Source organism: Myotis daubentonii, chromosome 12 (assembly GCF_963259705.1).
Source record: "Myotis daubentonii chromosome 12, mMyoDau2.1, whole genome shotgun sequence".
Taxonomy (NCBI): Eukaryota; Metazoa; Chordata; class Mammalia; order Chiroptera; family Vespertilionidae; genus Myotis; species Myotis daubentonii.
The window spans coordinates 2,971,602-3,043,690 of NC_081851.1; positions in this window are offsets into that span (position 1 = coordinate 2,971,602).

Genomic DNA, 72,089 nt, shown 5'->3' on the forward strand with positions numbered 1-72,089 from the left:
GACAGTTTGCTTAGAAGTATTTCCTGGAACCGCCACCATTTTAACTGATTCACACAAAAAAAACGCCAAAGCCAATCCTCCTAAATTGTAAACACAAAAACTATTCTCGTGATTCAAAGGCTTTAGACACCAATTCTGAGCTCTGTAAACATGAACTCGTAATAATTGAAAGCACAGTCCCGTGAAAACGCCACCCGAAGTACCCGGACTTGTAAACATTACCAGTATTTTCCACTGGAAACCTCCGTGATTGAATTCGACAGTAAATGTAGTAAGAATCTATTTACGTGTACTTGAGGGGTTTATTACACGTTCTTAATCATTTCTGGGAACTCTCATTGTGTATTTTAACAGTTTTACCACAATTAGACAGTTTGCTTAGAAGTATTTACTGGAACCGCCACCATTTTAACTGATTCACACAAAAAAAACGCCAAAGCCAATCCTCCTAAATTGTAAACACAAAAACTATTCTCGTGATTCAAAGGCTTTAGACACCAATTCTGAGCTCTGTAAACATGAACTCGTAATAATTGAAAGCACAGTCCCGTGAAAACGCCACCCGAAGTACCCGGACTTGTAAACATTACCAGTATTTTCCACTGGAAACCTCCGTGATTGAATTCGACAGTAAATGTAGTAAGAATCTATTTACGTGTACTTGAGGGGTTTATTACACGTTCTTAATCATTTCTGGGAACTCTCATTGTGTATTTTAACAGTTTTACCACAATTAGACAGTTTGCTTAGAAGTATTTCCTGGAACCGCCACTATTTTAACTGATTCACACAAAAAAAACGCCAAAGCCAATCCTCCTAAATTGTAAACACAAAAACTATTCTCGTGATTCAAAGGCTTTAGACACCAATTCTGAGCTCTGTAAACATGAACTCGTAATAATTGAAAGCACAGTCCCGTGAAAACGCCACCCGAAGTACCCGGACTTGTAAACATTACCAGTATTTTCCACTGGAAACCTCCGTGATTGAATTCGACAGTAAATGTAGTAAGAATCTATTTACGTGTACTTGAGGGGTTTATTACACGTTCTTAATCATTTCTGGGAACTCTCATTGTGTATTTTAACAGTTTTACCACAATTAGACAGTTTGCTTAGAAGTATTTACTGGAACCGCCACCATTTTAACTGATTCACACAAAAAAAACGCCAAAGCCAATCCTCCTAAATTGTAAACACAAAAACTATTCTCGTGATTCAAAGGCTTTAGACACCAATTCTGAGCTCTGTAAACATGAACTCTTAATATTTGAAAGCACAGTCCCGTGAAAACGCCACCAGAAGTACCCGTACTTGTAAACATTACCAGTATTTTCGTCATTTCACAGCTTTCCACTGGAAACCTCCGTGTTGAATTCGACAGTAAATGTAGTAAGAATCTATTTACGTGTACTTGAGATGTTTATTACACGTTCTTAATCATTTCTGGGAACTCTCATTGTGTATTTTAACAGTTTTACCACAATTAGACAGTTTGCTTAGAACTTTTTAGTGGAACCGCCACCATTTTAACTGATTCACACAAAAAATATGCCAAAGACAATCCTCCTAAATTGTAAACATAAAAACTATTCTCATGATTCAAAGGCTTTAGACACAAATTCTGAGCTCTGTAAACATGAACTCTTAATATTTGAAAGCACAGTCCCGTGAAAACGCCACCAGAAGTACCCGTACTTGTAAACATTACCAGTATTTTCGTCATTTCACAGCTTTCCACTGGAAACCTCCGTGATTGAATTCGACAGTAAATGTAGTAAGAATCTATTTACGTGTACTTGAGGTGTTTATTACACGTTCTTAATCATTTCTGGGAACTATCATTGTGTATTTTAACAGTTTTACCACAATTAGACAGTTTTCTTAGAACTGTTTACTGGAACCGCCACCATTTTAACTGATTCACACAAAAAAAAACGCCAAAGCCAATCCTCCTAAATTGTAAACACAAAAACTATTCTCGTGATTCAAAGGCTTTAGACACCAATTCTGAGCTCTGTAAACATGAACTCTTAATATATGAAAGCACAGTCCCGTGAAAACGCCACCAGAAGTACCCGGACTTGTAAACATTACCAGTATTTTCGTCATTTCACAGCTTTCCACTGGAAACCTCCGTGATTGAATTCGACAGTAAATGTAGCAAGAATCTATTTACGTGTACTTGAGATGTTTATTACACGTTCTTAATCATTTCTGGGAACTCTCATTGTGTATTTTAACAGTTTTACCACAATTAGACAGTTTGCTTAGAACTTTTTAGTGGAACCGCCACCATTTTAACTGATTCACACAAAAAATACGCCAAAGCCAATCCTCCTAAATTGTAAACATAAAAACTATTCTCGTGATTCAAAGGCTTTAGACACCAATTCTGAGCTCTGTAACATGAACTCTTAATAATTGAAAGCACAGTCCCGTGAAAACGCCACCAGAAGTACCCGGACTTGTAAACATTACCAGTATTTTCCACTGGAAACCTCCGTGATTGAATTCGACAGTAAATGTAGTAAGAATCTATTTACGTGTACTTGAGGGGTTTATTACACGTTCTTAATCATTTCTGGGAACTCTCATTGTGTATTTTAACAGTTTTACCACAATTAGACAGTTTGCTTAGAAGTATTTCCTGGAACCGCCACCATTTTAACTGATTCACACAAAAAAAACGCCAAAGCCAATCCTCCTAAATTGTAAACACAAAAACTATTCTCGTGATTCAAAGGCTTTAGACACCAATTCTGAGCTCTGTAAACATGAACTCTTAATATTTGAAAGCACAGTCCCGTGAAAACGCCACCAGAAGTACCCGTACTTGTAAACATTACCAGTATTTTCGTCATTTCACAGCTTTCCACTGGAAACCTCCGTGTTGAATTCGACAGTAAATGTAGTAAGAATCTATTTACGTGTACTTGAGATGTTTATTACACGTTCTTAGTCATTTCTGGGAACTCTCATTGTGTATTTTAACAGTTTTACCACAATTAGACAGTTTGCTTAGAACTTTTTAGTGGAACCGCCACCATTTTAACTGATTCACACAAAAAATATGCCAAAGCCAATCCTCCTAAATTGTAAACATAAAAACTATTCTCGTGATTCAAAGGCTTTAGACACAAATTCTGAGCTCTGTAAACATGAACTCTTAATATTTGAAAGCACAGTCCCGTGAAAACGCCACCAGAAGTACCCGTACTTGTAAACATTACCAGTATTTTCGTCATTTCACAGCTTTCCACTGGAAACCTCCGTGATTGAATTCGACAGTAAATGTAGTAAGAATCTATTTACGTGTACTTGAGGTGTTTATTACACGTTCTTAATCATTTCTGGGAACTATCATTGTGTATTTTAACAGTTTTACCACAATTAGACAGTTTTCTTAGAACTGTTTACTGGAACCGCCACCATTTTAACTGATTCACACAAAAAAAAACGCCAAAGCCAATCCTCCTAAATTGTAAACCCAAAAACTTTTCGTGATTCAAAGGCTTTAGACACCAATTCTGAGCTCTGTAAACATGAACTCTTAATATATGAAAGCACAGTCCCGTGAAAACGCCACCAGAAGTACCCGGACTTGTAAACATTACCAGTATTTTCGTCATTTCACAGCTTTCCACTGGAAACCTCCGTGATTGAATTCGACAGTAAATGTAGCAAGAATCTATTTACGTGTACTTGAGATGTTTATTACACGTTCTTAATCATTTCTGGGAACTCTCATTGTGTATTTTAACAGTTTTACCACAATTAGACAGTTTGCTTAGAAGTATTTACTGGAACCGCCGCCATTTTAACTGATTCACACAAAAAAAACGCCAAAGCCAATCCTCCTAAATTGTAAACATAAAAACTATTCTCGTCATTCCAAGGCTTTAGACACCAATTCTGAGCTCTGTAAACATGAACTCTTAATATTTGAAAGCACAGTCCCGTGAAAACGCCACCAGAAGTACCCGTACTTGTAAACATTACCAGTATTTTCGTCATTTCACAGCTTTCCACTGGAAACCTCCGTGTTGAATTTGACAGTAAATGTAGTAAGAATCTATTTACGTGTACTTGAGATGTTTATTACACGTTCTTAATCATTTCTGGGAACTCTCATTGTGTATTTTAACAGTTTTACCACAATTAGACAGTTTGCTTAGAAGTATTTACTGGAACCGCCACCATTTTAACTGATTCACACAAAAAAAACGCCAAAGCCAATCCTCCTAAATTGTAAACACAAAAACTTTTCTCGTGATTCAAAGGCTTTAGACACCAATTCTGAGCTCTGTAAACATGAACTCGTAATAATTGAAAGCACAGTCCCGTGAAAACGCCACCCGAAGTACCCGGACTTGTAAACATTACCAGTATTTTCGTCATTTCACAGCTTTCCACTGGAAACCTCCGTGATTGAATTCGACAGTAAATGTAGTAAGAATCTATTTACGTGTACTTGAGGGGTTTATTAAACGTTCTTAATCATTTCTGGGAACTCTCATTGTGTATTTTAACAGTTTTACCACAATTAGACAGTTTGCTTAGAATTATTTACTGGAACCGCCACCATTTTAACTGATTCACACAAAAAAAACGCCAAAGCCAATCCTCCTAAATTGTAAACACAAAAACTATTCTCGTGATTCAAAGGCTTTAGACACCAATTCTTAGCTCTGTAAACATGAACTCTTAATATTTGAAAGCACAGTCCCGTGAAAACGCCACCAGAAGTACCCGTACTAGTAAACATTACCAGTATTTTCGTCATTTCACAGCTTTCCACTGGAAACCTCCGTGTTGAATTCGACAGTAAATGTAGTAAGAATCTATTTACGTGTACTTGAGATGTTTATTACACGTTCTTAATCATTTCTGGGAACTCTCATTGTGTATTTTAACAGTTTTACCACAATTAGACAGTTTGCTTAGAAGTATTTACTGGAACCGCCACCATTTTAACTGATTCACACAAAAAAAACGCCAAAGCCAATCCTCCTAAATTGTAAACACAAAAACTATTCTCGTGATTCAAAGGCTTTAGACACCAATTCTGAGCTCTGTAAACATGAACTCTTAATATTTGAAAGCACAGTCCCGTGAAAACGCCACCAGAAGTACCCGTACTTGTAAACATTACCAGTATTTTCGTCATTTCACAGCTTTCCACTGGAAACCTCCGTGTTGAATTCGACAGTAAATGTAGTAAGAATCTATTTACGTGTACTTGAGATGTTTATTACACGTTCTTAGTCATTTCTGGGAACTCTCATTGTGTATTTTAACAGTTTTACCACAATTAGACAGTTTGCTTAGAAGTATTTACTGGAACCGCCACCATTTTAACTGATTCACACAAAAAAAACGCCAAAGCCAATCCTCCTAAATTGTAAACACAAAAACTATTCTCGTGATTCAAAGGCTTTAGACACCAATTCTTAGCTCTGTAAACATGAACTCTTAATATTTGAAAGCACAGTCCCGTGAAAACGCCACCAGAAGTACCCGTACTTGTAAACATTACCAGTATTTTCGTCATTTCACAGCTTTCCACTGGAAACCTCCGTGTTGAATTCGACAGTAAATGTAGTAAGAATCTATTTACGTGTACTTGAGATGTTTATTACACGTTCTTAGTCATTTCTGGGAACTCTCATTGTGTATTTTAACAGTTTTACCACAATTAGACAGTTTGCTTAGAAGTATTTACTGGAACCACCACCATTTTGACTGATTCACACAAAAAAAACGCCAAAGCCAATCCTCCTAAATTGTAAACACAAAAACTATTCTCGTGATTCAAAGGCTTTAGACACCAATTCTGAGCTCTGTAAACATGAACTCTTAATATTTGAAAGCACAGTCCCGTGAAAACGCCACCAGAAGTACCCGGACTTGTAAACATTACCAGTATTTTCGTCATTTCACACCTTTCCACTGGAAACCTCCGTGATTGAATTCGACAGTAAATGTAGTAAGAATCTATTTACGTGTACTTGAGATGTTTATTACACGTTCTTAATCATTTCTGGGAACTCTCATTGTGTATTTTAACAGTTTTACCACAATTAGACAGTTTGCTTAGAAGTATTTACTGGAACCGCCATGATTTTAACTGATTCACACAAAAAAAACGCCAAAGCCAATCCTCCTAAATTGTAAACACAAAAACTATTCTCGTGATTCAAAGGCTTTAGACACCAATTCTGAAGTCTGTAAACATGAACTCGTAATAATTGAAAGCACAGTCCCGTGAAAACGCCACCCGAAGTACCCGGACTTGTAAACATTACCAGTATTTTCGTCATTTCACAGCTTTCCACTGGAAACCTCCGTGATTGAATTCGACAGTAAATGTAGTAAGAATCTATTTACGTGTACTTGAGGGGTTTATTAAACGTTCTTAATCATTTCTGGGAACTCTCATTGTGTATTTTAACAGTTTTACCACAATTAGACAGTTTGCTTAGAAGTATTTACTGGAACCGCCACCATTTTAACTGATTCACACAAAAAAAACGCCAAAGCCAATCCTCCTAAATTGTAAACATAAAAACTATTCTCGTCATTCCAAGGCTTTAGACACCAATTCTGAGCTCTGTAAACATGAACTCTTAATATTTGAAAGCACAGTCCCGTGAAAACGCCACCCGAAGTACCCGGACTTGTAAACATTACCAGTATTTTCGTCATTTCACAGCTTTCCACTGGAAACCTCCGTGTTGAATTCGACAGTAAATGTAGTAAGAATCTATTTACGTGTACTTGAGATGTTTATTACACGTTCTTAATCATTTCTGGGAACTCTCATTGTGTATTTTAACAGTTTTACCACAATTAGACAGTTTGCTTAGAAGTATTTACTGGAACCGCCACCATTTTAACTGATTCACACAAAAAAAACGCCAAAGCCAATCCTCCTAAATTGTAAACACAAAAACTATTCTCGTGATTCAAAGGCTTTAGACACCAATTCTGAGCTCTGTAAACATGAACTCGTAATAATTGAAAGCACAGTCCCGTGAAAACGCCACCCGAAGTACCCGGACTTGTAAACATTACCAGTATTTTCCACTGGAAACCTCCGTGATTGAATTCGACAGTAAATGTAGTAAGAATCTATTTACGTGTACTTGAGGGGTTTATTAAACGTTCTTAATCATTTCTGGGAACTCTCATTGTGTATTTTAACAGTTTTACCACAATTAGACAGTTTGCTTAGAAGTATTTACTGGAACCGCCACCATTTTAACTGATTCACACAAAAAAAACGCCAAAGCCAATCCTCCTAAATTGTAAACACAAAAACTATTCTCGTGATTCAAAGGCTTTAGACACCAATTCTGAGCTCTGTAAACATGAACTCTTAATATTTGAAAGCACAGTCCCGTGAAAACGCCACCAGAAGTACCCGTACTTGTAAACATTACCAGTATTTTCGTCATTTCACAGCTTTCCACTGGAAACCTCCGTGTTGAATTCGACAGTAAATGTAGTAAGAATCTATTTACGTGTACTTGAGATGTTTATTACACGTTCTTAATCATTTCTGGGAACTATCATTGTGTATTTTAACAGTTTTACCACAATTAGACAGTTTTCTTAGAACTGTTTACTGGAACCGCCACCATTTTAACTGATTCACACAAAAAAAAACGCCAAAGCCAATCCTCCTAAATTGTAAACACAAAAACTATTCTCGTGATTCAAAGGCTTTAGACACCAATTCTGAGCTCTGTAAACATGAACTCTTAATATATGAAAGCACAGTCCCGTGAAAACGCCACCAGAAGTACCCGGACTTGTAAACATTACCAGTATTTTCGTCATTTCACAGCTTTCCACTGGAAACCTCCGTGTTGAATTCGACAGTAAATGTAGTAAGAATCTATTTACGTGTACTTGAGATGTTTATTACACGTTCTTAATCATTTCTGGGAACTCTCATTGTGTATTTTAACAGTTTTACCACAATTAGACAGTTTGCTTAGAACTTTTTAGTGGAACCGCCACCATTTTAACTGATTCACACAAAAAATACGCCAAAGCCAATCCTCCTAAATTGTAAACATAAAAACTATTCTCGTGATTCAAAGGCTTTAGACACCAATTCTGAGCTCTGTAACATGAACTCTTAATAATTGAAAGCACAGTCCCGTGAAAACGCCACCAGAAGTACCCGGACTTGTAAACATTACCAGTATTTTCCACTGGAAACCTCCGTGATTGAATTCGACAGTAAATGTAGTAAGAATCTATTTACGTGTACTTGAGGGGTTTATTACACGTTCTTAATCATTTCTGGGAACTCTCATTGTGTATTTTAACAGTTTTACCACAATTAGACAGTTTGCTTAGAAGTATTTCCTGGAACCGCCACCATTTTAACTGATTCACACAAAAAAAACGCCAAAGCCAATCCTCCTAAATTGTAAACACAAAAACTATTCTCGTGATTCAAAGGCTTTAGACACCAATTCTGAGCTCTGTAAACATGAACTCTTAATATTTGAAAGCACAGTCCCGTGAAAACGCCACCAGAAGTACCCGTACTTGTAAACATTACCAGTATTTTCGTCATTTCACAGCTTTCCACTGGAAACCTCCGTGTTGAATTCGACAGTAAATGTAGTAAGAATCTATTTACGTGTACTTGAGATGTTTATTACACGTTCTTAGTCATTTCTGGGAACTCTCATTGTGTATTTTAACAGTTTTACCACAATTAGACAGTTTGCTTAGAACTTTTTAGTGGAACCGCCACCATTTTAACTGATTCACACAAAAAATATGCCAAAGCCAATCCTCCTAAATTGTAAACATAAAAACTATTCTCGTGATTCAAAGGCTTTAGACACAAATTCTGAGCTCTGTAAACATGAACTCTTAATATTTGAAAGCACAGTCCCGTGAAAACGCCACCAGAAGTACCCGTACTTGTAAACATTACCAGTATTTTCGTCATTTCACAGCTTTCCACTGGAAACCTCCGTGATTGAATTCGACAGTAAATGTAGTAAGAATCTATTTACGTGTACTTGAGGTGTTTATTACACGTTCTTAATCATTTCTGGGAACTATCATTGTGTATTTTAACAGTTTTACCACAATTAGACAGTTTTCTTAGAACTGTTTACTGGAACCGCCACCATTTTAACTGATTCACACAAAAAAAAACGCCAAAGCCAATCCTCCTAAATTGTAAACACAAAAACTATTCTCGTGATTCAAAGGCTTTAGACACCAATTCTGAGCTCTGTAAACATGAACTCTTAATATATGAAAGCACAGTCCCGTGAAAACGCCACCAGAAGTACCCGGACTTGTAAACATTACCAGTATTTTCGTCATTTCACAGCTTTCCACTGGAAACCTCCGTGATTGAATTCGACAGTAAATGTAGCAAGAATCTATTTACGTGTACTTGAGATGTTTATTACACGTTCTTAATCATTTCTGGGAACTCTCATTGTGTATTTTAACAGTTTTACCACAATTAGACAGTTTGCTTAGAAGTATTTACTGGAACCGCCGCCATTTTAACTGATTCACACAAAAAAAACGCCAAAGCCAATCCTCCTAAATTGTAAACATAAAAACTATTCTCGTCATTCCAAGGCTTTAGACACCAATTCTGAGCTCTGTAAACATGAACTCTTAATATTTGAAAGCACAGTCCCGTGAAAACGCCACCAGAAGTACCCGTACTTGTAAACATTACCAGTATTTTCGTCATTTCACAGCTTTCCACTGGAAACCTCCGTGATTGAATTTGACAGTAAATGTAGTAAGAATCTATTTACGTGTACTTGAGATGTTTATTACACGTTCTTAATCATTTCTGGGAACTCTCATTGTGTATTTTAACAGTTTTACCACAATTAGACAGTTTGCTTAGAAGTATTTACTGGAACCGCCACCATTTTAACTGATTCACACAAAAAAAACGCCAAAGCCAATCCTCCTAAATTGTAAACACAAAAACTTTTCTCGTGATTCAAAGGCTTTAGACACCAATTCTGAGCTCTGTAAACATGAACTCGTAATAATTGAAAGCACAGTCCCGTGAAAACGCCACCCGAAGTACCCGGACTTGTAAACATTACCAGTATTTTCGTCATTTCACAGCTTTCCACTGGAAACCTCCGTGATTGAATTCGACAGTAAATGTAGTAAGAATCTATTTACGTGTACTTGAGGGGTTTATTAAACGTTCTTAATCATTTCTGGGAACTCTCATTGTGTATTTTAACAGTTTTACCACAATTAGACAGTTTGCTTAGAATTATTTACTGGAACCGCCACCATTTTAACTGATTCACACAAAAAAAACGCCAAAGCCAATCCTCCTAAATTGTAAACACAAAAACTATTCTCGTGATTCAAAGGCTTTAGACACCAATTCTTAGCTCTGTAAACATGAACTCTTAATATTTGAAAGCACAGTCCCGTGAAAACGCCACCAGAAGTACCCGTACTAGTAAACATTACCAGTATTTTCGTCATTTCACAGCTTTCCACTGGAAACCTCCGTGTTGAATTCGACAGTAAATGTAGTAAGAATCTATTTACGTGTACTTGAGATGTTTATTACACGTTCTTAATCATTTCTGGGAACTCTCATTGTGTATTTTAACAGTTTTACCACAATTAGACAGTTTGCTTAGAAGTATTTACTGGAACCGCCACCATTTTAACTGATTCACACAAAAAAAACGCCAAAGCCAATCCTCCTAAATTGTAAACACAAAAACTATTCTCGTGATTCAAAGGCTTTAGACACCAATTCTGAGCTCTGTAAACATGAACTCTTAATATTTGAAAGCACAGTCCCGTGAAAACGCCACCAGAAGTACCCGTACTTGTAAACATTACCAGTATTTTCGTCATTTCACAGCTTTCCACTGGAAACCTCCGTGTTGAATTCGACAGTAAATGTAGTAAGAATCTATTTACGTGTACTTGAGATGTTTATTACACGTTCTTAGTCATTTCTGGGAACTCTCATTGTGTATTTTAACAGTTTTACCACAATTAGACAGTTTGCTTAGAAGTATTTACTGGAACCGCCACCATTTTAACTGATTCACACAAAAAAACGCCAAAGCCAATCCTCCTAAATTGTAAACACAAAAACTATTCTCGTGATTCAAAGGCTTTAGACACCAATTCTTAGCTCTGTAAACATGAACTCTTAATATTTGAAAGCACAGTCCCGTGAAAACGCCACCAGAAGTACCCGTACTTGTAAACATTACCAGTATTTTCGTCATTTCACAGCTTTCCACTGGAAACCTCCGTGTTGAATTCGACAGTAAATGTAGTAAGAATCTATTTACGTGTACTTGAGATGTTTATTACACGTTCTTAGTCATTTCTGGGAACTCTCATTGTGTATTTTAACAGTTTTACCACAATTAGACAGTTTGCTTAGAAGTATTTACTGGAACCACCACCATTTTGACTGATTCACACAAAAAAAACGCCAAAGCCAATCCTCCTAAATTGTAAACACAAAAACTATTCTCGTGATTCAAAGGCTTTAGACACCAATTCTGAGCTCTGTAAACATGAACTCTTAATATTTGAAAGCACAGTCCCGTGAAAACGCCACCAGAAGTACCCGGACTTGTAAACATTACCAGTATTTTCGTCATTTCACACCTTTCCACTGGAAACCTCCGTGATTGAATTCGACAGTAAATGTAGTAAGAATCTATTTACGTGTACTTGAGATGTTTATTACACGTTCTTAATCATTTCTGGGAACTCTCATTGTGTATTTTAACAGTTTTACCACAATTAGACAGTTTGCTTAGAAGTATTTACTGGAACCGCCATGATTTTAACTGATTCACACAAAAAAAACGCCAAAGCCAATCCTCCTAAATTGTAAACACAAAAACTATTCTCGTGATTCAAAGGCTTTAGACACCAATTCTGAAGTCTGTAAACATGAACTCGTAATAATTGAAAGCACAGTCCCGTGAAAACGCCACCCGAAGTACCCGGACTTGTAAACATTACCAGTATTTTCGTCATTTCACAGCTTTCCACTGGAAACCTCCGTGATTGAATTCGACAGTAAATGTAGTAAGAATCTATTTACGTGTACTTGAGGGGTTTATTAAACGTTCTTAATCATTTCTGGGAACTCTCATTGTGTATTTTAACAGTTTTACCACAATTAGACAGTTTGCTTAGAAGTATTTACTGGAACCGCCACCATTTTAACTGATTCACACAAAAAAAACGCCAAAGCCAATCCTCCTAAATTGTAAACATAAAAACTATTCTCGTCATTCCAAGGCTTTAGACACCAATTCTGAGCTCTGTAAACATGAACTCTTAATATTTGAAAGCACAGTCCCGTGAAAACGCCACCCGAAGTACCCGGACTTGTAAACATTACCAGTATTTTCGTCATTTCACAGCTTTCCACTGGAAACCTCCGTGTTGAATTCGACAGTAAATGTAGTAAGAATCTATTTACGTGTACTTGAGATGTTTATTACACGTTCTTAATCATTTCTGGGAACTCTCATTGTGTATTTTAACAGTTTTACCACAATTAGACAGTTTGCTTAGAAGTATTTACTGGAACCGCCACCATTTTAACTGATTCACACAAAAAAAACGCCAAAGCCAATCCTCCTAAATTGTAAACACAAAAACTATTCTCGTGATTCAAAGGCTTTAGACACCAATTCTGAGCTCTGTAAACATGAACTCGTAATAATTGAAAGCACAGTCCCGTGAAAACGCCACCCGAAGTACCCGGACTTGTAAACATTACCAGTATTTTCCACTGGAAACCTCCGTGATTGAATTCGACAGTAAATGTAGTAAGAATCTATTTACGTGTACTTGAGGGGTTTATTACACGTTCTTAATCATTTCTGGGAACTCTCATTGTGTATTTTAACAGTTTTACCACAATTAGACAGTTTGCTTAGAAGTATTTACTGGAACCGCCACCATTTTAACTGATTCACACAAAAAAAACGCCAAAGCCAATCCTCCTAAATTGTAAACACAAAAACTATTCTCGTGATTCAAAGGCTTTAGACACCAATTCTGAGCTCTGTAAACATGAACTCTTAATATTTGAAAGCACAGTCCCGTGAAAACGCCACCAGAAGTACCCGTACTTGTAAACATTACCAGTATTTTCGTCATTTCACAGCTTTCCACTGGAAACCTCCGTGTTGAATTCGACAGTAAATGTAGTAAGAATCTATTTACGTGTACTTGAGATGTTTATTACACGTTCTTAATCATTTCTGGGAACTATCATTGTGTATTTTAACAGTTTTACCACAATTAGACAGTTTTCTTAGAACTGTTTACTGGAACCGCCACCATTTTAACTGATTCACACAAAAAAAAACGCCAAAGCCAATCCTCCTAAATTGTAAACACAAAAACTATTCTCGTGATTCAAAGGCTTTAGACACCAATTCTGAGCTCTGTAAACATGAACTCTTAATATATGAAAGCACAGTCCCGTGAAAACGCCACCAGAAGTACCCGGACTTGTAAACATTACCAGTATTTTCGTCATTTCACAGCTTTCCACTGGAAACCTCCGTGTTGAATTCGACAGTAAATGTAGTAAGAATCTATTTACGTGTACTTGAGATGTTTATTACACGTTCTTAATCATTTCTGGGAACTCTCATTGTGTATTTTAACAGTTTTACCACAATTAGACAGTTTGCTTAGAACTTTTTAGTGGAACCGCCACCATTTTAACTGATTCACACAAAAAATACGCCAAAGCCAATCCTCCTAAATTGTAAACATAAAAACTATTCTCGTGATTCAAAGGCTTTAGACACCAATTCTGAGCTCTGTAACATGAACTCTTAATAATTGAAAGCACAGTCCCGTGAAAACGCCACCAGAAGTACCCGTACTTGTAAACATTACCAGTATTTTCGTCATTTCACAGCTTTCCACTGGAAACCTCCGTGTTTAATTCGACAGTAAATGTAGTAAGAATCTATTTACGTGTACTTGAGATGTTTATTACACGTTCTTAATCATTTCTGGGAACTCTCATTGTGTATTTTAACAGTTTTACCACAATTAGACAGTTTGCTTAGAAGTATTTACTGGAACCGCCACCATTTTAACTGATTCACACAAAAAAAACGCCAAAGCCAATCCTCCTAAATTGTAAACACAAAAACTATTCTCGTGATTCAAAGGCTTTAGACACCAATTCTGAGCTCTGTAAACATGAACTCGTAATAATTGAAAGCACAGTCCCGTGAAAACGCCACCCGAAGTACCCGGACTTGTAAACATTACCAGTATTTTCCACTGGAAACCTCCGTGATTGAATTCGACAGTAAATGTAGTAAGAATCTATTTACGTGTACTTGAGGGGTTTATTACACGTTCTTAATCATTTCTGGGAACTCTCATTGTGTATTTTAACAGTTTTACCACAATTAGACAGTTTGCTTAGAAGTATTTACTGGAACCGCCACCATTTTAACTGATTCACACAAAAAAAACGCCAAAGCCAATCCTCCTAAATTGTAAACACAAAAACTATTCTCGTGATTCAAAGGCTTTAGACACCAATTCTGAGCTCTGTAAACATGAACTCTTAATATTTGAAAGCACAGTCCCGTGAAAACGCCACCAGAAGTACCCGTACTTGTAAACATTACCAGTATTTTCGTCATTTCACAGCTTTCCACTGGAAACCTCCGTGTTGAATTCGACAGTAAATGTAGTAAGAATCTATTTACGTGTACTTGAGATGTTTATTACACGTTCTTAATCATTTCTGGGAACTCTCATTGTGTATTTTAACAGTTTTACCACAATTAGACAGTTTGCTTAGAACTTTTTAGTGGAACCGCCACCATTTTAACTGATTCACACAAAAAATATGCCAAAGCCAATCCTCCTAAATTGTAAACATAAAAACTATTCTCGTGATTCAAAGGCTTTAGACACAAATTCTGAGCTCTGTAAACATGAACTCTTAATATTTGAAAGCACAGTCCCGTGAAAACGCCACCAGAAGTACCCGTACTTGTAAACATTACCAGTATTTTCGTCATTTCACAGCTTTCCACTGGAAACCTCCGTGATTGAATTCGACAGTAAATGTAGTAAGAATCTATTTACGTGTACTTGAGGTGTTTATTACACGTTCTTAATCATTTCTGGGAACTATCATTGTGTATTTTAACAGTTTTACCACAATTAGACAGTTTGCTTAGAAGTATTTACTGGAACCGCCGCCATTTTAACTGATTCACACACAAAAAACGCCAAAGCCAATCCTCCTAAATTGTAAACATAAAAACTATTCTCGTCATTCCAAGGCTTTAGACACCAATTCTGAGCTCTGTAAACATGAACTCTTAATATTTGAAAGCACAGTCCCGTGAAAACGCCACCAGAAGTACCCGTACTTGTAAACATTACCAGTATTTTCGTCATTTCACAGCTTTCCACTGGAAACCTCCGTGATTGAATTTGACAGTAAATGTAGTAAGAATCTATTTACGTGTACTTGAGATGTTTATTACACGTTCTTAATCATTTCTGGGAACTCTCATTGTGTATATTAACAGTTTTACCACAATTAGACAGTTTGCTTAGAAGTATTTACTGGAACCGCCACCATTTTAACTGATTCACACAAAAAAAACGCCAAAGCCAATCCTCCTAAATTGTAAACACAAAAACTTTTCTCGTGATTCAAAGGCTTTAGACACCAATTCTGAGCTCTGTAAACATGAACTCGTAATAATTGAAAGCACAGTCCCGTGAAAACGCCACCCGAAGTACCCGGACTTGTAAACATTACCAGTATTTTCGTCATATCACAGCTTTCCACTGGAAACCTCCGTGATTGAATTCGACAGTAAATGTAGTAAGAATCTATTTACGTGTACTTGAGGGGTTTATTAAACGTTCTTAATCATTTCTGGGAACTCTCATTGTGTATTTTAACAGTTTTACCACAATTAGACAGTTTGCTTAGAAGTATTTACTGGAACCGCCACCATTTTAACTGATTCACACAAAAAAAACGCCAAAGCCAATCCTCCTAAATTGTAAACACAAAAACTATTCTCGTGATTCAAAGGCTTTAGACACCAATTCTGAGCTCTGTAAACATGAACTCGTAATAATTGAAAGCACAGTCCCGTGAAAACGCCACCCGAAGTACCCGGACTTGTAAACATTACCAGTATTTTCGTCATTTCACAGCTTTCCACTGGAAACCTCCGAGATTGAATTCGACAGTAAATGTAGTAAGAATCTATTTACGTGTACTTGAGGGGTTTATTAAACGTTCTTAATCATTTCTGGGAACTCTCATTGTGTATTTTAACAGTTTTACCACAATAAGACAGTTTGCTTAGAAGTATTTACTGGAACCGCCACCATTTTAACTGATTCACACAAAAAAAACGCCAAAGCCAATCCTCCTAAATTGTAAACACAAAAACTATTCTCGTGATTCAAAGGCTTTAGACACCAATTCTTAGCTCTGTAAACATGAACTCTTAATATTTGAAAGCACAGTCCCGTGAAAACGCCACCAGAAGTACCCGTACTTGTAAACATTACCAGTATTTTCGTCATTTCACAGCTTTCCACTGGAAACCTCCGTGTTGAATTCGACAGTAAATATAGTAAGAATCTATTTACGTGTACTTGAGATGTTTATTACACGTTCTTAATCATTTCTGGGAACTCTCATTGTGTATTTTAACAGTTTTACCACAATTAGACAGTTTGCTTAGAAGTATTTACTGGAACCGCCACCATTTTAACTGATTCACACAAAAAAAACGCCAAAGCCAATCCTCCTAAATTGTAAACACAAAAACTATTCTCGTGATTCAAAGGCTTTAGACACCAATTCTTAGCTCTGTAAACATGAACTCTTAATATTTGAAAGCACAGTCCCGTGAAAACGCCACCAGAAGTACCCGTACTTGTAAACATTACCAGTATTTTCGTCATTTCACAGCTTTCCACTGGAAACCTCCGTGTTGAATTCGACAGTAAATGTAGTAAGAATCTATTTACGTGTACTTGAGATGTTTATTACACGTTCTTAGTCATTTCTGGGAACTCTCATTGTGTATTTTAACAGTTTTACCACAATTAGACAGTTTGCTTAGAAGTATTTACTGGAACCACCACCATTTTGACTGATTCACACAAAAAAAACGCCAAAGCCAATCCTCCTAAATTGTAAACACAAAAACTATTCTCGTGATTCAAAGGCTTTAGACACCAATTCTGAGCTCTGTAAACATGAACTCTTAATATTTGAAAGCACAGTCCCGTGAAAACGCCACCAGAAGTACCCGGACTTGTAAACATTACCAGTATTTTCGTCATTTCACACCTTTCCACTGGAAACCTCCGTGATTGAATTCGACAGTAAATGTAGTAAGAATCTATTTACGTGTACTTGAGATGTTTATTACACGTTCTTAATCATTTCTGGGAACTCTCATTGTGTATTTTAACAGTTTTACCACAATTAGACAGTTTGCTTAGAAGTATTTACTGGAACCGCCACCATTTTAACTGATTCACACAAAAAAAACGCCAAAGCCAATCCTCCTAAATTGTAAACACAAAAACTTTTCTCGTGATTCAAAGGCTTTAGACACCAATTCTGAGCTCTGTAAACATGAACTCGTAATAATTGAAAGCACAGTCCCGTGAAAACGCCACCCGAAGTACCCGGACTTGTAAACATTACCAGTATTTTCGTCATTTCACAGCTTTCCACTGGAAACCTCCGTGATTGAATTCGACAGTAAATGTAGTAAGAATCTATTTACGTGTACTTGAGGGGTTTATTAAACGTTCTTAATCATTTCTGGGAACTCTCATTGTGTATTTTAACAGTTTTACCACAATTAGACAGTTTGCTTAGAAGTATTTACTGGAACCGCCACCATTTTAACTGATTCACACAAAAAAAACGCCAAAGCCAATCCTCCTAAATTGTAAACACAAAAACTATTCTCGTGATTCAAAGGCTTTAGACACCAATTCTGAGCTCTGTAAACATGAACTCGTAATAATTGAAAGCACAGTCCCGTGAAAACGCCACCCGAAGTACCCGGACTTGTAAACATTACCAGTATTTTCGTCATTTCACAGCTTTCCACTGGAAACCTCCGAGATTGAATTCGACAGTAAATGTAGTAAGAATCTATTTACGTGTACTTGAGGGGTTTATTAAACGTTCTTAATCATTTCTGGGAACTCTCATTGTGTATTTTAACAGTTTTACCACAATAAGACAGTTTGCTTAGAAGTATTTACTGGAACCGCCACCATTTTAACTGATTCACACAAAAAAAACGCCAAAGCCAATCCTCCTAAATTGTAAACACAAAAACTATTCTCGTGATTCAAAGGCTTTAGACACCAATTCTTAGCTCTGTAAACATGAACTCTTAATATTTGAAAGCACAGTCCCGTGAAAACGCCACCAGAAGTACCCGTACTTGTAAACATTACCAGTATTTTCGTCATTTCACAGCTTTCCACTGGAAACCTCCGTGTTGAATTCGACAGTAAATATAGTAAGAATCTATTTACGTGTACTTGAGATGTTTATTACACGTTCTTAATCATTTCTGGGAACTCTCATTGTGTATTTTAACAGTTTTACCACAATTAGACAGTTTGCTTAGAAGTATTTACTGGAACCGCCACCATTTTAACTGATTCACACAAAAAAAACGCCAAAGCCAATCCTCCTAAATTGTAAACACAAAAACTATTCTCGTGATTCAAAGGCTTTAGACACCAATTCTTAGCTCTGTAAACATGAACTCTTAATATTTGAAAGCACAGTCCCGTGAAAACGCCACCAGAAGTACCCGTACTTGTAAACATTACCAGTATTTTCGTCATTTCACAGCTTTCCACTGGAAACCTCCGTGTTGAATTCGACAGTAAATGTAGTAAGAATCTATTTACGTGTACTTGAGATGTTTATTACACGTTCTTAGTCATTTCTGGGAACTCTCATTGTGTATTTTAACAGTTTTACCACAATTAGACAGTTTGCTTAGAAGTATTTACTGGAACCACCACCATTTTGACTGATTCACACAAAAAAAACGCCAAAGCCAATCCTCCTAAATTGTAAACACAAAAACTATTCTCGTGATTCAAAGGCTTTAGACACCAATTCTGAGCTCTGTAAACATGAACTCTTAATATTTGAAAGCACAGTCCCGTGAAAACGCCACCAGAAGTACCCGGACTTGTAAACATTACCAGTATTTTCGTCATTTCACACCTTTCCACTGGAAACCTCCGTGATTGAATTCGACAGTAAATGTAGTAAGAATCTATTTACGTGTACTTGAGATGTTTATTACACGTTCTTAATCATTTCTGGGAACTCTCATTGTGTATTTTAACAGTTTTACCACAATTAGACAGTTTGCTTAGAAGTATTTACTGGAACCGCCACCATTTTAACTGATTCACACAAAAAAAATGCCAAAGCCAATCCTCCTAAATTGTAAACACAAAAACTATTCTCGTGATTCAAAGGCTTTAGACACCAATTCTGAGCTCTGTAAACATGAACTCGTAATAATTGAAAGCACAGTCCCGTGAAAACGCCACCCGAAGTACCCGGACTTGTAAACATTACCAGTATTTTCGTCATTTCACAGCTTTCCACTGGAAACCTCCGTGATTGAATTCGACAGTAAATGTAGTAAGAATCTATTTACGTGTACTTGAGGGGTTTATTAAACGTTCTTAATCATTTCTGGGAACTCTCATTGTGTATTTTAACAGTTTTACCACAATTAGACAGTTTGCTTAGAAGTATTTACTGGAACCGCCACCATTTTAACTGATTCACACAAAAAAAACGCCAAAGCCAATCCTCCTAAATTGTAAACATAAAAACTATTCTCGTCATTCCAAGGCTTTAGACACCAATTCTGAGCTCTGTAAACATGAACTCTTAATATTTGAAAGCACAGTCCCGTGAAAACGCCACCCGAAGTACCCGGACTTGTAAACATTACCAGTATTTTCGTCATTTCACAGCTTTCCACTGGAAACCTCCGTGTTGAATTCGACAGTAAATGTAGTAAGAATCTATTTACGTGTACTTGAGATGTTTATTACACGTTCTTAATCATTTCTGGGAACTCTCATTGTGTATTTTAACAGTTTTACCACAATTAGACAGTTTGCTTAGAACTTTTTAGTGGAACCGCCACCATTTTAACTGATTCACACAAAAAATACGCCAAAGCCAATCCTCCTAAATTGTAAACATAAAAACTATTCTCGTGATTCAAAGGCTTTAGACACCAATTCTGAGCTCTGTAACATGAACTCTTAATAATTGAAAGCACAGTCCCGTGAAAACGCCACCAGAAGTACCCGTACTTGTAAACATTACCAGTATTTTCGTCATTTCACAGCTTTCCACTGGAAACCTCCGTGTTTAATTCGACAGTAAATGTAGTAAGAATCTATTTACGTGTACTTGAGATGTTTATTACACGTTCTTAATCATTTCTGGGAACTCTCATTGTGTATTTTAACAGTTTTACCACAATTAGACAGTTTGCTTAGAAGTATTTACTGGAACCGCCACCATTTTAACTGATTCACACAAAAAAAACGCCAAAGCCAATCCTCCTAAATTGTAAACACAAAAACTATTCTCGTGATTCAAAGGCTTTAGACACCAATTCTGAGCTCTGTAAACATGAACTCGTAATAATTGAAAGCACAGTCCCGTGAAAACGCCACCCGAAGTACCCGGACTTGTAAACATTACCAGTATTTTCCACTGGAAACCTCAGTGATTGAATTCGACAGTAAATGTAGTAAGAATCTATTTACGTGTACTTGAGGGGTTTATTACACGTTCTTAATCATTTCTGGGAACTCTCATTGTGTATTTTAACAGTTTTACCACAATTAGACAGTTTGCTTAGAAGTATTTCCTGGAACCGCCACCATTTTAACTGATTCACACAAAAAAAACGCCAAAGCCAATCCTCCTAAATTGTAAACACAAAAACTATTCTCGTGATTCAAAGGCTTTAGACACCAATTCTGAGCTCTGTAAACATGAACTCTTAATATTTGAAAGCACAGTCCCGTGAAAACGCCACCAGAAGTACCCGTACTTGTAAACATTACCAGTATTTTCGTCATTTCACAGCTTTCCACTGGAAACCTCCGTGTTGAATTCGACAGTAAATGTAGTAAGAATCTATTTACGTGTACTTGAGATGTTTATTACACGTTCTTAGTCATTTCTGGGAACTCTCATTGTGTATTTTAACAGTTTTACCACAATTAGACAGTTTGCTTAGAACTTTTTAGTGGAACCGCCACCATTTTAACTGATTCACACAAAAAATATGCCAAAGCCAATCCTCCTAAATTGTAAACATAAAAACTATTCTCGTGATTCAAAGGCTTTAGACACAAATTCTGAGCTCTGTAAACATGAACTCTTAATATTTGAAAGCACAGTCCCGTGAAAACGCCACCAGAAGTACCCGTACTTGTAAACATTACCAGTATTTTCGTCATTTCACAGCTTTCCACTGGAAACCTCCGTGATTGAATTCGACAGTAAATGTAGTAAGAATCTATTTACGTGTACTTGAGGTGTTTATTACACGTTCTTAATCATTTCTGGGAACTATCATTGTGTATTTTAACAGTTTTACCACAATTAGACAGTTTTCTTAGAACTGTTTACTGGAACCGCCACCATTTTAACTGATTCACACAAAAAAAAACGCCAAAGCCAATCCTCCTAAATTGTAAACACAAAAACTATTCTCGTGATTCAAAGGCTTTAGACACCAATTCTGAGCTCTGTAAACATGAACTCTTAATATATGAAAGCACAGTCCCGTGAAAACGCCACCAGAAGTACCCGGACTTGTAAACATTACCAGTATTTTCGTCATTTCACAGCTTTCCACTGGAAACCTCCGTGATTGAATTCGACAGTAAATGTAGCAAGAATCTATTTACGTGTACTTGAGATGTTTATTACAAGTTCTTAATCATTTCTGGGAACTCTCATTGTGTATTTTAACAGTTTTACCACAATTAGACAGTTTGCTTAGAAGTATTTACTGGAACCGCCGCCATTTTAACTGATTCACACAAAAAAAACGCCAAAGCCAATCCTCCTAAATTGTAAACATAAAAACTATTCTCGTCATTCCAAGGCTTTAGACACCAATTCTGAGCTCTGTAAACATGAACTCTTAATATTTGAAAGCACAGTCCCGTGAAAACGCCACCAGAAGTACCCGTACTTGTAAACATTACCAGTATTTTCGTCATTTCACAGCTTTCCACTGGAAACCTCCGTGATTGAATTTGACAGTAAATGTAGTAAGAATCTATTTACGTGTACTTGAGATGTTTATTACACGTTCTTAATCATTTCTGGGAACTCTCATTGTGTATTTTAACAGTTTTACCACAATTAGACAGTTTGCTTAGAAGTATTTACTGGAACCGCCACCATTTTAACTGATTCACACAAAAAAAACGCCAAAGCCAATCCTCCTAAATTGTAAACACAAAAACTTTTCTCGTGATTCAAAGGCTTTAGACACCAATTCTGAGCTCTGTAAACATGAACTCGTAATAATTGAAAGCACAGTCCCGTGAAAACGCCACCCGAAGTACCCGGACTTGTAAACATTACCAGTATTTTCGTCATTTCACAGCTTTCCACTGGAAACCTCCGTGATTGAATTCGACAGTAAATGTAGTAAGAATCTATTTACGTGTACTTGAGGGGTTTATTAAACGTTCTTAATCATTTCTGGGAACTCTCATTGTGTATTTTAACAGTTTTACCACAATTAGACAGTTTGCTTAGAAGTATTTACTGGAACCGCCACCATTTTAACTGATTCACACAAAAAAAACGCCAAAGCCAATCCTCCTAAATTGTAAACACAAAAACTATTCTCGTGATTCAAAGGCTTTAGACACCAATTCTTAGCTCTGTAAACATGAACTCTTAATATTTGAAAGCACAGTCCCGTGAAAACGCCACCAGAAGTACCCGTACTAGTAAACATTACCAGTATTTTCGTCATTTCACAGCTTTCCACTGGAAACCTCCGTGTTGAATTCGACAGTAAATGTAGTAAGAATCTATTTACGTGTACTTGAGATGTTTATTACACGTTCTTAATCATTTCTGGGAACTCTCATTGTGTATTTTAACAGTTTTACCACAATTAGACAGTTTGCTTAGAAGTATTTACTGGAACCGCCACCATTTTAACTGATTCACACAAAAAAAACGCCAAAGCCAATCCTCCTAAATTGTAAACACAAAAACTATTCTCGTGATTCAAAGGCTTTAGACACCAATTCTGAGCTCTGTAAACATGAACTCTTAATATTTGAAAGCACAGTCCCGTGAAAACGCCACCAGAAGTACCCGTACTTGTAAACATTACCAGTATTTTCGTCATTTCACAGCTTTCCACTGGAAACCTCCGTGTTGAATTCGACAGTAAATGTAGTAAGAATCTATTTACGTGTACTTGAGATGTTTATTACACGTTCTTAGTCATTTCTGGGAACTCTCATTGTGTATTTTAACAGTTTTACCACAATTAGACAGTTTGCTTAGAAGTATTTACTGGAACCGCCACCATTTTAACTGATTCACACAAAAAAAACGCCAAAGCCAATCCTCCTAAATTGTAAACACAAAAACTATTCTCGTGATTCAAAGGCTTTAGACACCAATTCTTAGCTCTGTAAACATGAACTCTTAATATTTGAAAGCACAGTCCCGTGAAAACGCCACCAGAAGTACCCGTACTTGTAAACATTACCAGTATTTTCGTCATTTCACAGCTTTCCACTGGAAACCTCCGTGTTGAATTCGACAGTAAATGTAGTAAGAATCTATTTACGTGTACTTGAGATGTTTATTACACGTTCTTAGTCATTTCTGGGAACTCTCATTGTGTATTTTAACAGTTTTACCACAATTAGACAGTTTGCTTAGAAGTATTTACTGGAACCACCACCATTTTGACTGATTCACACAAAAAAAACGCCAAAGCCAATCCTCCTAAATTGTAAACAAAAAAACTATTCTCGTGATTCAAAGGCTTTAGACACCAATTCTGAGCTCTGTAAACATGAACTCTTAATATTTGAAAGCACAGTCCCGTGAAAACGCCACCAGAAGTACCCGGACTTGTAAACATTACCAGTATTTTCGTCATTTCACACCTTTCCACTGGAAACCTCCGTGATTGAATTCGACAGTAAATGTAGTAAGAATCTATTTACGTGTACTTGAGATGTTTATTACACGTTCTTAATCATTTCTGGGAACTCTCATTGTGTATTTTAACAGTTTTACCACAATTAGACAGTTTGCTTAGAAGTATTTACTGGAACCGCCACGATTTTAACTGATTCACACAAAAAAAACGCCAAAGCCAATCCTCCTAAATTGTAAACACAAAAACTATTCTCGTGATTCAAAGGCTTTAGACACCAATTCTGAAGTCTGTAAACATGAACTCGTAATAATTGAAAGCACAGTCCCGTGAAAACGCCACCCGAAGTACCCGGACTTGTAAACATTACCAGTATTTTCGTCATTTCACAGCTTTCCACTGGAAACCTCCGTGATTGAATTCGACAGTAAATGTAGTAAGAATCTATTTACGTGTACTTGAGGGGTTTATTAAACGTTCTTAATCATTTCTGGGAACTCTCATTGTGTATTTTAACAGTTTTACCACAATTAGACAGTTTGCTTAGAAGTATTTACTGGAACCGCCACCATTTTAACTGATTCACACAAAAAAAACGCCAAAGCCAATCCTCCTAAATTGTAAACATAAAAACTATTCTCGTCATTCCAAGGCTTTAGACACCAATTCTGAGCTCTGTAAACATGAACTCTTAATATTTGAAAGCACAGTCCCGTGAAAACGCCACCAGAAGTACCCGGACTTGTAAACATTACCAGTATTTTCGTCATTTCACAGCTTTCCACTGGAAACCTCCGTGTTGAATTCGACAGTAAATGTAGTAAGAATCTATTTACGTGTACTTGAGATGTTTATTACACGTTCTTAATCATTTCTGGGAACTCTCATTGTGTATTTTAACAGTTTTACCACAATTAGACAGTTTGCTTAGAACTTTTTAGTGGAACCGCCACCATTTTAACTGATTCACACAAAAAATACGCCAAAGCCAATCCTCCTAAATTGTAAACATAAAAACTATTCTCGTGATTCAAAGGCTTTAGACACCAATTCTGAGCTCTGTAACATGAACTCTTAATAATTGAAAGCACAGTCCCGTGAAAACGCCACCAGAAGTACCCGTACTTGTAAACATTACCAGTATTTTCGTCATTTCACAGCTTTCCACTGGAAACCTCCGTGTTTAATTCGACAGTAAATGTAGTAAGAATCTATTTACGTGTACTTGAGATGTTTATTACACGTTCTTAATCATTTCTGGGAACTCTCATTGTGTATTTTAACAGTTTTACCACAATTAGACAGTTTGCTTAGAAGTATTTACTGGAACCGCCACCATTTTAACTGATTCACACAAAAAAAACGCCAAAGCCAATCCTCCTAAATTGTAAACACAAAAACTATTCTCGTGATTCAAAGGCTTTAGACACCAATTCTGAGCTCTGTAAACATGAACTCGTAATAATTGAAAGCACAGTCCCGTGAAAACGCCACCCGAAGTACCCGGACTTGTAAACATTACCAGTATTTTCCACTGGAAACCTCCGTGATTGAATTCGACAGTAAATGTAGTAAGAATCTATTTACGTGTACTTGAGGGGTTTATTACACGTTCTTAATCATTTCTGGGAACTCTCATTGTGTATTTTAACAGTTTTACCACAATTAGACAGTTTGCTTAGAAGTATTTCCTGGAACCGCCACCATTTTAACTGATTCACACAAAAAAAACGCCAAAGCCAATCCTCCTAAATTGTAAACACAAAAACTATTCTCGTGATTCAAAGGCTTTAGACACCAATTCTGAGCTCTGTAAACATGAACTCTTAATATTTGAAAGCACAGTCCCGTGAAAACGCCACCAGAAGTACCCGTACTTGTAAACATTACCAGTATTTTCGTCATTTCACAGCTTTCCACTGGAAACCTCCGTGTTGAATTCAACAGTAAATGTAGTAAGAATCTATTTACGTGTACTTGAGATGTTTATTACACGTTCTTAATCATTTCTGGGAACTCTCATTGTGTATTTTAACAGTTTTACCACAATTAGACAGTTTGCTTAGAACTTTTTAGTGGAACCGCCACCATTTTAACTGATTCACACAAAAAATATGCCAAAGCCAATCCTCCTAAATTGTAAACATAAAAACTATTCTCATGATTCAAAGGCTTTAGACACAAATTCTGAGCTCTGTAAACATGAACTCTTAATATTTGAAAGCACAGTCCCGTGAAAACGCCACCAGAAGTACCCGTACTTGTAAACATTACCAGTATTTTCGTCATTTCACAGCTTTCCACTGGAAACCTCCGTGATTGAATTCGACAGTAAATGTAGTAAGAATCTATTTACGTGTACTTGAGGTGTTTATTACACGTTCTTAATCATTTCTGGGAACTATCATTGTGTATTTTAACAGTTTTACCACCATTAGACAGTTTTCTTAGAACTGTTTACTGGAACCGCCACCATTTTAACTGATTCACACAAAAAAAAACGCCAAAGCCAATCCTCCTAAATTGTAAACACAAAAACTATTCTCGTGATTCAAAGGCTTTAGACACCAATTCTGAGCTCTGTAAACATGAACTCTTAATATATGAAAGCACAGTCCCGTGAAAACGCCACCAGAAGTACCCGGACTTGTAAACATTACCAGTATTTTCGTCATTTCACAGCTTTCCACTGGAAACCTCCGTGATTGAATTCGACAGTAAATGTAGCAAGAATCTATTTACGTGTACTTGAGATGTTTATTACACGTTCTTAATCATTTCTGGGAACTCTCATTGTGTATTTTAACAGTTTTACCACAATTAGACAGTTTGCTTAGAAGTATTTACTGGAACCGCCGCCATTTTAACTGATTCACACAAAAAAAACGCCAAAGCCAATCCTCCTAAATTGTAAACATAAAAACTATTCTCGTCATTCCAAGGCTTTAGACACCAATTCTGAGCTCTGTAAACATGAACTCTTAATATTTGAAAGCACAGTCCCGTGAAAACGCCACCAGAAGTACCCGTACTTGTAAACATTACCAGTATTTTCGTCATTTCACAGCTTTCCACTGGAAACCTCCGTGATTGAATTTGACAGTAAATGTAGTAAGAATCTATTTACGTGTACTTGAGATGTTTATTACACGTTCTTAATCATTTCTGGGAACTCTCATTGTGTATTTTAACAGTTTTACCACAATTAGACAGTTTGCTTAGAAGTATTTACTGGAACCGCCACCATTTTAACTGATTCACACAAAAAAAACGCCAAAGCCAATCCTCCTAAATTGTAAACACAAAAACTATTCTCGTGATTCAAAGGCTTTAGACACCAATTCTGAGCTCTGTAAACATGAACTCGTAATAATTGAAAGCACAGTCCCGTGAAAACGCCACCCGAAGTACCCGGACTTGTAAACATTACCAGTATTTTCGTCATTTCACAGCTTTCCACTGGAAACCTCCGTGATTGAATTCGACAGTAAATGTAGTAAGAATCTATTTACGTGTACTTGAGGGGTTTATTAAACGTTCTTAATCATTTCTGGGAACTCTCATTGTGTATTTTAACAGTTTTACCACAATTAGACAGTTTGCTTAGAAGTATTTACTGGAACCACCACCATTTTGACTGATTCACACAAAAAAAACGCCAAAGCCAATCCTCCTAAATTGTAAACACAAAAACTATTCTCGTGATTCAAAGGCTTTAGACACCAATTCTGAGCTCTGTAAACATGAACTCTTAATATTTGAAAGCACAGTCCCGTGAAAACGCCACCAGAAGTACCCGGACTTGTAAACATTACCAGTATTTTCGTCATTTCACACCTTTCCACTGGAAACCTCCGTGATTGAATTCGACAGTAAATGTAGTAAGAATCTATTTACGTGTACTTGAGATGTTTATTACACGTTCTTAATCATTTCTGGGAACTCTCATTGTGTATTTTAACAGTTTTACCACAATTAGACAGTTTGCTTAGAAGTATTTACTGGAACCGCCACCATTTTAACTGATTCACACAAAAAAAATGCCAAAGCCAATCCTCCTAAATTGTAAACACAAAAACTATTCTCGTGATTCAAAGGCTTTAGACACCAATTCTGAGCTCTGTAAACATGAACTCGTAATAATTGAAAGCACAGTCCCGTGAAAACGCCACCCGAAGTACCCGGACTTGTAAACATTACCAGTATTTTCGTCATTTCACAGCTTTCCACTGGAAACCTCCGTGATTGAATTCGACAGTAAATGTAGTAAGAATCTATTTACGTGTACTTGAGGGGTTTATTACACGTTCTTAATCATTTCTGGGAACTCTCATTGTGTATTTTAACAGTTTTACCACAATTAGACAGTTTGCTTAGAAGTATTTCCTGGAACCGCCACCATTTTAACTGATTCACACAAAAAAAACGCCAAAGCCAATCCTCCTAAATTGTAAACATAAAAACTATTCTCGTCATTCCAAGGCTTTAGACACCAATTCTGAGCTCTGTAAACATGAACTCTTAATATTTGAAAGCACAGTCCCGTGAAAACGCCACCCGAAGTACCCGGACTTGTAAACATTACCAGTATTTTCGTCATTTCACAGCTTTCCACTGGAAACCTCCGTGTTGAATTCGACAGTAAATGTAGTAAGAATCTATTTACGTGTACTTGAGATGTTTATTACACGTTCTTAATCATTTCTGGGAACTCTCATTGTGTATTTTAACAGTTTTACCACAATTAGACAGTTTGCTTAGAACTTTTTAGTGGAACCGCCACCATTTTAACTGATTCACACAAAAAATACGCCAAAGCCAATCCTCCTAAATTGTAAACATAAAAACTATTCTCGTGATTCAAAGGCTTTAGACACCAATTCTGAGCTCTGTAACATGAACTCTTAATAATTGAAAGCACAGTCCCGTGAAAACGCCACCAGAAGTACCCGTACTTGTAAACATTACCAGTATTTTCGTCATTTCACAGCTTTCCACTGGAAACCTCCGTGTTTAATTCGACAGTAAATGTAGTAAGAATCTATTTACGTGTACTTGAGATGTTTATTACACGTTCTTAATCATTTCTGGGAACTCTCATTGTGTATTTTAACAGTTTTACCACAATTAGACAGTTTGCTTAGAAGTATTTACTGGAACCGCCACCATTTTAACTGATTCACACAAAAAAAACGCCAAAGCCAATCCTCCTAAATTGTAAACACAAAAACTATTCTCGTGATTCAAAGGCTTTAGACACCAATTCTGAGCTCTGTAAACATGAACTCGTAATAATTGAAAGCACAGTCCCGTGAAAACGCCACCCGAAGTACCCGGACTTGTAAACATTACCAGTATTTTCCACTGGAAACCTCCGTGATTGAATTCGACAGTAAATGTAGTAAGAATCTATTTACGTGTACTTGAGGGGTTTATTACACGTTCTTAATCATTTCTGGGAACTCTCATTGTGTATTTTAACAGTTTTACCACAATTAGACAGTTTGCTTAGAAGTATTTACTGGAACCGCCACCATTTTAACTGATTCACACAAAAAAAACGCCAAAGCCAATCCTCCTAAATTGTAAACACAAAAACTATTCTCGTGATTCAAAGGCTTTAGACACCAATTCTGAGCTCTGTAAACATGAACTCGTAATAATTGAAAGCACAGTCCCGTGAAAACGCCACCCGAAGTACCCGGACTTGTAAACATTACCAGTATTTTCGTCATTTCACAGCTTTCCACTGGAAACCTCCGTGATTGAATTCGACAGTAAATGTAGTAAGAATCTATTTACGTGTACTTGAGGGGTTTATTAAACGTTCTTAATCATTTCTGGGAACTCTCATTGTGTATTTTAACAGTTTTACCACAATTAGACAGTTTGCTTAGAAGTATTTACTGGAACCACCACCATTTTGACTGATTCACACAAAAAAAACGCCAAAGCCAATCCTCCTAAATTGTAAACACAAAAACTATTCTCGTGATTCAAAGGCTTTAGACACCAATTCTGAGCTCTGTAAACATGAACTCTTAATATTTGAAAGCACAGTCCCGTGAAAACGCCACCAGAAGTACCCGGACTTGTAAACATTACCAGTATTTTCGTCATTTCACACCTTTCCACTGGAAACCTCCGTGATTGAATTCGACAGTAAATGTAGTAAGAATCTATTTACGTGTACTTGAGATGTTTATTACACGTTCTTAATCATTTCTGGGAACTCTCATTGTGTATTTTAACAGTTTTACCACAATTAGACAGTTTGCTTAGAAGTATTTACTGGAACCGCCACCATTTTAACTGATTCACACAAAAAAAATGCCGAAGCCAATCCTCCTAAATTGTAAACACAAAAACTATTCTCGTGATTCAAAGGCTTTAGACACCAATTCTGAGCTCTGTAAACATGAACTCGTAATAATTGAAAGCACAGTCCCGTGAAAACGCCACCCGAAGTACCCGGACTTGTAAACATTACCAGTATTTTCGTCATTTCACAGCTTTCCACTGGAAACCTCCGTGATTGAATTCGACAGTAAATGTAGTAAGAATCTATTTACGTGTACTTGAGGGGTTTATTAAACGTTCTTAATCATTTCTGGGAACTCTCATTGTGTATTTTAACAGTTTTACCACAATTAGACAGTTTGCTTAGAACTTTTTAGTGGAACCGCCACCATTTTAACTGATTCACACAAAAAATACGCCAAAGCCAATCCTCCTAAATTGTAAACATAAAAACTATTCTCGTGATTCAAAGGCTTTAGACACCAATTCTGAGCTCTGTAACATGAACTCTTAATAATTGAAAGCACAGTCCCGTGAAAACGCCACCAGAAGTACCCGTACTTGTAAACATTACCAGTATTTTCGTCATTTCACAGCTTTCCACTGGAAACCTCCGTGTTTAATTCGACAGTAAATGTAGTAAGAATCTATTTACGTGTACTTGAGATGTTTATTACACATTCTTAATCATTTCTGGGAACTCTCATTGTGTATTTTAACAGTTTTACCACAATTAGACAGTTTGCTTAGAAGTATTTACTGGAACCGCCACCATTTTAACTGATTCACACAAAAAAAACGCCAAAGCCAATCCTCCTAAATTGTAAACACAAAAACTATTCTCGTGATTCAAAGGCTTTAGACACCAATTCTGAGCTCTGTAAACATGAACTCGTAATAATTGAAAGCACAGTCCCGTGAAAACGCCACCCGAAGTACCCGGACTTGTAAACATTACCAGTATTTTCGTCATTTCACAGCTTTCCACTGGAAACCTCCGTGATTGAATTCGACAGTAAATGTAGTAAGAATCTATTTACGTGTACTTGAGGGGTTTATTAAACGTTCTTAATCATTTCTGGGAACTCTCATTGTGTATTTTAACAGTTTTACCACAATTAGACAGTTTGCTTAGAAGTATTTACTGGAACCACCACCATTTTGACTGATTCACACAAAAAAAACGCCAAAGCCAATCCTCCTAAATTGTAAACACAAAAACTATTCTCGTGATTCAAAGGCTTTAGACACCAATTCTGAGCTCTGTAAACATGAACTCGTAATAATTGAAAGCACAGTCCCGTGAAAACGCCACCCGAAGTACCCGGACTTGTAAACATTACCAGTATTTTCGTCATTTCACAGCTTTCCACTGGAAACCTCCGTGATTGAATTCGACAGTAAATGTAGTAAGAATCTATTTACGTGTACTTGAGGGGTTTATTAAACGTTCTTAATCATTTCTGGGAACTCTCATTGTGTATTTTAACAGTTTTACCACAATTAGACAGTTTGCTTAGAAGTATTTACTGGAACCGCCACCATTTTAACTGATTCACACAAAAAAAACGCCAAAGCCAATCCTCCTAAATTGTAAACATAAAAACTATTCTCGTCATTCCAAGGCTTTAGACACCAATTCTGAGCTCTGTAAACATGAACTCTTAATATTTGAAAGCACAGTCCCGTGAAAACGCCACCCGAAGTACCCGGACTTGTAAACATTACCAGTATTTTCGTCATTTCACAGCTTTCCACTGGAAACCTCCGTGTTGAATTCGACAGTAAATGTAGTAAGAATCTATTTACGTGTACTTGAGATGTTTATTACACGTTCTTAATCATTTCTGGGAACTCTCATTGTGTATTTTAACAGTTTTACCACAATTAGACAGTTTGCTTAGAACTTTTTAGTGGAACCGCCACCATTTTAACTGATTCACACAAAAAATACGCCAAAGCCAATCCTCCTAAATTGTAAACATAAAAACTATTCTCGTGATTCAAAGGCTTTAGACACCAATTCTGAGCTCTGTAACATGAACTCTTAATAATTGAAAGCACAGTCCCGTGAAAACGCCACCAGAAGTACCCGTACTTGTAAACATTACCAGTATTTTCGTCATTTCACAGCTTTCCACTGGAAACCTCCGTGTTTAATTCGACAGTAAATGTAGTAAGAATCTATTTACGTGTACTTGAGATGTTTATTACACGTTCTTAATCATTTCTGGGAACTCTCATTGTGTATTTTAACAGTTTTACCACAATTAGACAGTTTGCTTAGAAGTATTTACTGGAACCGCCACCATTTTAACTGATTCACACAAAAAAAACGCCAAAGCCAATCCTCCTAAATTGTAAACACAAAAACTATTCTCGTGATTCAAAGGCTTTAGACACCAATTCTGAGCTCTGTAAACATGAACTCGTAATAATTGAAAGCACAGTCCCGTGAAAACGCCACCCGAAGTACCCGGACTTGTAAACATTACCAGTATTTTCCACTGGAAACCTCCGTGATTGAATTCGACAGTAAATGTAGTAAGAATCTATTTACGTGTACTTGAGGGGTTTATTACACGTTCTTAATCATTTCTGGGAACTCTCATTGTGTATTTTAACAGTTTTACCACAATTAGACAGTTTGCTTAGAAGTATTTACTGGAACCGCCACCATTTTAACTGATTCACACAAAAAAAACGCCAAAGCCAATCCTCCTAAATTGTAAACACAAAAACTATTCTCGTGATTCAAAGGCTTTAGACACCAATTCTGAGCTCTGTAAACATGAACTCGTAATAATTGAAAGCACAGTCCCGTGAAAACGCCACCCGAAGTACCCGGACTTGTAAACATTACCAGTATTTTCGTCATTTCACAGCTTTCCACTGGAAACCTCCGTGATTGAATTCGACAGTAAATGTAGTAAGAATCTATTTACGTGTACTTGAGGGGTTTATTAAACGTTCTTAATCATTTCTGGGAACTCTCATTGTGTATTTTAACAGTTTTACCACAATTAGACAGTTTGCTTAGAAGTATTTACTGGAACCACCACCATTTTGACTGATTCACACAAAAAAAACGCCAAAGCCAATCCTCCTAAATTGTAAACACAAAAACTATTCTCGTGATTCAAAGGCTTTAGACACCAATTCTGAGCTCTGTAAACATGAACTCTTAATATTTGAAAGCACAGTCCCGTGAAAACGCCACCAGAAGTATCCGGACTTGTAAACATTACCAGTATTTTCGTCATTTCACACCTTTCCACTGGAAACCTCCGTGATTGAATTCGACAGTAAATGTAGTAAGAATCTATTTACGTGTACTTGAGATGTTTATTACACGTTCTTAATCATTTCTGGGAACTCTCATTGTGTATTTTAACAGTTTTACCACAATTAGACAGTTTGCTTAGAAGTATTTACTGGAACCGCCACCATTTTAACTGATTCACACAAAAAAAATGCCAAAGCCAATCCTCCTAAATTGTAAACACAAAAACTATTCTCGTGATTCAAAGGCTTTAGACACCAATTCTGAGCTCTGTAAACATGAACTCGTAATAATTGAAAGCACAGTCCCGTGAAAACGCCACCCGAAGTACCCGGACTTGTAAACATTACCAGTATTTTCGTCATTTCACAGCTTTCCACTGGAAACCTCCGTGATTGAATTCGACAGTAAATGTAGTAAGAATCTATTTACGTGTACTTGAGGGGTTTATTAAACGTTCTTAATCATTTCTGGGAACTCTCATTGTGTATTTTAACAGTTTTACCACAATTAGACAGTTTGCTTAGAAGTATTTACTGGAACCGCCACCATTTTAACTGATTCACACAAAAAAAACGCCAAAGCCAATCCTCCTAAATTGTAAACATAAAAACTATTCTCGTCATTCCAAGGCTTTAGACACCAATTCTGAGCTCTGTAAACATGAACTCTTAATATTTGAAAGCACAGTCCCGTGAAAACGCCACGCGAAGTACCCGGACTTGTAAACATTACCAGTATTTTCGTCATTTCACAGCTTTCCACTGGAAACCTCCGTGTTGAATTCGACAGTAAATGTAGTAAGAATCTATTTACGTGTACTTGAGATGTTTATTACACGTTCTTAATCATTTCTGGGAACTCTCATTGTGTATTTTAACAGTTTTACCACAATTAGACAGTTTGCTTAGAACTTTTTAGTGGAACCGCCACCATTTTAACTGATTCACACAAAAAATACGCCAAAGCCAATCCTCCTAAATTGTAAACATAAAAACTATTCTCGTGATTCAAAGGCTTTAGACACCAATTCTGAGCTCTGTAACATGAACTCTTAATAATTGAAAGCACAGTCCCGTGAAAACGCCACCAGAAGTACCCGTACTTGTAAACATTACCAGTATTTTCGTCATTTCACAGCTTTCCACTGGAAACCTCCGTGTTTAATTCGACAGTAAATGTAGTAAGAATCTATTTACGTGTACTTGAGATGTTTATTACACGTTCTTAATCATTTCTGGGAACTCTCATTGTGTATTTTAACAGTTTTACCACAATTAGACAGTTTGCTTAGAAGTATTTACTGGAACCGCCACCATTTTAACTGATTCACACAAAAAAAACGCCAAAGCCAATCCTCCTAAATTGTAAACACAAAAACTATTCTCGTGATTCAAAGGCTTTAGACACCAATTCTGAGCTCTGTAAACATGAACTCGTAATAATTGAAAGCACAGTCCCGTGAAAACGCCACCCGAAGTACCCGGACTTGTAAACATTACCAGTATTTTCCACTGGAAACCTCCGTGATTGAATTCGACAGTAAATGTAGTAAGAATCTATTTACGTGTACTTGAGGGGTTTATTACACGTTCTTAATCATTTCTGGGAACTCTCATTGTGTATTTTAACAGTTTTACCACAATTAGACAGTTTGCTTAGAAGTATTTACTGGAACCGCCACCATTTTAACTGATTCACACAAAAAAAACGCCAAAGCCAATCCTCCTAAATTGTAAACATAAAAACTATTCTCGTCATTCCAAGGCTTTAGACACCAATTCTGAGCTCTGTAAACATGAACTCTTAATATTTGAAAGCACAGTCCCGTGAAAACGCCACCAGAAGTACCCGTACTTGTAAACATTACCAGTATTTTCGTCATTTCACAGCTTTCCACTGGAAACCTCCGTGATTGAATTTGACAGTAAATGTAGTAAGAATCTATTTACGTGTACTTGAGTTGTTTATTACACGTTCTTAATCATTTCTGGGAACTCTCATTGTGTATTTTAACAGTTTTACCACAATTAGACAGTTTGCTTAGAAGTATTTACTGGAACCGCCACCATTTTAACTGATTCACACAAAAAAAACGCCAAAGCCAATCCTCCTAAATTGTAAACACAAAAACTATTCTCGTGATTCAAAGGCTTTAGACACCAATTCTGAGCTCTGTAAACATGAACTCGTAATAATTGAAAGCACAGTCCCGTGAAAACGCCACCCGAAGTACCCGGACTTGTAAACATTACCAGTATTTTCGTCATTTCACAGCTTTCCACTGGAAACCTCCGTGATTGAATTCGACAGTAAATGTAGTAAGAATCTATTTACGTGTACTTGAGGGGTTTATTAAACGTTCTTAATCATTTCTGGGAACTCTCATTGTGTATTTTAACAGTTTTACCACAATTAGACAGTTTGCTTAGAAGTATTTACTGGAACCACCACCATTTTGACTGATTCACACAAAAAAAACGCCAAAGCCAATCCTCCTAAATTGTAAACACAAAAACTATTCTCGTGATTCAAAGGCTTTAGACACCAATTCTGAGCTCTGTAAACATGAACTCTTAATATTTGAAAGCACAGTCCCGTGAAAACGCCACCAGAAGTACCCGTACTTGTAAACATTACCAGTATTTTCGTCATTTCACAGCTTTCCACTGGAAACCTCCGTGTTGAATTCGACAGTAAATGTAGTAAGAATCTATTTACGTGTACTTGAGATGTTTATTACACGTTCTTAATCATTTCTGGGAACTCTCATTGTGTATTTTAACAGTTTTACCACAATTAGACAGTTTGCTTAGAACTTTTTAGTGGAACCGCCACCATTTTAACTGATTCACACAAAAAATATGCCAAAGCCAATCCTCCTAAATTGTAAACATAAAAACTATTCTCATGATTCAAAGGCTTTAGACACAAATTCTGAGCTCTGTAAACATGAACTCTTAATATTTGAAAGCACAGTCCCGTGAAAACGCCACCAGAAGTACCCGTACTTGTAAACATTACCAGTATTTTCGTCATTTCACAGCTTTCCACTGGAAACCTCCGTGTTGAATTCGACAGTAAATGTAGTAAGAATCTATTTACGTGTACTTGAGATGTTTATTACACGTTCTTAATCATTTCTGGGAACTCTCATTGTGTATTTTAACAGTTTTACCACAATTAGACAGTTTGCTTAGAAGTATTTACTGGAACCGCCACCATTTTAACTGATTCACACAAAAAAAACGCCAAAGCCAATCCTCCTAAATTGTAAACACAAAAACTATTCTCGTGATTCAAAGGCTTTAGACACCAATTCTGAGCTCTGTAAACATGAACTCGTAATAATTGAAAGCACAGTCCCGTGAAAACGCCACCCGAAGTACCCGGACTTGTAAACATTACCAGTATTTTCCACTGGAAACCTCCGTGATTGAATTCGACAGTAAATGTAGTAAGAATCTATTTACGTGTACTTGAGGGGTTTATTACACGTTCTTAATCATTTCTGGGAACTCTCATTGTGTATTTTAACAGTTTTACCACAATTAGACAGTTTGCTTAGAAGTATTTACTGGAACCGCCACCATTTTAACTGATTCACACAAAAAAAACGCCAAAGCCAATCCTCCTAAATTGTAAACACAAAAACTATTCTCGTGATTCAAAGGCTTTAGACACCAATTCTGAGCTCTGTAAACATGAACTCTTAATATTTGAAAGCACAGTCCCGTGAAAACGCCACCAGAAGTACCCGTACTTGTAAACATTACCAGTATTTTCGTCATTTCACAGCTTTCCACTGGAAACCTCCGTGTTGAATTCGACAGTAAATGTAGTAAGAATCTATTTACGTGTACTTGAGATGTTTATTACACGTTCTTAATCATTTCTGGGAACTCTCATTGTGTATTTTAACAGTTTTACCACAATTAGACAGTTTGCTTAGAACTTTTTAGTGGAACCGCCACCATTTTAACTGATTCACACAAAAAATATGCCAAAGCCAATCCTCCTAAATTGTAAACATAAAAACTATTCTCATGATTCAAAGGCTTTAGACACAAATTCTGAGCTCTGTAAACATGAACTCTTAATATTTGAAAGCACAGTCCCGTGAAAACGCCACCAGAAGTACCCGTACTTGTAAACATTACCAGTATTTTCGTCATTTCACAGCTTTCCACTGGAAACCTCCGTGATTGAATTTGACAGTAAATGTAGTAAGAATCTATTTACGTGTACTTGAGATGTTTATTACACGTTCTTAATCATTTCTGGGAACTCTCATTGTGTATTTTAACAGTTTTACCACAATTAGACAGTTTGCTTAGAAGTATTTACTGGAACCGCCACCATTTTAACTGATTCACACAAAAAAAACGCCAAAGCCAATCCTCCTAAATTGTAAACACAAAAACTATTCTCGTGATTCAAAGGCTTTAGACACCAATTCTGAGCTCTGTAAACATGAACTCGTAATAATTGAAAGCACAGTCCCGTGAAAACGCCACCCGAAGTACCCGGACTTGTAAACATTACCAGTATTTTCGTCATTTCACAGCTTTCCACTGGAAACCTCCGTGATTGAATTCGACAGTAAATGTAGTAAGAATCTATTTACGTGTACTTGAGGGGTTTATTAAACGTTCTTAATCATTTCTGGGAACTCTCATTGTGTATTTTAACAGTTTTACCACAATTAGACAGTTTGCTTAGAAGTATTTACTGGAACCGCCACCATTTTAACTGATTCACACAAAAAAAACGCCAAAGCCAATCCTCCTAAATTGTAAACACAAAAACTATTCTCGTGATTCAAAGGCTTTAGACACCAATTCTTAGCTCTGTAAACATGAACTCTTAATATTTGAAAGCACAGTCCCGTGAAAACGCCACCAGAAGTACCCGTACTAGTAAACATTACCAGTATTTTCGTCATTTCACAGCTTTCCACTGGAAACCTCCGTGTTGAATTCGACAGTAAATGTAGTAAGAATCTATTTACGTGTACTTGCGATGTTTATTACACGTTCTTAATCATTTCTGGGAACTCTCATTGTGTATTTTAACAGTTTTACCACAATTAGACAGTTTGCTTAGAAGTATTTACTGGAACCGCCACCATTTTAACTGATTCACACAAAAAAAACGCCAAAGCCAATCCTCCTAAATTGTAAACACAAAAACTATTCTCGTGATTCAAAGGCTTTAGACACCAATTCTGAGCTCTGTAAACATGAACTCTTAATATTTGAAAGCACAGTCCCGTGAAAACGCCACCAGAAGTACCCGTACTTGTAAACATTACCAGTATTTTCGTCATTTCACAGCTTTCCACTGGAAACCTCCGTGATTGAATTCGACAGTAAATGTAGTAAGAATCTATTTACGTGTACTTGAGGTGTTTATTACACGTTCTTAATCATTTCTGGGAACTCTCATTGTGTATTTTAACAGTTTTACCACAATTAGACAGTTTTCTTAGAACTGTTTACTGGAACCGCCACCATTTTAACTGATTCACACAAAAAAAAACGCCAAAGCCAATCCTCCTAAATTGTAAACACAAAAACTATTCTCGTGATTCAAAGGCTTTAGACACCAATTCTGAGCTCTGTAAACATGAACTCTTAATATATGAAAGCACAGTCCCGTGAAAACGCCACCAGAAGTACCCGGACTTGTAAACATTACCAGTATTTTCGTCATTTCACAGCTTTCCACTGGAAACCTCCGTGATTGAATTCGACAGTAAATGTAGCAAGAATCTATTTACGTGTACTTGAGATGTTTATTACACGTTCTTAATCATTTCTGGGAACTCTCATTGTGTATTTTAACAGTTTTACCACAATTAGACAGTTTGCTTAGAAGTATTTACTGGAACCGCCGCCATTTTAACTGATTCACACAAAAAAAAACGCCAAAGCCAATCCTCCTAAATTGTAAACATAAAAACTATTCTCGTCATTCCAAGGCTTTAGACACCAATTCTGAGCTCTGTAAACATGAACTCTTAATATTTGAAAGCACAGTCCCGTGAAAACGCCACCAGAAGTACCCGTACTTGTAAACATTACCAGTATTTTCGTCATTTCACAGCTTTCCACTGGAAACCTCCGTGATTGAATTTGACAGTAAATGTAGTAAGAATCTATTTACGTGTACTTGAGATGTTTATTACACGTTCTTAATCATTTCTGGGAACTCTCATTGTGTATTTTAACAGTTTTACCACAATTAGACAGTTTGCTTAGAAGTATTTACTGGAACCGCCACCATTTTAACTGATTCACACAAAAAAAACGCCAAAGCCAATCCTCCTAAATTGTAAACACAAAAACTATTCTCGTGATTCAAAGGCTTTAGACACCAATTCTGAGCTCTGTAAACATGAACTCGTAATAATTGAAAGCACAGTCCCGTGAAAACGCCACCCGAAGTACCCGGACTTGTAAACATTACCAGTATTTTCGTCATTTCACAGCTTTCCACTGGAAACCTCCGTGATTGAATTCGACAGTAAATGTAGTAAGAATCTATTTACGTGTACTTGAGGGGTTTATTAAACGTTCTTAGTCATTTCTGGGAACTCTCATTGTGTATTTTAACAGTTTTACCACAATTAGACAGTTTGCTTAGAAGTATTTACTGGAACCGCCACCATTTTAACTGATTCACACAAAAAAAACGCCAAAGCCAATCCTCCTAAATTGTAAACACAAAAACTATTCTCGTGATTCAAAGGCTTTAGACACCAATTCTTAGCTCTGTAAACATGAACTCTTAATATTTGAAAGCACAGTCCCGTGAAAACGCCACCAGAAGTACCCGTACTAGTAAACATTACCAGTATTTTCGTCATTTCACAGCTTTCCACTGGAAAACTCCGTGTTGAATTCGACAGTAAATGTAGTAAGAATCTATTTACGTGTACTTGAGATGTTTATTACACGTTCTTAATCATTTCTGGGAACTCTCATTGTGTATTTTAACAGTTTTACCACAATTAGACAGTTTGCTTAGAAGTATTTACTGGAACCGCCACCATTTTAACTGATTCACACAAAAAAAACGCCAAAGCCAATCCTCCTAAATTGTAAACACAAAAACTATTCTCGTGATTCAAAGGCTTTAGACACCAATTCTGAGCTCTGTAAACATGAACTCTTAATATTTGAAAGCACAGTCCCGTGAAAACGCCACCAGAAGTACCCGTACTTGTAAACATTACCAGTATTTTCGTCATTTCACAGCTTTCCACTGGAAACCTCCGTGTTGAATTCGACAGTAAATGTAGTAAGAATCTATTTACGTGTACTTGAGATGTTTATTACACGTTCTTAGTCATTTCTGGGAACTCTCATTGTGTATTTTAACAGTTTTACCACAATTAGACAGTTTGCTTAGAAGTATTTACTGGAACCACCACCATTTTGACTGATTCACACAAAAAAAACGCCAAAGCCAATCCTCCTAAATTGTAAACACAAAAACTATTCTCGTGATTCAAAGGCTTTAGACACCAATTCTTAGCTCTGTAAACATGAACTCTTAATATTTGAAAGCACAGTCCCGTGAAAACGCCACCAGAAGTACCCGTACTTGTAAACATTACCAGTATTTTCGTCATTTCACTGCTTTCCACCGGAAACCTCCGTATTTAATTCGACAGTAAATGTAGTAAGAATCTATTTACGTGTACTTGAGGGGTTTATTACACGTTGTTAATCATTTCTGGGAACTCTCATTGTGTATTTTAACAGTTTTACCATAATTAGACAGTTTGCTTAGAAGTATTTACTGGAACCGCCACCATTTTGACTGATTCACACAAAAAAAAACGCCAAAGCCAATCCTCCTAAATTGTAAACACAAAAACTATTCTCGTGATTCAAAGGCTTTAGACACCAATTCTGAGCTCTGTAAACATGAACTCTTAATATTTGAAAGCACAGTCCCGTGAAAACGCCACCAGTAGTACCCGGACTTGTAAACATTACCAGTATTTTCGTCATTTCACAGCTTTCCACTGGAAACCTCCGTGATTGAATTCGACAGTAAATGTAGTAAGAATCTATTTATGTGTACTTGAGATGTTTATTACACGTTCTTAATCATTTCTGGGAACTCTCATTGTGTATTTTAACAGTTTTACCACAATTAGACAGTTTGCTTAGAAGTATTTACTGGAACCGCCACGATTTTAACTGATTCACACAAAAAAAACGCCAAAGCCAATCCTCCTAAATTGTAAACACAAAAACTATTCTCGTGATTCAAAGGCTTTAGACACCAATTCTGAGCTCTGTAAACATGAACTCGTAATAATTGAAAGCACAGTCCCGTGAAAACGCCACCCGAAGTACCCGGACTTGTAAACATTACCAGTATTTTCGTCATTTCACAGCTTTCCACTGGAAACCTCCGTGATTTAATTCGACAGTAAATGTAGTAAGAATCTATTTACGTGTACTTGAGGGGTTTATTAAACGTTCTTAATCATTTCTGGGAACTCTCATTGTGTATTTTAACAGTTTTACCACAATTAGACAGTTTGCTTAGAAGTATTTACTGGAACCGCCACCATTTTAACTGATTCACACAAAAAAAACGCCAAAGCCAATCCTCCTAAATTGTAAACACAAAAACTATTCTCGTGATTCAAAGGCTTTAGACACCAATTCTTAGCTCTGTAAACATGAACTCTTAATATTTGAAAGCACAGTCCCGTGAAAACGCCACCAGAAGTACCCGTACTTGTAAACATTACCAGTATTTTCGTCATTTCACAGCTTTCCACTGGAAACCTCCGTGTTGAATTCGACAGTAAATGTAGTAAGAATCTATTTACGTGTACTTGAGATGTTTATTACACGTTCTTAGTCATTTCTGGGAACTCTCATTGTGTATTTTAACAGTTTTACCACAATTAGACAGTTTGCTTAGAAGTATTTACTGGAACCACCACCATTTTGACTGATTCACACAAAAAAAACGCCAAAGCCAATCCTCCTAAATTGTAAACACAAAAACTATTCTCGTGATTCAAAGGCTTTAGACACCAATTCTGAGCTCTGTAAACATGAACTCTTAATATTTGAAAGCACAGTCCCGTGAAAACGCCACCAGAAGTACCCGGACTTGTAAACATTACCAGTATTTTCGTCATTTCACAGCTTTCCACTGGAAACCTCCGTGATTGAATTCGACAGTAAATGTAGTAAGAATCTATTTACGTGTACTTGAGATGTTTATTACACGTTCTTAATCATTTCTGGGAACTCTCATTGTGTATTTTAACAGTTTTACCACAATTAGACAGTTTGCTTAGAAGTATTTACTGGAACCGCCACCATTTTAACTGATTCACACAAAAAAAACGCCAAAGCCAATCCTCCTAAATTGTAAACACAAAAACTATTCTCGTGATTCAAAGGCTTTAGACACCAATTCTGAGCTCTGTAAACATGAACTCGTAATAATTGAAAGCACAGTCCCGTGAAAACGCCACCCGAAGTACCCGGACTTGTAAACATTACCAGTATTTTCGTCATTTCACAGCTTTCCACTGGAAACCTACGTGATTGAATTCGACAGTAAATGTAGTAAGAATCTATTTACGTGTACTTGAGGGGTTTATTAAACGTTCTTAATCATTTCTGGGAACTCTCATTGTGTATTTTAACAGTTTTACCACAATTAGACAGTTTGCTTAGAAGTATTTACTGGAACCGCCACCATTTTAACTGATTCACACAAAAAAAACGCCAAAGCCAATCCTCCTAAATTGTAAACACAAAAACTATTCTCGTGATTCAAAGGCTTTAGACACCAATTCTTAGCTCTGTAAACATGAACTCTTAATATTTGAAAGCACAGTCCCGTGAAAACGCCACCAGAAGTACCCGTACTTGTAAACATTACCAGTATTTTCGTCATTTCACAGCTTTCCACTGGAAACCTCCGTGATTGAATTTGACAGTAAATGTAGTAAGAATCTATTTACGTGTACTTGAGATGTTTATTACACGTTCTTAATCATTTCTGGGAACTCTCATTGTGTATTTTAACAGTTTTACCACAATTAGACAGTTTGCTTAGAAGTATTTACTGGAACCGCCACCATTTTAACTGATTCACACAAAAAAAACGCCAAAGCCAATCCTCCTAAATTGTAAACACAAAAACTATTCTCGTGATTCAAAGGCTTTAGACACCAATTCTGAGCTCTGTAAACATGAACTCGTAATAATTGAAAGCACAGTCCCGTGAAAACGCCACCCGAAGTACCCGGACTTGTAAACATTACCAGTATTTTCGTCATTTCACAGCTTTCCACTGGAAACCTCCGTGATTGAATTCGACAGTAAATGTAGTAAGAATCTATTTACGTGTACTTGAGGGGTTTATTAAACGTTCTTAATCATTTCTGGGAACTCTCATTGTGTATTTTAACAGTTTTACCACAATTAGACAGTTTGCTTAGAAGTATTTACTGGAACCGCCACCATTTTAACTGATTCACACAAAAAAAACGCCAAAGCCAATCCTCCTAAATTGTAAACACAAAAACTATTCTCGTGATTCAAAGGCTTTAGACACCAATTCTTAGCTCTGTAAACATGAACTCTTAATATTTGAAAGCACAGTCCCGTGAAAACGCCACCAGAAGTACCCGTACTAGTAAACATTACCAGTATTTTCGTCATTTCACAGCTTTCCACTGGAAACCTCCGTGTTGAATTCGACAGTAAATGTAGTAAGAATCTATTTACGTGTACTTGCGATGTTTATTACACGTTCTTAATCATTTCTGGGAACTCTCATTGTGTATTTTAACAGTTTTACCACAATTAGACAGTTTGCTTAGAAGTATTTACTGGAACCGCCACCATTTTAACTGATTCACACAAAAAAAACGCCAAAGCCAATCCTCCTAAATTGTAAACACAAAAACTATTCTCGTGATTCAAAGGCTTTAGACACCAATTCTGAGCTCTGTAAACATGAACTCTTAATATTTGAAAGCACAGTCCCGTGAAAACGCCACCAGAAGTACCCGTACTTGTAAACATTACCAGTATTTTCGTCATTTCACAGCTTTCCACTGGAAACCTCCGTGTTGAATTCGACAGTAAATGTAGTAAGAATCTATTTACGTGTACTTGAGATGTTTATTACACGTTCTTAATCATTTCTGGGAACTCTCATTGTGTATTTTAACAGTTTTACCACAATTAGACAGTTTGCTTAGAACTTTTTAGTGGAACCGCCACCATTTTAACTGATTCACACAAAAAATATGCCAAAGCCAATCCTCCTAAATTGTAAACATAAAAACTATTCTCGTCATTCCAAGGCTTTAGACACAAATTCTGAGCTCTGTAAACATGAACTCTTAATATTTGAAAGCACAGTCCCGTGAAAACGCCACCATAAGTACCCGTACTTGTAAACATTACCAGTATTTTCGTCATTTCACAGCTTTCCACTGGAAACCTCCGTGATTGAATTCGACAGTAAATGTAGTAAGAATCTATTTACGTGTACTTGAGGTGTTTATTACACGTTCTTAATCATTTCTGGGAACTCTCATTGTGTATTTTAACAGTTTTACCACAATTAGACAGTTTTCTTAGAACTGTTTACTGGAACCGCCACCATTTTAACTGATTCACACAAAAAAAAACGCCAAAGCCAATCCTCCTAAATTGTAAACACAAAAACTATTCTCGTGATTCAAAGGCTTTAGACACCAATTCTGAGCTCTGTAAACATGAACTCTTAATATATGAAAGCACAGTCCCGTGAAAACGCCACCAGAAGTACCCGGACTTGTAAACATTACCAGTATTTTCGTCATTTCACAGCTTTCCACTGGAAACCTCCGTGATTGAATTCGACAGTAAATGTAGCAAGAATCTATTTACGTGTACTTGAGATGTTTATTACACGTTCTTAATCATTTCTGGGAACTCTCATTGTGTATTTTAACAGTTTTACCACAATTAGACAGTTTGCTTAGAAGTATTTACTGGAACCGCCGCCATTTTAACTGATTCACACAAAAAAAACGCCAAAGCCAATCCTCCTAAATTGTAAACATAAAAACTATTCTCGTCATTCCAAGGCTTTAGACACCAATTCTGAGCTCTGTAAACATGAACTCTTAATATTTGAAAGCACAGTCCCGTGAAAACGCCACCAGAAGTACCCGTACTTGTAAACATTACCAGTATTTTCGTCATTTCACAGCTTTCCACTGGAAACCTCCGTGATTGAATTCGACAGTAAATGTAGTAAGAATCTATTTACGTGTACTTGAGGGGTTTATTAAACGTTCTTAGTCATTTCTGGGAACTCTCATTGTGTATTTTAACAGTTTTACCACAATTAGACAGTTTGCTTAGAAGTATTTACTGGAACCGCCACCATTTTAACTGATTCACACAAAAAAAACGCCAAAGCCAATCCTCCTAAATTGTAAACACAAAAACTATTCTCGTGATTCAAAGGCTTTAGACACCAATTCTTAGCTCTGTAAACATGAACTCTTAATATTTGAAAGCACAGTCCCGTGAAAACGCCACCAGAAGTACCCGTACTAGTAAACATTACCAGTATTTTCGTCATTTCACAGCTTTCCACTGGAAAACTCCGTGTTGAATTCGACAGTAAATGTAGTAAGAATCTATTTACGTGTACTTGAGATGTTTATTACACGTTCTTAATCATTTCTGGGAACTCTCATTGTGTATTTTAACAGTTTTACCACAATTAGACAGTTTGCTTAGAAGTATTTACTGGAACCGCCACCATTTTAACTGATTCACACAAAAAAAACGCCAAAGCCAATCCTCCTAAATTGTAAACACAAAAACTATTCTCGTGATTCAAAGGCTTTAGACACCAATTCTGAGCTCTGTAAACATGAACTCTTAATATTTGAAAGCACAGTCCCGTGAAAACGCCACCAGAAGTACCCGTACTTGTAAACATTACCAGTATTTTCGTCATTTCACAGCTTTCCACTGGAAACCTCCGTGTTGAATTCGACAGTAAATGTAGTAAGAATCTATTTACGTGTACTTGAGATGTTTATTACACGTTCTTAGTCATTTCTGGGAACTCTCATTGTGTATTTTAACAGTTTTACCACAATTAGACAGTTTGCTTAGAAGTATTTACTGGAACCACCACCATTTTGACTGATTCACACAAAAAAAACGCCAAAGCCAATCCTCCTAAATTGTAAACACAAAAACTATTCTCGTGATTCAAAGGCTTTAGACACCAATTCTTAGCTCTGTAAACATGAACTCTTAATATTTGAAAGCACAGTCCCGTGAAAACGCCACCAGAAGTACCCGTACTTGTAAACATTACCAGTATTTTCGTCATTTCACTGCTTTCCACCGGAAACCTCCGTATTTAATTCGACAGTAAATGTAGTAAGAATCTATTTACGTGTACTTGAGGGGTTTATTACACGTTGTTAATCATTTCTGGGAACTCTCATTGTGTATTTTAACAGTTTTACCATAATTAGACAGTTTGCTTAGAAGTATTTACTGGAACCGCCACCATTTTGACTGATTCACACAAAAAAAAACGCCAAAGCCAATCCTCCTAAATTGTAAACACAAAAACTATTCTCGTGATTCAAAGGCTTTAGACACCAATTCTGAGCTCTGTAAACATGAACTCTTAATATTTGAAAGCACAGTCCCGTGAAAACGCCACCAGTAGTACCCGGACTTGTAAACATTACCAGTATTTTCGTCATTTCACAGCTTTCCACTGGAAACCTCCGTGATTGAATTCGACAGTAAATGTAGTAAGAATCTATTTATGTGTACTTGAGATGTTTATTACACGTTCTTAATCATTTCTGGGAACTCTCATTGTGTATTTTAACAGTTTTACCACAATTAGACAGTTTGCTTAGAAGTATTTACTGGAACCGCCACGATTTTAACTGATTCACACAAAAAAAACGCCAAAGCCAATCCTCCTAAATTGTAAACACAAAAACTATTCTCGTGATTCAAAGGCTTTAGACACCAATTCTGAGCTCTGTAAACATGAACTCGTAATAATTGAAAGCACAGTCCCGTGAAAACGCCACCCGAAGTACCCGGACTTGTAAACATTACCAGTATTTTCGTCATTTCACAGCTTTCCACTGGAAACCTCCGTGATTTAATTCGACAGTAAATGTAGTAAGAATCTATTTACGTGTACTTGAGGGGTTTATTAAACGTTCTTAATCATTTCTGGGAACTCTCATTGTGTATTTTAACAGTTTTACCACAATTAGACAGTTTGCTTAGAAGTATTTACTGGAACCGCCACCATTTTAACTGATTCACACAAAAAAAACGCCAAAGCCAATCCTCCTAAATTGTAAACACAAAAACTATTCTCGTGATTCAAAGGCTTTAGACACCAATTCTTAGCTCTGTAAACATGAACTCTTAATATTTGAAAGCACAGTCCCGTGAAAACGCCACCAGAAGTACCCGTACTTGTAAACATTACCAGTATTTTCGTCATTTCACAGCTTTCCACTGGAAACCTCCGTGTTGAATTCGACAGTAAATGTAGTAAGAATCTATTTACGTGTACTTGAGATGTTTATTACACGTTCTTAGTCATTTCTGGGAACTCTCATTGTGTATTTTAACAGTTTTACCACAATTAGACAGTTTGCTTAGAAGTATTTACTGGAACCACCACCATTTTGACTGATTCACACAAAAAAAACGCCAAAGCCAATCCTCCTAAATTGTAAACACAAAAACTATTCTCGTGATTCAAAGGCTTTAGACACCAATTCTGAGCTCTGTAAACATGAACTCTTAATATTTGAAAGCACAGTCCCGTGAAAACGCCACCAGAAGTACCCGGACTTGTAAACATTACCAGTATTTTCGTCATTTCACACCTTTCCACTGGAAACCTCCGTGATTGAATTCGACAGTAAATGTAGTAAGAATCTATTTACGTGTACTTGAGATGTTTATTACACGTTCTTAATCATTTCTGGGAACTCTCATTGTGTATTTTAACAGTTTTACCACAATTAGACAGTTTGCTTAGAAGTATTTACTGGAACCGCCACCATTTTAACTGATTCACACAAAAAAAACGCCAAAGCCAATCCTCCTAAATTGTAAACACAAAAACTATTCTCGTGATTCAAAGGCTTTAGACACCAATTCTGAGCTCTGTAAACATGAACTCGTAATAATTGAAAGCACAGTCCCGTGAAAACGCCACCCGAAGTACCCGGACTTGTAAACATTACCAGTATTTTCGTCATTTCACAGCTTTCCACTGGAAACCTCCGTGATTGAATTCGACAGTAAATGTAGTAAGAATCTATTTACGTGTACTTGAGGGGTTTATTAAACGTTCTTAATCATTTCTGGGAACTCTCATTGTGTATTTTAACAGTTTTACCACAATTAGACAGTTTGCTTAGAAGTATTTACTGGAACCGCCACCATTTTAACTGATTCACACAAAAAAAACGCCAAAGCCAATCCTCCTAAATTGTAAACACAAAAACTATTCTCGTGATTCAAAGGCTTTAGACACCAATTCTTAGCTCTGTAAACATGAACTCTTAATATTTGAAAGCACAGTCCCGTGAAAACGCCACCAGAAGTACCCGTACTTGTAAACATTACCAGTATTTTCGTCATTTCACAGCTTTCCACTGGAAACCTCCGTGTTGAATTCGACAGTAAATGTAGTAAGAATCTATTTACGTGTACTTGAGATGTTTATTACACGTTCTTAATCATTTCTGGGAACTCTCATTGTGTATTTTAACAGTTTTACCACAATTAGACAGTTTGCTTAGAAGTATTTACTGGAACCGCCACCATTTTAACTGATTCACACAAAAAAAACGCCAAAGCCAATCCTCCTAAATTGTAAACACAAAAACTATTCTCGTGATTCAAAGGCTTTAGACACCAATTCTGAGCTCTGTAAACATGAACTCTTAATATTTGAAAGCACAGTCCCGTGAAAACGCCACCAGAAGTACCCGTACTTGTAAACATTACCAGTATTTTCGTCATTTCACAGCTTTCCACTGGAAATCTCCGTGTTGAATTCGACAGTAAATGTAGTAAGAATCTATTTACGTGTACTTGAGATGTTTATTACACGTTCTTAGTCATTTCTGGGAACTCTCATTGTGTATTTTAACAGTTTTACCACAATTAGACAGTTTGCTTAGAAGTATTTACTGGAACCGCCACCATTTTGACTGATTCACACAAAAAAGACGCCAAAGCCAATCCTCCTAAATTGTAAACACAAAAACTATTCTCGTGATTCAAAGGCTTTAGACACCAATTCTGAGCTCTGTAAACATGAACTCTTAATATTTGAAAGCACAGTCCCGTGAAAACGCCACCAGAAGTACCCGGACTTGTAAACATTACCAGTATTTTCGTCATTTCACACCTTTCCACTGGAAACCTCCGTGATTGAATTCGACAGTAAATGTAGTAAGAATCTATTTACGTGTACTTGAGATGTTTATTACACGTTCTTAATCATTTCTGGGAACTCTCATTGTGTATTTTAACAGTTTTACCACAATTAGACAGTTTGCTTAGAAGTATTTACTGGAACCGCCACCATTTTAACTGATTCACACAAAAAAAACGCCAAAGCCAATCCTCCTAAATTGTAAACACAAAAACTATTCTCGTGATTCAAAGGCTTTAGACACCAATTCTGAGCTCTGTAAACATGAACTCGTAATAATTGAAAGCACAGTCCCGTGAAAACGCCACCCGAAGTACCCGGACTTGTAAACATTACCAGTATTTTCGTCATTTCACAGCTTTCCACTGGAAACCTCCGTGATTGAATTCGACAGTAAATGTAGTAAGAATCTATTTACGTGTACTTGAGGGGTTTATTAAACGTTCTTAATCATTTCTGGGAACTGTCATTGTGTATTTTAACAGTTTTACCACAATTAGACAGTTTGCTTAGAAGTATTTACTGGAACCACCACCATTTTAACTGATTCACACAAAAAAAACGCCAAAGCCAATCCTCCTAAATTGTAAACACAAAAACTATTCTCGTGATTCAAAGGCTTTAGACACCAATTCTGAGCTCTGTAAACATGAACTCGTAATAATTGAAAGCACAGTCCCGTGAAAACGCCACCCGAAGTACCCGGACTTGTAAACATTACCAGTATTTTCGTCATTTCACAGCTTTCCACTGGAAACCTCCGTGATTGAATTCGACAGTAAATGTAGTAAGAATCTATTTACGTGTACTTGAGGGGTTTATTAAACGTTCTTAATCATTTCTGGGAACTCTCATTGTGTATTTTAACAGTTTTACCACAATTAGACAGTTTGCTTAGAAGTATTTACTGGAACCGCCACCATTTTAACTGATTCACACAAAAAAAACGCCAAAGCCAATCCTCCTAAATTGTAAACACAAAAACTATTCTCGTGATTCAAAGGCTTTAGACACCAATTCTGAGCTCTGTAAACATGAACTCGTAATAATTGAAAGCACAGTCCCGTGAAAACGCCACCCGAAGTACCCGGACTTGTAAACATTACCAGTATTTTCGTCATTTCACAGCTTTCCACTGGAAACCTCCGTGATTGAATTCGACAGTAAATGTAGTAAGAATCTATTTACGTGTACTTGAGGGGTTTATTACACGTTCTTAATCATTTCTGGGAACTCTCATTGTGTATTTTAACAGTTTTACCACAATTAGACAGTTTGCTTAGAAGTATTTACTGGAACCGCCACCATTTTAACTGATTCACACAAAAAAAACGCCAAAGCCAATCCTCCTAAATTGTAAACACAAAAACTATTCTCGTGATTCAAAGGCTTTAGACACCAATTCTGAGCTCTGTAAACATGAACTCTTAATATTTGAAAGCACAGTCCCGTGAAAACGCCACCAGAAGTACCCGTACTTGTAAACATTACCAGTATTTTCGTCATTTCACAGCTTTCCACTGGAAACCTCCGTGTTGAATTCGACAGTAAATGTAGTAAGAATCTATTTACGTGTACTTGAGATGTTTATTACACGTTCTTAATCATTTCTGGGAACTCTCATTGTGTATTTTAACAGTTTTACCACAATTAGACAGTTTGCTTAGAAGTATTTACTGGAACCGCCACCATTTTAACTGATTCACACAAAAAAAACGCCAAAGCCAATCCTCCTAAATTGTAAACACAAAAACTATTCTCGTGATTCAAAGGCTTTAGACACCAATTCTGAGCTCTGTAAACATGAACTCTTAATATTTGAAAGCACAGTCCCGTGAAAACGCCACCAGAAGTACCCGTACTTGTAAACATTACCAGTATTTTCGTCATTTCACAGCTTTCCACTGGAAACCTCCGTGTTGAATTCGACAGTAAATGTAGTAAGAATCTATTTACGTGTACTTGAGATGTTTATTACACGTTCTTAGTCATTTCTGGGAACTCTCATTGTGTATTTTAACAGTTTTACCACAATTAGACAGTTTGCTTAGAAGTATTTACTGGAACCACCACCATTTTGACTGATTCACACAAAAAAAACGCCAAAGCCAATCCTCCTAAATTGTAAACACAAAAACTATTCTCGTGATTCAAAGGCTTTAGACACCAATTCTGAGCTCTGTAAACATGAACTCTTAATATTTGAAAGCACAGTCCCGTGAAAACGCCACCAGAAGTACCCGGACTTGTAAACATTACCAGTATTTTCGTCATTTCACAGCTTTCCACTGGAAACCTCCGTGATTGAATTCGACAGTAAATGTAGTAAGAATCTATTTACGTGTACTTGAGGGGTTTATTAAACGTTCTTAATCATTTCTGGGAACTCTCATTGTGTATTTTAACAGTTTTACCACAATTAGACAGTTTGCTTAGAAGTATTTACTGGAACCGCCACCATTTTAACTGATTCACACAAAAAAAACGCCAAAGCCAATCCTCCTAAATTGTAAACACAAAAACTATTCTCGTGATTCAAAGGCTTTAGACACCAATTCTTAGCTCTGTAAACATGAACTCTTAATATTTGAAAGCACAGTCCCGTGAAAACGCCACCAGAAGTACCCGTACTTGTAAACATTACCAGTATTTTCGTCATTTCACAGCTTTCCACTGGAAACCTCCGTGTTGAATTCGACAGTAAATGTAGTAAGAATCTATTTACGTGTACTTGAGATGTTTATTACACGTTCTTAATCATTTCTGGGAACTCTCATTGTGTATTTTAACAGTTTTACCACAATTAGACAGTTTGCTTAGAAGTATTTACTGGAACCGCCGCCATTTTAACTGATTCACACAAAAAAAACGCCAAAGCCAATCCTCCTAAATTGTAAACATAAAAACTATTCTCGTCATTCCAAGGCTTTAGACACCAATTCTGAGCTCTGTAAACATGAACTCTTAATATTTGAAAGCACAGTCCCGTGAAAACGCCACCAGAAGTACCCGTACTTGTAAACATTACCAGTATTTTCGTCATTTCACAGCTTTCCACTGGAAACCTCCGTGATTGAATTTGACAGTAAATGTAGTAAGAATCTATTTACGTGTACTTGAGATGTTTATTACACGTTCTTAATCATTTCTGGGAACTCTCATTGTGTATTTTAACAGTTTTACCACAATTAGACAGTTTGCTTAGAAGTATTTACTGGAACCGCCACCATTTTAACTGATTCACACAAAAAAAACGCCAAAGCCAATCCTCCTAAATTGTAAACACAAAAACTATTCTCGTGATTCAAAGGCTTTAGACACCAATTCTGAGCTCTGTAAACATGAACTCGTAATAATTGAAAGCACAGTCCCGTGAAAACGCCACCCGAAGTACCCGGACTTGTAAACATTACCAGTATTTTCGTCATTTCACAGCTTTCCACTGGAAACCTCCGTGATTGAATTCGACAGTAAATGTAGTAAGAATCTATTTACGTGTACTTGAGGGGTTTATTAAACGTTCTTAGTCATTTCTGGGAACTCTCATTGTGTATTTTAACAGTTTTACCACAATTAGACAGTTTGCTTAGAAGTATTTACTGGAACCGCCACCATTTTAACTGATTCACACAAAAAAAACGCCAAAGCCAATCCTCCTAAATTGTAAACACAAAAACTATTCTCGTGATTCAAAGGCTTTAGACACCAATTCTTAGCTCTGTAAACATGAACTCTTAATATTTGAAAGCACAGTCCCGTGAAAACGCCACCAGAAGTACCCGTACTAGTAAACATTACCAGTATTTTCGTCATTTCACAGCTTTCCACTGGAAAACTCCGTGTTGAATTCGACAGTAAATGTAGTAAGAATCTATTTACGTGTACTTGAGATGTTTATTACACGTTCTTAATCATTTCTGGGAACTCTCATTGTGTATTTTAACAGTTTTACCACAATTAGACAGTTTGCTTAGAAGTATTTACTGGAACCGCCACCATTTTAACTGATTCACACAAAAAAAACGCCAAAGCCAATCCTCCTAAATTGTAAACACAAAAACTATTCTCGTGATTCAAAGGCTTTAGACACCAATTCTGAGCTCTGTAAACATGAACTCTTAATATTTGAAAGCACAGTCCCGTGAAAACGCCACCAGAAGTACCCGTACTTGTAAACATTACCAGTATTTTCGTCATTTCACAGCTTTCCACTGGAAACCTCCGTGTTGAATTCGACAGTAAATGTAGTAAGAATCTATTTACGTGTACTTGAGATGTTTATTACACGTTCTTAGTCATTTCTGGGAACTCTCATTGTGTATTTTAACAGTTTTACCACAATTAGACAGTTTGCTTAGAAGTATTTACTGGAACCACCACCATTTTGACTGATTCACACAAAAAAAACGCCAAAGCCAATCCTCCTAAATTGTAAACACAAAAACTATTCTCGTGATTCAAAGGCTTTAGACACCAATTCTTAGCTCTGTAAACATGAACTCTTAATATTTGAAAGCACAGTCCCGTGAAAACGCCACCAGAAGTACCCGTACTTGTAAACATTACCAGTATTTTCGTCATTTCACTGCTTTCCACCGGAAACCTCCGTATTTAATTCGACAGTAAATGTAGTAAGAATCTATTTACGTGTACTTGAGGGGTTTATTACACGTTGTTAATCATTTCTGGGAACTCTCATTGTGTATTTTAACAGTTTTACCATAATTAGACAGTTTGCTTAGAAGTATTTACTGGAACCGCCACCATTTTGACTGATTCACACAAAAAAAAACGCCAAAGCCAATCCTCCTAAATTGTAAACACAAAAACTATTCTCGTGATTCAAAGGCTTTAGACACCAATTCTGAGCTCTGTAAACATGAACTCTTAATATTTGAAAGCACAGTCCCGTGAAAACGCCACCAGTAGTACCCGGACTTGTAAACATTACCAGTATTTTCGTCATTTCACAGCTTTCCACTGGAAACCTCCGTGATTGAATTCGACAGTAAATGTAGTAAGAATCTATTTATGTGTACTTGAGATGTTTATTACACGTTCTTAATCATTTCTGGGAACTCTCATTGTGTATTTTAACAGTTTTACCACAATTAGACAGTTTGCTTAGAAGTATTTACTGGAACCGCCACGATTTTAACTGATTCACACAAAAAAAACGCCAAAGCCAATCCTCCTAAATTGTAAACACAAAAACTATTCTCGTGATTCAAAGGCTTTAGACACCAATTCTGAGCTCTGTAAACATGAACTCGTAATAATTGAAAGCACAGTCCCGTGAAAACGCCACCCGAAGTACCCGGACTTGTAAACATTACCAGTATTTTCGTCATTTCACAGCTTTCCACTGGAAACCTCCGTGATTGAATTCGACAGTAAATGTAGTAAGAATCTATTTACGTGTACTTGAGGGGTTTATTAAACGTTCTTAATCATTTCTGGGAACTCTCATTGTGTATTTTAACAGTTTTACCACAATTAGACAGTTTGCTTAGAAGTATTTACTGGAACCGCCACCATTTTAACTGATTCACACAAAAAAAACGCCAAAGCCAATCCTCCTAAATTGTAAACACAAAAACTATTCTCGTGATTCAAAGGCTTTAGACACCAATTCTGAGCTCTGTAAACATGAACTCGTAATAATTGAAAGCACAGTCCCGTGAAAACGCCACCCGAAGTACCCGGACTTGTAAACATTACCAGTATTTTCGTCATTTCACAGCTTTCCACTGGAAACCTCCGTGATTGAATTCGACAGTAAATGTAGTAAGAATCTATTTACGTGTACTTGAGGGGTTTATTACACGTTCTTAGTCATTTCTGGGAACTCTCATTGTGTATTTTAACAGTTTTACCACAATTAGACAGTTTGCTTAGAAGTATTTACTGGAACCACCACCATTTTGACTGATTCACACAAAAAAAACGCCAAAGCCAATCCTCCTAAATTGTAAACACAAAAACTATTCTCGTGATTCAAAGGCTTTAGACACCAATTCTGAGCTCTGTAAACATGAACTCTTAATATTTGAAAGCACAGTCCCGTGAAAACGCCACCAGAAGTACCCGGACTTGTAAACATTACCAGTATTTTCGTCATTTCACACCTTTCCACTGGAAACCTCCGTGATTGAATTCGACAGTAAATGTAGTAAGAATCTATTTACGTGTACTTGAGATGTTTATTACACGTTCTTAATCATTTCTGGGAACTCTCATTGTGTATTTTAACAGTTTTACCACAATTAGACAGTTTGCTTAGAAGTATTTACTGGAACCGCCACCATTTTAACTGATTCACACAAAAAAAACGCCAAAGCCAATCCTCCTAAATTGTAAACACAAAAACTATTCTCGTGATTCAAAGGCTTTAGACACCAATTCTGAGCTCTGTAAACATGAACTCGTAATAATTGAAAGCACAGTCCCGTGAAAACGCCACCCGAAGTACCCGGACTTGTAAACATTACCAGTATTTTCGTCATTTCACAGCTTTCCACTGGAAACCTCCGTGATTGAATTCGACAGTAAATGTAGTAAGAATCTATTTACGTGTACTTGAGGGGTTTATTAAACGTTCTTAATCATTTCTGGGAACTCTCATTGTGTATTTTAACAGTTTTACCACAATTAGACAGTTTGCTTAGAAGTATTTACTGGAACCGCCACCATTTTAACTGATTCACACAAAAAAAACGCCAAAGCCAATCCTCCTAAATTGTAAACACAAAAACTATTCTCGTGATTCAAAGGCTTTAGACACCAATTCTTAGCTCTGTAAACATGAACTCTTAATATTTGAAAGCACAGTCCCGTGAAAACGCCACCAGAAGTACCCGTACTTGTAAACATTACCAGTATTTTCGTCATTTCACAGCTTTCCACTGGAAACCTCCGTGTTGAATTCGACAGTAAATGTAGTAAGAATCTATTTACGTGTACTTGAGATGTTTATTACACGTTCTTAATCATTTCTGGGAACTCTCATTGTGTATTTTAACAGTTTTACCACAATTAGACAGTTTGCTTAGAAGTATTTACTGGAACCGCCACCATTTTAACTGATTCACACAAAAAAAACGCCAAAGCCAATCCTCCTAAATTGTAAACACAAAAACTATTCTCGTGATTCAAAGGCTTTAGACACCAATTCTGAGCTCTGTAAACATGAACTCTTAATATTTGAAAGCACAGTCCCGTGAAAACGCCACCAGAAGTACCCGTACTTGTAAACATTACCAGTATTTTCGTCATTTCACAGCTTTCCACTGGAAATCTCCGTGTTGAATTCGACAGTAAATGTAGTAAGAATCTATTTACGTGTACTTGAGATGTTTATTACACGTTCTTAGTCATTTCTGGGAACTCTCATTGTGTATTTTAACAGTTTTACCACAATTAGACAGTTTGCTTAGAAGTATTTACTGGAACCGCCACCATTTTGACTGATTCACACAAAAAAAACGCCAAAGCCAATCCTCCTAAATTGTAAACACAAAAACTATTCTCGTGATTCAAAGGCTTTAGACACCAATTCTGAGCTCTGTAAACATGAACTCTTAATATTTGAAAGCACAGTCCCGTGAAAACGCCACCAGAAGTACCCGGACTTGTAAACATTACCAGTATTTTCGTCATTTCACACCTTTCCACTGGAAACCTCCGTGATTGAATTCGACAGTAAATGTAGTAAGAATCTATTTACGTGTACTTGAGATGTTTATTACACGTTCTTAATCATTTCTGGGAACTCTCATTGTGTATTTTAACAGTTTTACCACAATTAGACAGTTTGCTTAGAAGTATTTACTGGAACCGCCACCATTTTAACTGATTCACACAAAAAAAACGCCAAAGCCAATCCTCCTAAATTGTAAACACAAAAACTATTCTCGTGATTCAAAGGCTTTAGACACCAATTCTGAGCTCTGTAAACATGAACTCGTAATAATTGAAAGCACAGTCCCGTGAAAACGCCACCCGAAGTACCCGGACTTGTAAACATTACCAGTATTTTCGTCATTTCACAGCTTTCCACTGGAAACCTCCGTGATTGAATTCGACAGTAAATGTAGTAAGAATCTATTTACGTGTACTTGAGGGGTTTATTAAACGTTCTTAATCATTTCTGGGAACTCTCATTGTGTATTTTAACAGTTTTACCACAATTAGACAGTTTGCTTAGAAGTATTTACTGGAACCACCACCATTTTAACTGATTCACACAAAAAAAACGCCAAAGCCAATCCTCCTAAATTGTAAACACAAAAACTATTCTCGTGATTCAAAGGCTTTAGACACCAATTCTGAGCTCTGTAAACATGAACTCGTAATAATTGAAAGCACAGTCCCGTGAAAACGCCACCCGAAGTACCCGGACTTGTAAACATTACCAGTATTTTCGTCATTTCACAGCTTTCCACTGGAAACCTCCGTGATTGAATTCGACAGTAAATGTAGTAAGAATCTATTTACGTGTACTTGAGGGGTTTATTAAACGTTCTTAATCATTTCTGGGAACTCTCATTGTGTATTTTAACAGTTTTACCACAATTAGACAGTTTGCTTAGAAGTATTTACTGGAACCGCCACCATTTTAACTGATTCACACAAAAAAAACGCCAAAGCCAATCCTCCTAAATTGTAAACACAAAAACTATTCTCGTGATTCAAAGGCTTTAGACACCAATTCTGAGCTCTGTAAACATGAACTCGTAATAATTGAAAGCACAGTCCCGTGAAAACGCCACCCGAAGTACCCGGACTTGTAAACATTACCAGTATTTTCGTCATTTCACAGCTTTCCACTGGAAACCTCCGTGATTGAATTCGACAGTAAATGTAGTAAGAATCTATTTACGTGTACTTGAGGGGTTTATTACACGTTCTTAATCATTTCTGGGAACTCTCATTGTGTATTTTAACAGTTTTACCACAATTAGACAGTTTGCTTAGAAGTATTTACTGGAACCGCCACCATTTTAACTGATTCACACAAAAAAAACGCCAAAGCCAATCCTCCTAAATTGTAAACACAAAAACTATTCTCGTGATTCAAAGGCTTTAGACACCAATTCTGAGCTCTGTAAACATGAACTCGTAATAATTGAAAGCACAGTCCCGTGAAAACGCCACCCGAAGTACCCGGACTTGTAAACATTACCAGTATTTTCGTCATTTCACAGCTTTCCACTGGAAACCTCCGTGATTGAATTCGACAGTAAATGTAGTAAGAATCTATTTACGTGTACTTGAGGGGTTTATTACACGTTCTTAATCATTTCTGGGAACTCTCATTGTGTATTTTAACAGTTTTACCACAATTAGACAGTTTGCTTAGAAGTATTTACTGGAACCGCCACCATTTTAACTGATTCACACAAAAAAAACGCCAAAGCCAATCCTCCTAAATTGTAAACACAAAAACTATTCTCGTGATTCAAAGGCTTTAGACACCAATTCTGAGCTCTGTAAACATGAACTCTTAATATTTGAAAGCACAGTCCCGTGAAAACGCCACCAGAAGTACCCGTACTTGTAAACATTACCAGTATTTTCGTCATTTCACAGCTTTCCACTGGAAACCTCCGTGTTGAATTCGACAGTAAATGTAGTAAGAATCTATTTACGTGTACTTGAGATGTTTATTACACGTTCTTAGTCATTTCTGGGAACTCTCATTGTGTATTTTAACAGTTTTACCACAATTAGACAGTTTGCTTAGAAGTATTTACTGGAACCACCACCATTTTGACTGATTCACACAAAAAAAACGCCAAAGCCAATCCTCCTAAATTGTAAACACAAAAACTATTCTCGTGATTCAAAGGCTTTAGACACCAATTCTGAGCTCTGTAAACATGAACTCTTAATATTTGAAAGCACAGTCCCGTGAAAACGCCACCAGAAGTACCCGGACTTGTAAACATTACCAGTATTTTCGTCATTTCACAGCTTTCCACTGGAAACCTCCGTGATTGAATTCGACAGTAAATGTAGTAAGAATCTATTTACGTGTACTTGAGGGGTTTATTAAACGTTCTTAATCATTTCTGGGAACTCTCATTGTGTATTTTAACAGTTTTACCACAATTAGACAGTTTGCTTAGAAGTATTTACTGGAACCGCCACCATTTTAACTGATTCACACAAAAAAAACGCCAAAGCCAATCCTCCTAAATTGTAAACACAAAAACTATTCTCGTGATTCAAAGGCTTTAGACACCAATTCTTAGCTCTGTAAACATGAACTCTTAATATTTGAAAGCACAGTCCCGTGAAAACGCCACCAGAAGTACCCGTACTTGTAAACATTACCAGTATTTTCGTCATTTCACAGCTTTCCACTGGAAACCTCCGTGTTGAATTCGACAGTAAATGTAGTAAGAATCTATTTACGTGTACTTGAGATGTTTATTACACGTTCTTAATCATTTCTGGGAACTCTCATTGTGTATTTTAACAGTTTTACCACAATTAGACAGTTTGCTTAGAAGTATTTACTGGAACCGCCACCATTTTAACTGATTCACACAAAAAAAACGCCAAAGCCAATCCTCCTAAATTGTAAACACAAAAACTATTCTCGTGATTCAAAGGCTTTAGACACCAATTCTGAGCTCTGTAAACATGAACTCTTAATATTTGAAAGCACAGTCCCGTGAAAACGCCACCAGAAGTACCCGTACTTGTAAACATTACCAGTATTTTCGTCATTTCACAGCTTTCCACTGGAAATCTCCGTGTTGAATTCGACAGTAAATGTAGTAAGAATCTATTTACGTGTACTTGAGATGTTTATTACACGTTCTTAGTCATTTCTGGGAACTCTCATTGTGTATTTTAACAGTTTTACCACAATTAGACAGTTTGCTTAGAAGTATTTACTGGAACCGCCACCATTTTGACTGATTCACACAAAAAAAACGCCAAAGCCAATCCTCGTAAATTGTAAACACAAAAACTATTCTCGTGATTCAAAGGCTTTAGACACCAATTCTGAGCTCTGTAAACATGAACTCTTAATATTTGAAAGCACAGTCCCGTGAATACGCCACCAGAAGTACCCGGACTTGTAAACATTACCAGTATTTTCGTCATTTCACACCTTTCCACTGGAAACCTCCGTGATTGAATTCGACAGTAAATGTAGTAAGAATCTATTTACGTGTACTTGAGGGGTTTATTAAACGTTCTTAATCATTTCTGGGAACTCTCATTGTGTATTTTAACAGTTTTACCACAATTAGACAGTTTGCTTAGAAGTATTTACTGGAACCGCCACCATTTTAACTGATTCACACAAAAAAAACCCCAAAGCCAATCCTCCTAAATTGTAAACACAAAAACTATTCTCGTGATTCAAAGGCTTTAGACACCAATTCTGAGCTCTGTAAACATGAACTCGTAATAATTGAAAGCACAGTCCCGTGAAAACGCCACCCGAAGTACCCGGACTTGTAAACATTACCAGTATTTTCGTCATTTCACAGCTTTCCACTGGAAACCTCCGTGATTGAATTCGACAGTAAATGTAGTAAGAATCTATTTACGTGTACTTGAGGGGTTTATTAAACGTTCTTAATCATTTCTGGGAACTCTCATTGTGTATTTTAACAGTTTTACCACAATTAGACAGTTTGCTTAGAAGTATTTACTGGAACCACCACCATTTTGACTGATTCACACAAAAAAAACGCCAAAGCCAATCCTCCTAAATTGTAAACACAAAAACTATTCTCGTGATTCAAAGGCTTTAGACACCAATTCTGAGCTCTGTAAACATGAACTCTTAATATTTGAAAGCACAGTCCCGTGAAAACGCCACCAGAAGTACCCGGACTTGTAAACATTACCAGTATTTTCGTCATTTCACAGCTTTCCACTGGAAACCTCCGTGATTGAATTCGACAGTAAATGTAGTAAGAATCTATTTACGTGTACTTGAGATGTTTATTACACGTTCTTAATCATTTCTGGGAACTCTCATTGTGTATTTTAACAGTTTTACCACAATTAGACAGTTTGCTTAGAAGTATTTACTGGAACCGCCACCATTTTAACTGATTCACACAAAAAAAACGCCAAAGCCAATCCTCCTAAATTGTAAACACAAAAACTATTCTCGTGATTCAAAGGCTTTAGACACCAATTCTGAGCTCTGTAAACATGAACTCGTAATAATTGAAAGCACAGTCCCGTGAAAACGCCACCCGAAGTACCCGGACTTGTAAACATTACCAGTATTTTCGTCATTTCACAGCTTTCCACTGGAAACCTCCGTGATTGAATTCGACAGTAAATGTAGTAAGAATCTATTTACGTGTACTTGAGGGGTTTATTAAACGTTCTTAATCATTTCTGGGAACTCTCATTGTGTATTTTAACAGTTTTACCACAATTAGACAGTTTGCTTAGAAGTATTTACTGGAACCGCCACCATTTTAACTGATTCACACAAAAAAAACGCCAAAGCCAATCCTCCTAAATTGTAAACACAAAAACTATTCTCGTGATTCAAAGGCTTTAGACACCAATTCTTAGCTCTGTAAACATGAACTCTTAATATTTGAAAGCACAGTCCCGTGAAAACGCCACCAGAAGTACCCGTACTAGTAAACATTACCAGTATTTTCGTCATTTCACAGCTTTCCACTGGAAACCTCCGTGATTGAATTCGACAGTAAATGTAGTAAGAATCTATTTACGTGTACTTGAGGGGTTTATTAAACGTTCTTAATCATTTCTGGGAACTCTCATTGTGTATTTTAACAGTTTTACCACAATTAGACAGTTTGCTTAGAAGTATTTACTGGAACCGCCACCATTTTAACTGATTCACACAAAAAAAAGCCAAAGCCAATCCTCCTAAATTGTAAACACAAAAACTATTCTCGTGATTCAAAGGCTTTAGACACCAATTCTGAGCTCTGTAAACATGAACTCTTAATATTTGAAAGCACAGTCCCGTGAAAACGCCACCAGAAGTACCCGTACTTGTAAACATTACCAGTATTTTCGTCATTTCACAGCTTTCCACTGGAAACCTCCGTGTTGAATTCGACAGTAAATGTAGTAAGAATCTATTTACGTGTACTTGAGATGTTTATTACACGTTCTTAATCATTTCTGGGAACTCTCATTGTGTATTTTAACAGTTTTACCACAATTAGACAGTTTGCTTAGAAGTATTTACTGGAACCGCCACCATTTTAACTGATTCACACAAAAAAAACGCCAAAGCCAATCCTCCTAAATTGTAAACACAAAAACTATTCTCGTGATTCAAAGGCTTTAGACACCAATTCTTAGCTCTGTAAACATGAACTCTTAATATTTGAAAGCACAGTCCCGTGAAAACGCCACCAGAAGTACCCGTACTTGTAAACATTACCAGTATTTTCGTCATTTCACAGCTTTCCACTGGAAACCTCCGTGTTGAATTCGACAGTAAATGTAGTAAGAATCTATTTACGTGTACTTGAGATGTTTATTACACGTTCTTAATCATTTCTGGGAACTCTCATTGTGTATTTTAACAGTTTTACCACAATTAGACAGTTTGCTTAGAAGTATTTACTGGAACCGCCACCATTTTGACTGATTCACACAAAAAAAACGCCAAAGCCAATCCTCCTAAATTGTAAACACAAAAACTATTCTCGTGATTCAAAGGCTTTAGACACCAATTCTGAGCTCTGTAAACATGAACTCTTAATATTTGAAAGCACAGTCCCGTGAAAACGCCACCAGAAGTACCCGGACTTGTAAACATTACCAGTATTTTCGTCATTTCACACCTTTCCACTGGAAACCTCCGTGATTGAATTCGACAGTAAATGTAGTAAGAATCTATTTACGTGTACTTGAGATGTTTATTACACGTTCTTAATCATTTCTGGGAACTCTCATTGTGTATTTTAACAGTTTTACCACAATTAGACAGTTTGCTTAGAAGTATTTACTGGAACCGCCACCATTTTAACTGATTCACACAAAAAAAACGCCAAAGCCAATCCTCCTAAATTGTAAACACAAAAACTATTCTCGTGATTCAAAGGCTTTAGACACCAATTCTGAGCTCTGTAAACATGAACTCGTAATAATTGAAAGCACAGTCCCGTGAAAACGCCACCCGAAGTACCCGGACTTGTAAACATTACCAGTATTTTCGTCATTTCACAGCTTTCCACTGGAAACCTCCGTGATTGAATTCGACAGTAAATGTAGTAAGAATCTATTTACGTGTACTTGAGGGGTTTATTAAACGTTCTTAATCATTTCTGGGAACTCTCATTGTGTATTTTAACAGTTTTACCACAATTAGACAGTTTGCTTAGAAGTATTTACTGGAACCGCCACCATTTTAACTGATTCACACAAAAAAAACGCCAAAGCCAATCCTCCTAAATTGTAAACACAAAAACTATTCTCGTGATTCAAAGGCTTTAGACACCAATTCTTAGCTCTGTAAACATGAACTCTTAATATTTGAAAGCACAGTCCCGTGAAAACGCCACCAGAAGTACCCGTACTAGTAAACATTACCAGTATTTTCGTCATTTCACAGCTTTCCACTGGAAACCTCCGTGATTGAATTCGACAGTAAATGTAGTAAGAATCTATTTACGTGTACTTGAGGGGTTTATTAAACGTTCTTAATCATTTCTGGGAACTCTCATTGTGTATTTTAACAGTTTTACCACAATTAGACAGTTTGCTTAGAAGTATTTACTGGAACCGCCACCATTTTAACTGATTCACACAAAAAAAACGCCAAAGCCAATCCTCCTAAATTGTAAACACAAAAACTATTCTCGTGATTCAAAGGCTTTAGACACCAATTCTGAGCTCTGTAAACATGAACTCTTAATATTTGAAAGCACAGTCCCGTGAAAACGCCACCAGAAGTACCCGTACTTGTAAACATTACCAGTATTTTCGTCATTTCACAGCTTTCCACTGGAAACCTCCGTGTTGAATTCGACAGTAAATGTAGTAAGAATCTATTTACGTGTACTTGAGATGTTTATTACACGTTCTTAGTCATTTCTGGGAACTCTCATTGTGTATTTTAACAGTTTTACCACAATTAGACAGTTTGCTTAGAAGTATTTACTGGAACCACCACCATTTTGACTGATTCACACAAAAAAAACGCCAAAGCCAATCCTCCTAAATTGTAAACACAAAAACTATTCTCGTGATTCAAAGGCTTTAGACACCAATTCTTAGCTCTGTAAACATGAACTCTTAATATTTGAAAGCACAGTCCCGTGAAAACGCCACCAGAAGTACCCGTACTTGTAAACATTACCAGTATTTTCGTCATTTCACAGCTTTCCACCGGAAACCTCCGTGTTTAATTCGACAGTAAATGTAGTAAGAATCTATTTACGTGTACTTGAGGGGTTTATTACACGTTGTTAATCATTTCTGGGAACTCTCATTGTGTATTTTAACAGTTTTACCACAATTAGACAGTTTGCTTAGAAGTATTTACTGGAACCGCCACCATTTTGACTGATTCACACAAAAAAAACGCCAAAGCCAATCCTCCTAAATTGTAAACACAAAAACTATTCTCGTGATTCAAAGGCTTTAGACACCAATTCTGAGCTCTGTAAACATGAACTCTTAATATTTGAAAGCACAGTCCCGTGAAAACGCCACCAGAAGTACCCGGACTTGTAAACATTACCAGTATTTTCGTCATTTCACAGCTTTCCACTGGAAACCTCCGTGATTGAATTCGACAGTAAATGTAGTAAGAATCTATTTACGTGTACTTGAGATGTTTATTACACGTTCTTAATCATTTCAGGGAACTCTCATTGTGTATTTTAACAGTTTTACCACAATTAGACAGTTTGCTTAGAAGTATTTACTGGAACCGCCACGATTTTAACTGATTCACACAAAAAAAACGCCAAAGCCAATCCTCCTAAATTGTAAACACAAAAACTATTCTCGTGATTCAAAGGCTTTAGACACCAATTCTGAGCTCTGTAAACATGAACTCGTAATAATTGAAAGCACAGTCCCGTGAAAACGCCACCCGAAGTACCCGGACTTGTAAACATTACCAGTATTTTCGTCATTTCACAGCTTTCCACTGGAAACCTCCGTGATTGAATTCGACAGTAAATGTAGTAAGAATCTATTTACGTGTACTTGAGGGGTTTATTACACGTTGTTAATCATTTCTGGGAACTCTCATTGTGTATTTTAACAGTTTTACCACAATTAGACAGTTTGCTTAGAAGTATTTACTGGAACCGCCACCATTTTGACTGATTCACACAAAAAAAACGCCAAAGCCAATCCTCCTAAATTGTAAACACAAAAACTATTCTCGTGATTCAAAGGCTTTAGACACCAATTCTGAGCTCTGTAAACATGAACTCTTAATATTTGAAAGCACAGTCCCGTGAAAACGCCACCAGAAGTACCCGGACTTGTAAACATTACCAGTATTTTCGTCATTTCACAGCTTTCCACTGGAAACCTCCGTGATTGAATTCGACAGTAAATGTAGTAAGAATCTATTTACGTGTACTTGAGATGTTTATTACACGTTCTTAATCATTTCAGGGAACTCTCATTGTGTATTTTAACAGTTTTACCACAATTAGACAGTTTGCTTAGAAGTATTTACTGGAACCGCCACGATTTTAACTGATTCACACAAAAAAAACGCCAAAGCCAATCCTCCTAAATTGTAAACACAAAAACTATTCTCGTGATTCAAAGGCTTTAGACACCAATTCTGAGCTCTGTAAACATGAACTCGTAATAATTGAAAGCACAGTCCCGTGAAACCGCCACCCGAAGTACCCGGACTTGTAAACATTACCAGTATTTTCGTCATTTCACAGCTTTCCACTGGAAACCTCCGTGATTGAATTCGACAGTAAATGTAGTAAGAATCTATTTACGTGTACTTGAGGGGTTTATTAAACGTTCTTAGTCATTTCTGGGAACTCTCATTGTGTATTTTAACAGTTTTACCATAATTAGACAGTTTGCTTAGAAGTATTTACTGGAACCGCCACCATTTTGACTGATTCACACAAAAAAAACGCCAAAGCCAATCCTCCTAAATTGTAAACACAAAAACTATTCTCGTGATTCAAAGGCTTTAGACACCAATTCTGAGCTCTGTAAACATGAACTCTTAATATTTGAAAGCACAGTCCCGTGAAAACGCCACCAGAAGTACCCGGACTTGTAAACATTACCAGTATTTTCGTCATTTCACACCTTTCCACTGGAAACCTCCGTGATTGAATTCGACAGTAAATGTAGTAAGAATCTATTTACGTGTACTTGAGATGTTTATTACACGTTCTTAATCATTTCTGGGAACTCTCATTGTGTATTTTAACAGTTTTACCACAATTAGACAGTTTGCTTAGAAGTATTTACTGGAACCGCCACCATTTTAACTGATTCACACAAAAAAAACGCCAAAGCCAATCCTCCTAAATTGTAAACACAAAAACTATTCTCGTGATTCAAAGGCTTTAGACACCAATTCTGAGCTCTGTAAACATGAACTCTTAATATTTGAAAGCACAGTCCCGTGAAAACGCCACCAGAAGTACCCGGACTTGTAAACATTACCAGTATTTTCGTCATTTCACAGCTTTCCACTGGAAACCTCCGTGATTGAATTCGACAGTAAATGTAGTAAGAATCTATTTACGTGTACTTGAGATGTTTATTACACGTTCTTAATCATTTCAGGGAACTCTCATTGTGTATTTTAACAGTTTTACCACAATTAGACAGTTTGCTTAGAAGTATTTACTGGAACCGCCACGATTTTAACTGATTCACACAAAAAAAACGCCAAAGCCAATCCTCCTAAATTGTAAACACAAAAACTATTCTCGTGATTCAAAGGCTTTAGACACCAATTCTGAGCTCTGTAAACATGAACTCGTAATAATTGAAAGCACAGTCCCGTGAAAACGCCACCCGAAGTACCCGGACTTGTAAACATTACCAGTATTTTCGTCATTTCACAGCTTTCCACTGGAAACCTCCGTGATTGAATTCGACAGTAAATGTAGTAAGAATCTATTTACGTGTACTTGAGGGGTTTATTAAACGTTCTTAGTCATTTCTGGGAACTCTCATTGTGCATTTTAACAGTTTTACCACAATTAGACAGTTTGCTTAGAAGTATTTACTGGAACCGCCACCATTTTGACTGATTCACACAAAAAAAACGCCAAAGCCAATCCTCCTAAATTGTAAACACAAAAACTATTCTCGTGATTCAAAGGCTTTAGACACCAATTCTGAGCTCTGTAAACATGAACTCTTAATATTTGAAAGCACAGTCCCGTGAAAACGCCACCAGAAGTACCCGGACTTGTAAACATTACCAGTATTTTCGTCATTTCACAGCTTTCCACTGGAAACCTCCGTGTTGAATTCGACAGTAAATGTAGTAAGAATCTATTTACGTGTACTTGAGATGTTTATTACACGTTCTTAATCATTTCTGGGAACTCTCATTGTGTATTTTAACAGTTTTACCACAATTAGACAGTTTGCTTAGAAGTATTTACTGGAACCGCCACGATTTTAACTGATTCACACAAAAAAAACGCCAAAGCCAATCCTCCTAAATTGTAAACACAAAAACTATTCTCGTGATTCAAAGGCTTTAGACACCAATTCTGAGCTCTGTAAACATGAACTCGTAATAATTGAAAGCACAGTCCCGTGAAAACGCCACCCGAAGTACCCGGACTTGTAAACATTACCAGTATTTTCGTCATTTCACAGCTTTCCACTGGAAACCTCCGTGATTGAATTCGACAGTAAATGTAGTAAGAATCTATTTACGTGTACTTGAGGGGTTTATTAAACGTTCTTAATCATTTCTGGGAACTCTCATTGTGTATTTTAACAGTTTTACCACAATTAGACAGTTTGCTTAGAAGTATTTACTGGAACCGCCACCATTTTAACTGATTCACACAAAAAAAACGCCAAAGCCAATCCTCCTAAATTGTAAACACAAAAACTATTCTCGTGATTCAAAGGCTTTAGACACCAATTCTTAGCTCTGTAAACATGAACTCTTAATATTTGAAAGCACAGTCCCGTGAAAACGCCACCAGAAGTACCCGTACTAGTAAACATTACCAGTATTTTCGTCATTTCACAGCTTTCCACTGGAAACCTCCGTGATTGAATTCGACAGTAAATGTAGTAAGAATCTATTTACGTGTACTTGAGGGGTTTATTAAACGTTCTTAATCATTTCTGGGAACTCTCATTGTGTATTTTAACAGTTTTACCACAATTAGACAGTTTGCTTAGAAGTATTTACTGGAACCGCCACCATTTTAACTGATTCACACAAAAAAAAGCCAAAGCCAATCCTCCTAAATTGTAAACACAAAAACTATTCTCGTGATTCAAAGGCTTTAGACACCAATTCTGAGCTCTGTAAACATGAACTCTTAATTTTTGAAAGCACAGTCCCGTGAAAACGCCACCAGAAGTACCCGTACTTGTAAACATTACCAGTATTTTCGTCATTTCACAGCTTTCCACTGGAAACCTCCGTGTTGAATTCGACAGTAAATGTAGTAAGAATCTATTTACGTGTACTTGAGATGTTTATTACACGTTCTTAATCATTTCTGGGAACTCTCATTGTGTATTTTAACAGTTTTACCACAATTAGACAGTTTGCTTAGAAGTATTTACTGGAACCGCCACCATTTTAACTGATTCACACAAAAAAAACGCCAAAGCCAATCCTCCTAAATTGTAAACACAAAAACTATTCTCGTGATTCAAAGGCTTTAGACACCAATTCTGAGCTCTGTAAACATGAACTCTTAATATTTGAAAGCACAGTCCCGTGAAAACGCCACCAGAAGTACCCGTACTTGTAAACATTACCAGTATTTTCGTCATTTCACAGCTTTCCACTGGAAACCTCCGTGTTGAATTCGACAGTAAATGTAGTAAGAATCTATTTACGTGTACTTGAGATGTTTATTACACGTTCTTAATCATTTCTGGGAACTCTCATTGTGTATTTTAACAGTTTTACCACAATTAGACAGTTTGCTTAGAAGTATTTACTGGAACCGCCACCATTTTGACTGATTCACACAAAAAAAACGCCAAAGCCAATCCTCCTAAATTGTAAACACAAAAACTATTCTCGTGATTCAAAGGCTTTAGACACCAATTCTGAGCTCTGTAAACATGAACTCTTAATATTTGAAAGCACAGTCCCGTGAAAACGCCACCAGAAGTACCCGGACTTGTAAACATTACCAGTATTTTCGTCATTTCACACCTTTCCACTGGAAACCTCCGTGATTGAATTCGACAGTAAATGTAGTAAGAATCTATTTACGTGTACTTGAGATGTTTATTACACGTTCTTAATCATTTCTGGGAACTCTCATTGTGTATTTTAACAGTTTTACCACAATTAGACAGTTTGCTTAGAAGTATTTACTGGAACCGCCACCATTTTAACTGATTCACACAAAAAAAACGCCAAAGCCAATCCTCCTAAATTGTAAACACAAAAACTATTCTCGTGATTCAAAGGCTTTAGACACCAATTCTGAGCTCTGTAAACATGAACTCGTAATAATTGAAAGCACAGTCCCGTGAAAACGCCACCCGAAGTACCCGGACTTGTAAACATTACCAGTATTTTCGTCATTTCACAGCTTTCCACTGGAAACCTCCGTGATTGAATTCGACAGTAAATGTAGTAAGAATCTATTTACGTGTACTTGAGGGGTTTATTAAACGTTCTTAATCATTTCTGGGAACTCTCATTGTGTATTTTAACAGTTTTACCACAATTAGACAGTTTGCTTAGAAGTATTTACTGGAACCGCCACCATTTTAACTGATTCACACAAAAAAAACGCCAAAGCCAATCCTCCTAAATTGTAAACACAAAAACTATTCTCGTGATTCAAAGGCTTTAGACACCAATTCTTAGCTCTGTAAACATGAACTCTTAATATTTGAAAGCACAGTCCCGTGAAAACGCCACCAGAAGTACCCGTACTAGTAAACATTACCAGTATTTTCGTCATTTCACAGCTTTCCACTGGAAACCTCCGTGATTGAATTCGACAGTAAATGTAGTAAGAATCTATTTACGTGTACTTGAGGGGTTTATTAAACGTTCTTAATCATTTCTGGGAACTCTCATTGTGTATTTTAACAGTTTTACCACAATTAGACAGTTTGCTTAGAAGTATTTACTGGAACCGCCACCATTTTAACTGATTCACACAAAAAAAACGCCAAAGCCAATCCTCCTAAATTGTAAACACAAAAACTATTCTCGTGATTCAAAGGCTTTAGACACCAATTCTGAGCTCTGTAAACATGAACTCTTAATATTTGAAAGCACAGTCCCGTGAAAACGCCACCAGAAGTACCCGTACTTGTAAACATTACCAGTATTTTCGTCATTTCACAGCTTTCCACTGGAAACCTCCGTGTTGAATTCGACAGTAAATGTAGTAAGAATCTATTTACGTGTACTTGAGATGTTTATTACACGTTCTTAGTCATTTCTGGGAACTCTCATTGTGTATTTTAACAGTTTTACCACAATTAGACAGTTTGCTTAGAAGTATT